This window comes from Tetrao urogallus, assembly GCF_951394365.1.
Source record: "Tetrao urogallus genome assembly, chromosome: 1".
In the NCBI taxonomy this organism is placed as follows: domain Eukaryota; kingdom Metazoa; phylum Chordata; class Aves; order Galliformes; family Phasianidae; genus Tetrao; species Tetrao urogallus.
Genome location: NC_136813.1, coordinates 42,830,485 through 42,902,573, shown reverse-complemented (window position 1 = coordinate 42,902,573; position 72,089 = coordinate 42,830,485).

The following is a 72,089-nucleotide window of genomic DNA, read 5'->3' as shown; positions in this document are numbered from 1 at the left end:
AACAATGGTTTAGAAAGAGTAATTTTTCCTGGGAGTTTTCAGAAAGTTCAATATGGCAGGTCTAATCCTGTTTAATGTGAATTACACATGCAACCACTGGCATACCCAATGCATTTTAAATAGAAACGGTGCATCACTTGAAATATGAAGTCCATTGTATCTTTGCAGTTTGTCACATATAATCACTTATATAAGTTAAACATTTGATTTTAATGGAGGTGTGGTCATCTCCCAGCCCCTCCTTTGGAATACTGGCTTTGTAAATGTTTTTTAACCAGAAAAACTTAATGTACTGAATTGAATTTTGCAGGTTTATAAATTACTTTTTAATGATTTGGGATCCCAGTGAATTTATCTGCTGTGTGCAGAATGCACATTTGTTTGTAATCTAGAATCATATTTTACACGTTTGAAAAGTGCATAGCAAATAATTTTAATTAGTTTTAAAGAACAAGTTGATGTTACATATTGCGCTTGTTGCCTTAGAAGATTGTGTTCGTTTTTATGATGCAGATATTCATGCACTTTTTCCTTAATAAGGTAAAAGTTGTAGAAAACATGCATCTGAGATTTTGTAATTAAGTACTCAATTTGAACACACAAATGCCAGAAGTAATGATTCTTGGAATTTTATCATTTGTAGTAATCTTTTCATAGTAAAAAAAGGCAAGTAATACAGTGACCAAACAAAATTAGAACCACAAATCAGACAAGTCATTTATTTGTATATATATATATATATAACAATCTATCCCTACTTATTTCAATTTCTTCATTTTTCCTTTGCTTTGTTTTTAAAATGTGTTCATACTCCCTTATTACTCTTTTTGTTAACCCAGAAACACAGCCTTTGAATCTAAACAATTTTTCAATTCCTTTTGCTTCTTGCCTCCTTACTTCTTGTCAGACTGTGTGAGATTTTGTTACCAATTCAAACCAACTTCTTTACTGTATTTTGCAATTAAACTGCAAGCTTCTCAGAAAAATGCATCAGTAACTATGTAACTATGAAGCCCTACCTATTGGAGTCATATGAGAAAACAAACAAAGGGTAAAAATTAGGATGGAAAAATAAACTGCTTTTAATTTCTAGAAACATGGAATAAATGACTTATTCATTGTTGCTTTGGTTTTGTGAGCTTTACAACACTTTACCATGGCCTAAGGGCAAACAAAACAAGTTGGCTGATTCCTTCCCATCTCTGAGCCAGAACAATGAATACTGTTTATGATTTCTAGGAACAGAGTTAAAATACACGAGTGTCTGAATGTGTCCAGTGTTATCACAAACATAGTTTGAAAAAACCAAATTGCTTTCACAGGATATATGAAAACAATCATCTTAGGTTATTATCTCTTACTATCTCTTCCCTGGAACATTTAAATGACGTTGGTAATCACTAAAATACTGATCTGGAATTTGGAGCACAGTGATATTCTGGACACATACTCATAAGGGTAATTGTACCGCTATGTAAGCCCAGTGTACACAATTATTTGGAAGCCAGGTATAGCTGTAAGATTCAAGACCGTCTGAAAGATACAGTTCTAGCTTAAATGGAGATCAAGCAGCATTCAAGTTTCCAGCCACACAGGATCAGCAGGTTGAAGTGAAGTCTTAGAAGCACAGTTCTGTAAAATGTACAAAATAGAGAAAACCTAATCTCCATAAATTTCTATACAGAGAATATAAGGTCATACTCTAACATGCCAGGATTACTTACAGAAGTATTACAACATCAGACCTACTTCAGTTAAGCGTGAAATCACAGAATATCCTGAGTTGGAAGGAACCCACAAGGATCACTGTGTCGAAAAGCCTAGGTGGGCACTGCATAGTGTGAGAATCCTTCTTTGTTTTTTTTTTTTTTTTTGGCTCAAAGCTTGCTTCCTGAGGTATTTTGTTGAGGAGGCAAGTGATGGGTGTTGTGTGGCAATCAACATCGCTGTGTGGACAATTTTACATCTTTGGAGCTGCTTGCCTTCAGAAGATAGTGCTCAGGACTGTTTACTGGCAGAAGATCTAGCCTGTGACCAAATAACTCCTGTTTGCTATGGAAGGCTGGGGGATGATACCATTGTATGCTGCGAAGGCAAGATACAAGTTGGTGCCTCCCTGCTTCCTCTTATCTGCTGGTAAGGCCAGAAAGATAAGAACAAAGGAGTTTCCTGCTGAGGCCCCAGAGCCAGAAGCTGCCACTCAAAGGAGAGCTGACTCAACCACTTTTGGATTTGAGCTGTCACTGCAAAGACAACTGACTCAACCACTTTGAAACCATTGAAAAGGGGCCATCATCTCCATGGTCATTGTTGTCATCAATAGAACAACAATGCCCGACGACCCACCGCTACTGAAGATCAAAGACTGAACAACGAACCACGCTGGATCCATGGTGGTGACTATGTCCCTCTTTCTGCCTATAAAGACTCCTTGCTTCTTCTTTTCTATCTTTTCTATCGCCCTCCTTCCCTTCCCCCATTACCCTAATTCATAATAGTGTCCGTCCTCCCCTTCCGCATTTCCCTGATTAAGATTTGGAATAAACTGATCGGACCAACATTTGAACCGTTGCTTCTTAATCTCATGCTGGGTATATAGATAATAAAAGAACCTCCTCTCCCTCCTATAAATTGGAGCGAGACATTTATTTAATGGCGTAGTCGGCAGGATACCCTCTGTGAGAGTGCTGTCTTCCACATATAGTTTGAAAATTTTTTTTCTGTGTGCACCTCCTGGAGTTGCAAGGAGCGATAGTTTTGAAAATTTAGACGTGAGTCCTTCTCCAGGAAGACCGCTCCATATTCTGAAACTTTACCTTTTATGTGTGTACCTCTCGGGGACGTATTTTGAATACTTGCATTTTGTTTAATGCGTGTGTGCCTCCTCGGGAAGACTTCTCTGATTATTTGGTAACTGAAGTGCGAAACTTGAACCTTTTGTGTGTGTGTGTGTGTGTCTGCATGCACGCACCTCTTGGGGAAGTGAGGAAGTGATATTTTGTTACTTGAACGTGTGTGCCTCTACAAGAAATTTTATTTACTCTATTGAAACCTAGAAAGTGTTACTTTAGCTTCACATTTTTTGTGCTCCCCCAAAGAAAGGGAGGAACGATTGGAGCATTTGCATTTGTTTAGGTGTGGTGTATCTCCCTGGGAGGAGCGGTGAGGAGTAACTGAGCTTTTGAATACGTGTACCTCCTCCTCCCTTAGTATAGATCTTTCATTGTATTAAGAAATGAGTAATAGTATTGCCAGTATGAAAAGTGAAAATGTGTTATTTGACCTTTTAGAAAAGCATGGTGCTCGTCCCTCTTTATCAGGGGTGGACTGGGCATGCCAAAATTGGCATAATTTGCAGAGTGTTTCGGACCGCATTAGTATCTTACAGAATGAGGCTCGTACACGAGCTGGAAAAGGAAAGTCGTTTATTTGTGCTGTACTCGGGGCTGCTTTAAAAGCTGCTGTGGATTTCCGAAATGAAAAGCATTCAGCAGAACTCCAAACCATAGAAGCACTACAGGAATCGGTTAGAGCTACACAAGAATTGGTAAAAACTCTGCAGAATCAAATAGTTAATCTTGAGGAACAATTAGAAAGAGAGAAACGTAATTCGGCTTTGTTGCAAATGGCTTTTAAGGAACTGCTAACGTGTAAGCATGCCAGCCACACCGTCACCCATAGTTTGCCTCGAGAAAAAACTTTTCCTCAGGTGGAACTACCAGGAATGAAGGAAAGGCTAGATAAATTAGAAACTCTAATAGCCCCATTGCGTCCTTTGATAAAAACTGAATACACATTCGATAACAGTGAGGATCTAGATCCTCAAATGAATGTTAAAGAAATTCCCTTCTCAGCCACTGAACTAGCAAAATTGAAAAAGGATTTTAGCCACTCTCCAAAGGAATCAGAGACAGAATATATATGGAGGGTGAGTCTCACTGGTGGCGACCAGATTCGGTTAACAGAAAAGGAAGCAGAAGGTTATTGGGGACCAGGAGTATTTTTAACTACTGGCAACAGTCTTGCTCCCTGGTCCTTAACACAAAGGGCTGCCTATTGGGCAGGTGGTCTCAACCCTTTAGAAAGGGGAGACCCTCTTGCCATTACTGGAACAACTGATCAGTTAGTAGAGAGTGTTCAAAAGGCTGCTTGTCTCCAAATGATGTATGATAGAAAGCTGCAGCCACACCATGAATCACCTATGATGATGCCTGTTGATCCTGAGAGAATGACTGCTTTAATTAGGGGGCTTCCAGAGTCGTTGAAACCTATAGGTATTCAACTGCAAGGAAAAATAGAGGCTATGTCTCAGGGAGAGAGAGAGCGAGACACATAGCCATGTTAAGTTACTTAATGATGTGTATAGGCAAGGGTTTTGAGAAAAAAAAAAAGGTTTTGAGAAAAGATAACATGGCAGATATGTTACCATGTTACTGGATACCAGCTAACTTCACTCAAAGCCACAAATCTCATAAAACAAAACACAGTTTGTCCAGGTAGGGTTTGAACAGGCTGGTATGTCTTTGTTTTACTGTATATTTTATCTCAGACAAATGTTTGGATGTGAGCTGAAATAAAAATGCTAGAGCTGATTTATGTATGGCTTTTATATGCATTATTCTATTTTAACGATCTTGTATTTGCAAGAAACAGAAAAATCAGTTGCAACTTGTGTGCAATCATTTGTTCACATTAATCCTCTTCCCACCATTTCATTGAGAGATTCAAAGTTACTAAACCAGGATCAATTGATAGAAGAAAAATCTTACATTTACATCAGAAAACATTTCTGCACATCATTTATTACACTGAAAAGACAAGCTTTACCATTTCATAAGGGCAATATGTAACCAGATTAAATGCTTAAATTGTGTTACATTTTTTTTTTGTATTATTCAGGTGTATAAAATTAATGTGAAACTAGATCCTCTTGAGACTCTTGCAAGAATCATTTCTAAGTATTCCTGCTGAAATCAATCTAAAAATATTTACCACTGTGTAAGTCATGTAATAGGAGCATGTATCTTAGTTAGATCTTGCCAATATTAAAGAGATTTACAAAAATAGAGCCTATTTGGTGTAGTGCATTCCTTCTACACATTGGAAGTGTTATTAATGGATTAGCAGATCAGAAATTTAATCTGTACAGTAACTAAAAAAGATAGTTTATCACAAAGTTCTGTGATTGCAGCTGGATTTCTCTGGTTACATTAAAAAGTTAGGATGTGCATGCACTTCTGTGTGTATTTATATTTATATGTATATAAATATATTTAAAAACTAAAACTAAAGTGCTTCCTTGCCCTTAAAAAAGCTCTCTTTTTAGATTTTTCAGAAATTGTATCTTTAACACATTTCCAATGCATTTTCATTAATAATTTATTTCACCATCTTACGAATCCACTTCAAGTCACAAACAATAACAAGCACAGTTAGACTGCCTACAAATGTAGCCTCTTTTCAGTGACTTCCAAATACATGGGGATTTAGTTCAATAAGACAGTGCACCTGAAAGACAAAAGAACTCAAGTGAACCAAACTGAAAATCACAACAGATGTAGACTTCTGAGCAGACAAAGTGCCTATGCATACCAGTGTTGGGCTGTACTCAAACAAGACCAGCAGCAGCACTTTGCATTCAACTTTTATTTTTGCAAAAGTAGGACGCTGTACTTTTCTTGATTGCATGTTTTATTTGAGATTTAAGAATTAGTTCTAAATGGCCTGACCATCTCTCTGTCTCATTTTCTACTCCTTACTATTTTATGGTGTATGTATCTTTCCATCTCTTACATCTTTTTCTATTCACAGAACTACTCCCCAGCTAATTTATGTGCCACATATGAAGTCAGATCCAGTTCTTATTCAGGAATGTCTAGTAACCTTGGCTTCTAACAGAATACCCAATCATTTTTCAGAAAGATAATTTGTACTGCTACATACGTAGTACGTTTGGCCCATGAACTGTAATTGGTGAAATGGGCATAGCGTATCTTGATTTGCAGTGGAATAAAATCTGGTGGTTGGGGTTGTTTTTTTTTGTTTGTTTGTTTGTTTGTTTTTTAGTCTACAGCTTTTGTGGAAGTTACAGGTTGTTATAAGGTCTAAGTCACAAAATAGTGATAACATCACAAAAGAATATCTGCTGACTTCATCATTCTCGCCATTTGTTGTGGTTTTTAATATCACAGGTAAATAACAATGTAAGCACCATGTACACAATTTGAAAGGCAAAGTATATATAAAAATGTGTATAAATATACATGTATGTGTATAAATATATATCTATAAAGCATATATCAAAGCACAGCTGAAAGTAGATGCATACCTAGAGCAGCAAGACTTTATTTTCTTTCTTTCTTAGTGTTAAAATGTAAGTTTACAAAGATACTCATAAATACTACGTGCATCAGCATGTCTCTAGGCTCACTGCCTAGAATGGGGATCATTCTCACTAGCATGCCAAGAGCAGGCAATTGGAAACACCAAGGGAAAAGAGTGTACTTCAAAGTCTGGATATACGAAACCTATGTTACTTTTTCAGCTAGCACTGTTTGGCTGTGAAACTCGGCTCTGGCCCCTGAAATCACCTTCTCTTTGTCAGCCAGACAGTCCTTTCTTGTAACAGCCCAAACATTAAAAGCCACTTAGAATCAGATGACAAAAGTCCTGGATTCCTTTTTGTTTCTTTAGAATCATAAGTAGCCTCAATTTCCAGATATATGCCTGTTCAGAAAACTAAAGGTGAGGAGGAGAAGGTGTAAAGCTGACTTGCTGTTCAGAATTGTAATATTCATGACCTAAAATGAAATGGATCATTGAGGTCCAATGCAACATTTTTTGTCTAAACCATCAACTATTAGGAGAGCTAAATTAAAAGAGAATGAACATTATTTTATTTATACAGAATAGGGAAATGCCAATGTCTTTTTTTTCTGTAATACACCAGAAAAGCTTGAAATGCAGGCACCAATAAAAATAAAAGACCACTTATAAGGTATTCTGCTTGAATTGTTTCAGCTTGCATGGTATTCTCCTGACACTGGATACCAACAATAGTTAACTTCCTTGCCATCTAGAAATACAACTTTCACTACTGCAGTAGAAGATAAGCAGTATGAGCAGTAATGAGTATCTTTAGATTTATCCCTAAACTGAAAAGCACATTAAACAGGATATCTGCTAATTTCTATGAGACTCGCCCTACTTCCCTCTAATCAAAGGCGTAGAGAACGCAGTCCAAATTTACGAGGGAAGTATGTGAAAGGTAGGTATAAGGTATACTAGTTTATGATCAGAATAATTAATTTTTTTATTTCCACATCCTGGCAGATCAATTTGGAAGAATCTGGAGTCAGAAGTCAACAGTTTTCAATACAGGTTGAAGTTACATTCAATCTATAGCCCAGAACAAGTTAAAAGGAAACACCACCAGCGTGTTTCTGCCTTTCAAAGTTAGGACGCATACAATTCTTGATTTATGTGAGATGAGACAAGACACTTTGGGAGAGTAGCTAACCAGAAATATTTTTGCAGACTGTAGGGCTTAATAACAACTAGCAACTTTATGAATTGAAAATATTTTTGAAGGTAGGAGGGATTTGCATTCATGCTGACAGCTTCTGTATCAAGTTTAGCCCAGTGGGAATTGAAACCGCTGAGATATTAAACCTTGAAAAGAGGGATTTATAATGGAAAGGCTGACAGAACTTTAATTATAGCCAGTAGCAGTTTAAGCATACTTAAATGTACTGTGTTTTTGTAAGGACATTATAAAAACTAAAGGGATAGAGGTCACACATTAGATTGTGCTGGAGTAACCACTGGAACATCTAAGCCTTTAGGCCACTTCTTGGCTACTGAAAGATAAAAAGTTGAGTACCTGAGATTCTAGGTTATATTAGACAACAAGATCTCATGTTTTTAAAAATTATTTCACTAAAAATATCCACATATGTGTATTTTCTCAGGAATGTATAATTGTAGTCTTATAGCCTTATACAAATACACAAAAATATCAGAATAATGATAAAAAAAATCTTTTCTTTATCCAGCCAATTTTATGCTCAAGCTGAATAGTGCATTATCATAGTAGCAAGAATATCCCATGCTACAGAAAATCTGCTATCCTGTACTTTTGTGGTAACTTCATAAGTTGTGCATTTTAAGGCTCTCAGTTTATAATATTGTTAGGTACTATATATTCATAATTACATATATCTTGCTTATAAGCTAGATTTAGATTTAAACTATTTATAAAACAGGAATTTAATACTATAGAATGTAGTCATATTGGCATCTCTAGTAATTAATTGGTCTATAAGTATACAGACCAGATATGTCTCGATCATGGCATTGAGTTTAGGACATGAGACCTAGAATCAATAGACAGCAAATTTATCTCCTGAAGGGGTTATAGTGATTGAAGAGGTCTCAGTAGAAAGAATTAATTACAAAACTCAGGTGGACTGAACCTACTTCTGATTCTGAAGGAATTCTTGAAGGGCTATTAAAATTAGTTTGGATGAAACAGCACGTCTAAATAATCCAAGTTACCCAAATAGGCATCAACAAGGAGTCATACAAATTTTTTAAGTTACTTACTTATATTTTTTAGTACATTGCTTAATTTAATGCAATTAATGACTTGTCAATATGTCTGGCTCTTCCACTTCAACCGAGAATGCTAGACCACTGACTTTTCTGCTAATGTTGTTTCTAAGAGGTTAGTTTATGGGAAGCTATTTTGAGATGGAAGAAGAACACATTCCAACTTTACTCTGTGCCCTCAGCAGTCCAGAGTTTATGAAGATTTAGCTTGCCCAGCTTAACACAACACTACTACACATGGCACACATGTCAGCTCTTTCACAGACTTATCTTCGATAGGCAGGACCAAGTCAAGAATGAATGACTTCCTAGTGTGAAGAGCAGAAGACAGATTTTCTTTGCTTTGAACTGCAGTAACATTTCCAGTACTATTATGTTTCATGATTCAGCATGACTCATCATGAGTCAGGCTGATTTACACTTCAGCTGTCTCTAGGCCATGCCATGAAAATTCATGGATATGTTTGCTGTATTTTGGCAAAAGGAGTGAGCTGAAAGTGTAGGACCTTGTGCAGGGCTATGCTGCAATGCTGGAGGTAATGCCACAGTGTCAGTAATTTGTAAAAGAATACCAAGAGGAAAGAAGACAGTCATCAGGTATTGCAGATTGAGAGGAACCATATCCTATACATACCCCATATTTCATACCCCATACTGAAAACTTCCAAGGAAAATGTAGGTATGCCATTCTATTGACATTCTTCAACACTTGCTGAATGTTTATGGAGACAAAACAGTAGGTGTGAGCACTCACAGGTGGCGGGTGGTGCTTTTCAGCAGAGGTGGGTCACCTCTGCTGGACCAGATTTTTCACAAGCGTGACATGCAGGCTCTTGTTCAATGATGGCAAAAATACACAGCTAATGGTAGTGACTAAGTTGAAAAACTCCTTTGTAGCTGAGAATTTGCTCTATCAAACAGTGTTATTGCGCTCTATGTATCTGCCGCAGTTTCCATGAAAATAAACAGGAGGCATTACTTTTGGAGTAACCTACATATATGCAGCTCAGGACAATTCCTCTTCAGTCAGCATGGCTCAGGCAAGTCAAAAGGTTGGACACTCATACACTAGACATATGTATTTCATTGCCCTTGTCAAACTGAATAACCAGCCAAAGATTCAGGACCTTTCAATTTGCTCTTGTAATGAGGTGATTACTCTCGGAGTCATGTTTTTCTTTAGTGTGATTTTGTTTTCCTACATATATCGAAAGATATACCACATCTCGTAACACCATTTTTATTTTGGTCAACAACCTTCAAAGATCTTCTTGTACAAGATTTTTCTCCTAGAATTTTCCCACATAGGTCTCTTTGGAATCATGCTCCCCCCTGTTTCTCCCAGGCAATCAAACTCCACAAGTCTGTTTCCGCATGTGAATCCCAACACCATTTTACACACAAAGAGGTCACAGAATCAGAATGGCCAGGGTTGGAAGAGACCTCAAGGATCATGAAGCTCCAACCCCCCTGCCACATGCAGGGCCAACAACCCCCACATTTAATACTAGACCAGGCTGCCCGGGGCCCCATCCAATCTGGCCTTGAACACCTCCAGGGATGGGGCATCCACAACCTCTCTGGGCAGCCTGTTCCAGCACCTCACCACTCTCACAGTAAAGAAATTCTCCCTGACATCCAACCTAAATCTTCCCTCCATCAACTTAAAACCATTCCCCTTGTCCTGCAGTTATCTACTCTTTCAAATGGTTGATTCCCCTCTTGTTTGTAGGCTCCCTTTAGGTTCTGAAAGGCTGCAGTGAGGTCACTCCGCAGCCTTCTTTTCTCCAGGCTGAACAAGCCCAGCTCCCTCAGCCTGTCCTTGTAGGGGCGGTGCTCCAGTCCCCTCATCATCTTCGTGGCTCTCCTCTGGACCCTCTCCAACAGCTCCCTGTCTTTTTTGTACTGGGGGCTCCCGACCTGGACTCAGTACTCCAGATGGGGCCTCACAAGAGCAGAGTAGAGGGGGACAATCACTTCCCCATCCCTGCTGGCCACGCCTCTTCTGATGGAGCCCAGGATACCATTTGCTTTCTGAGCTGCTAGGGCACACTGCTGGCTCATGTTCAGCTTTTCATCCATCAGGACCCCCAGGTCCTTTTCTTCAGAGCTGCTCTCAAGGACCGCTCCTTCCAGTCTGAATGGATGCCTGGCATTCCTCCAGCCCAAGTGCAAAACCTCGCACTTTGCTGTGTTGAACCTCATTAGGTTCAGCCAGGCCCACCTTTCAAGCCTGTTGAGGTCCCTCTGAACGGCATCCCTTCTTTCCACCATGTCAACTGCACCACTCAGCTTGGTGTCATCAGCAAACTTGCTGAGGGTGCCCTCGAGTCCGTCATCGATGTCAAAGAGCACCGGTCTCAAGACAAGACCCCTGGGGGACACCGCACGTCACCGGCTTCCATCTGGACATGGAACCGGTGATGACCACCCTCTGTCTGCGGCCTTTCAACCAATTTCTTATCCATTGAGTGATCCACACATCAAATCCACATGCCTCCAATTTGGAAATAAGGATGTGGAGGGGGACCATGTCAAAGGCCTTGCTCAAGTCCAGGTAAATGACATTGGTTGCCTTGCCCTTGTCCAGCAATGCCATCACTCCATCACAGAAGGCCATCAGATTGGTTAAGTATGACCTTCCCCTGGTGAAGCCATGCTGGCTGTCTCAGATCACATGTTCATTCCTCTTGTGATCAAGCATGTCATCCAGGAGGATCTGTTCCATTATCTTTCCAGGCACAGAGGTGAGACTCACTGGCCTGCAGTTCCCTGGGTCCTCCTAGCTTCCTTTCTTGTAAATGGGAGTGACGTGACTCTTCCTCCAGTCATCCAGGACCTTATCTGACACCCACCACTTCTCAAATATGATGGAGAGCAGCTCGGCAACCACTTCAGCCAGCTCTTTCAGAACCCTGGGATGCACACCATCTGGATCCATAGACTTGTACACATTCAGTCTCATGAGGCAGTCTCGGACCTACTCTGCCCTTACAGTGAGGGGGGGATTTACCACCCTGGTCTCCACCTAGAGGTTTAGGGATGCAGGGCTCAGGGTCATGACAAATGCTAGAATCCTGGCCGCCAGTGAAGACTGAGGCAAAGAACTCATTCAGTACCTAAGCCTTCTCCTTATCCGTTGAACCCAATTCTCCTTTTACATTTACCAAAGGAGGTACACTTGCTTTGGCCTGTCTCTTCTGGCCAGTGTAGCTGTAGAATTGTTTTTCACATCCCTCACCAAGTTCAGTTCCGCCTGCACCTTGGCTTTCCTGTTCCCACGTTAGCAAGTCCGGACGGCATCCCTGTATTCTTCCCAGATATACCCAGGAGATCCCAGAGATCAAATTCTTGAGGAGGCTGTATGAAGTGGAATGGAGGCAGATGATAGAAAGAGATGGAAGAAAGCAGTGATGTGAATCTGTCTTTCAGAGCTATTTCAAATTAACTCTTCATGAGTCCAAAATGCCAAAGCGAGAGCGGGTAAATGGAGAGGTAGCCAGAGCCTTTAGACACAGTGCTTGAGTAAAATGCTATGCAAATGATTTTCTGACCTAGGGTTGGGATATCCACTTTCATGGGGACTGCAGCAGTGCAGAGTGTTGGCAATGGATTTGCCAGGCATCTCTGCAGCAACATCAGATTCCAGATATACAGATTTGTGGACTTAGAGAATTTTCTTTGCTTCCTAGTGGTTTGAAAATCCACTATGGAGGCCTTAGGAGAACATGGTTTTGCATTTAAAAAAAACATGGAAAGAATTTCATGAGTTTTAGCATACTTTTGACCATTTCATTCAAAATCAGTTAATTAAACTCCAGAGATGAGGAAGACATATTGAAACATTAGGAACATTGACCTTTTCCCTTGATTGTCACCTTATTTAAATACTTCCAGGTTTAATTAACTGACTTGGAATGAATTGATATAGGGTTACTGTCACTTATAATTTTTCCTCTTTGAAATGCACCTGTTCCATGCATTTGGTGTAGCCTCCTAATTATTAAAATGAACAGTTTTAAAAGCTGGATTTTCATTTCTAAGTGTCTAACAACTGGCATATTTTTACAATCGGAAACATTTAGTAGGAAAAATGGTATATAGTGTACACATAAATACATGTATTCATGCAAAAGTATAACAAATACACTTATCCAGATCTGCCATTGATGAAAAGCTAGCTTTCAGGAAGGCAGGGGACAAACTGTGATCAACTAGAGCAAGGTGCTCCTGGCCCTCTATTCCTGAGCCCTCTTTTACGTAATGTTATTCATGAGGCTTATTAGCATAGTAGGCAAGGTTTCCAGAACCATTTAAACAATCCTGCTCAATTTCTTCTACACTCTTGCACTCTTTGAACATGTGTGTACATATATAACAGTGTTCTTAGTAATACCATGTATGTGCGTACTATTATGTAGGCATGCGTTGATGTATATGAATGTATATAATTTGCTAGATTACTTTGAACTGTCAAATAAAGGTACTTGTATTTATTATGTATGACTCACAAAGGCAAAGAAATAGCCCAAGGAAGAGCAAGAAGGAATGCAGAGCTTTCAGAAAACATATCTCAATTTTATAGATGAGGATCTCAAAACATACTGCTTGCTTTATAGTCTATTCACATCATGAACCATTAATTACAATAGTCAGGAAAGTGATACCACAGCTTAATGATATAGCACATTATTGTTTGACCTAAAAAACTGTGAGACATAACCTCCATCAAACCAGCTCTTATTATCACTTTGTTCCTCCTGATCATGTGGAATGGATTCTCTATCTCCTTGTAAAACTTGAGGGGACTGTTTTGTAATTTGCTGATGTCATTTGCTGTACGTCATCATTTACCTGATGAAAGAAAACAGAAAGCCAGCTTCAATAAGCAGTAAATAAAACTCAAAATGAAGACAGAATATCTAGCATGAGTGTTGGTACTTAGTTTCTTATTACAAATGTATGACTTAATGTTTGCTTTTCTTTTTTTTCCTCCCTCCTGTTCTTTCTTTCTTTTCCTTATTTCTTTTTCTCTCTCTAAAACTTTTTCTTCCTTCCTTCCTTCCTTCCTTCCTTCCTTCCTTCCTTCCTTCCTTCCTTCCTTCCTTCCTTCCTTCCTTCCTTCCTTCCTTCCTTCCTTCCTTCCTTCCTTCCTTCCTTCCTTCCTTCCTTCCTTCCTTCCTTCCTTCCTTCCTTCCTTCCTTCCTTCCTTCCTTCCTTCCTTCCTTCCTTCCTTCCTTCCTTCCTTCCTTCCTTCCTTCCTTCCTTCCTTCCTTCCTTCCTTCCTTCCTTCCTTCCTTCCTTCCTTCCTTTTTTCCCTCCGTCCCTTTCTTTCTCTCTTGTCTTTCATCCTCTCTAAGAACTTTCATTCTGCATCTTTGGGCAGGGTAGTAAATAAATATTGATTTATTCTTTGCCGCAGTTCTTAGCACCTTTGATTGTGATTTATTCACAGGGTATGTTAACAGAATCATAGAATGGTTGAGGTTGGAAGGGAACTCTTAATATTATCTGGTCTAGCTAGCCTGCTCAAGCAAGGCCAGATAGACTAGCTTGTCCAGGACCATGTCAAGGTGGCTTTTGAAGATCTCCAAGAAGGGAGACTCCACACCCTCTCTGGACAACATGTTGTATTTTAATTTTTAATTTATTTGCGTACAATATTTATTTTTATACAATACAGATCATGTAAAATATATTTTAACCATGACAGGAATTTATTACTCTTGGAATAGAATTCATTTGCCTAAATCAGTGGCATACTATGTGTACAAGGTATTTTTCTTGACCTTCACATACTGTTTTTTTGCTCATATATCAGAGAGACTGCCTTAACAATTTGAAGACTGCTATTTTTAAGCCCCTGAATCACTCCTCCTAGCTATCTTATACATCCTTAAAAAAACAAAATTAAACATTCATTCCTCATGCAATGTTATATAGAAATCAACTTGGGTTAAAAGGAGTTATTTCCATTTCTGGACTGTGACATTCAAAAATCTGAATTCAGAGAGAAGAACTCCTGACTGCAGCTGCCATACAAATTCCATGAAGTTGGCCAGAATTGTGGAAGAGCAGCTGCAGTGTTAACTGTCTGCACAGAGCAGTTGTAGAATAAGGACCAGAGAAAGGTATTTCTGGAGTTAATTCAGCTGTGAAGATATACTAACAACTAGCCTGTGTTGCCCTCCTTTTCTCGCAGACCCACAATGTATGTTTAGTAAGATGGGAACTACTCATTCCTAAAGAAACCCCTTCATTCCAAGATGCTTCTGGGATAAAGAAACACTGTCAGTGGGAGATGAGATGACATTCCCAATGGATTCCTTGTGACCTGGAGTCATTAACAACACTGTAAAATACTATAATGGAGGGTATCAGACCATCTCTTGCAGAGGCAGTTCTGTTCTGATGGCAAATTAGTAATTTACCAGGGAGGAGTTGAGGCATCCAAGCTTTTGGGAAAGTATCCCAAGAATTAGGCTAGCAGGTTCACCCTTCTTCTTTTGGATCCCTTGATCAAACTGTTGGAAAATAGAATTACATCCTTACCCTTTTTCTGCAAAATTTTTCATTCTGGGTTTTGAATAATATAGTTTTAAAGTATGTGAATGATATTTATATATTCCTGTAGTGATACAGAGATAACAGGTTCCTTAGGTTACAAAAATAAGTGACTGTAGGTTCCATTGCACAGCATTCATGTATTATTACTATTATTACTATTGCTTTTATTACTGTTACTGCTGTTATTACTGTTATTTATATTTATATTCTTATATCAAGAATAAGCATCTGAAGAGTAATAAGTTTAATTGGCCAGTAGGCTTTCAGTGAATCTTAATTCTACTTTTTTGCCTATTTTGTGACCATCTTGTTTTAATACTTTCTGTGAGAACAACTGTCTCTACTTGCTTGCTCCTCTTGGCAGCCAGCTTAAATAAGTCATAACTTCTATAAGATTATCCCCTCAGTAGCCTGACATAGTTTTCAAATGACTGATCTTCCACAGAAAAATACTTTTTTTTTTTTCTTTTTAAATGTGATCTCTAGTCCTCACCAAATGGGCTACCCATACTCTTCTTTAGCAGGAACTTGTGTGATCTTTTTGGATTCTTCAGGATCCCAGCAGGGGATCTTTTTGGACCCCAGCACAAATTGGAATTCTTCCAGTTACTTGGTGCTGGTGTGCACTGAGTCACTTGGCACTGTCTGCATGTGTGCACTAGGCGGTACACATAAGTAATTAAACTGGATGACTCCGTGGGGTTTAGTAGATCAATTGCCATTCTCATTTGGGACAGCAGTTGAAATCCTAATGAGAATAGTAACACTTGTAATTAGAAGTCTACAAAATCTTCTAAAATAATCACTTAAATTTAAAATGTAAATGTGGCTGTAATTAATTAGTCTATTTACAATAAAGCTTTCTAATTAACAAATGTAAATTGAGAATTTTCTGTAGATTTCATAAGGACAAAAGTCTCTCTCATGGGAGCTGAAAGGAGACACATTTCCTTTTGAATGTGTGTTAAGCCCTGCCAGCTCACACCTTGGTACAAGCCTCCATTGGTAAGATGAACTCTTATTCAGGGTCATACTAATACTACTCATACACGTTTTCTTAACATCTGTAATACAAAATCCCGTTTTTGAAGTAAGAATATTTTAAGCCAAGTGTAATGCTTTTCAAAGGTGAAAAAACATCAGCCCTCAAACTAAAGTTCCCAATGAAGATTCAACAAAGGTCCTGGAGCAGTGCTGTGTTAAAGACTGATCAGGAAAGATGACTGACCATCGCATACCTACAGAAATCAGTGACTGTTTATGGAAGTCATAAAACAAAGAAACAAAACAAAACCTCAAAAAATTTAAACTTATGAAGTCTAAGTTATATTCAGATCAGGCTTACACAGAGAACAAATCCTACACAAACTCATTGGTACTTAAACATGCAAGAACCATGTCTACTTGGACTTGAAGAGAATTACATTTTTCTTTTTTCTTTATTTTATTATATCATCCATTCTGGCATCCAGCATGCCAGAAGTACTCAGCCAGCCTGTAACCTATTTCATTCCAATACAGATACAAGAATTGAATCTGCAGACTGTCAAGGCATGCACTGCATTGCTGAGCAATAGGGTAAATTGTTCTATGCAGAGCTTCATGCTGCCAAGGCATTAGATATTTTCAGAACATAAGCCTACCACAAGGTTCTGGCATATGGACAGTGGACTAGTTCGTTGTCAGTGCTCAACATCTTCTGCATATTGTTGACTGAATGGCTTTCCACATCCCTCTGTCTGTGACTTGATCTCAGCTGACCATAGCAAGAGCTTAGATAACTGTCATCTCATGGATACCTAAAAATGTCTAGATGTAGATATCATCAAAATCTGCACTTTAGTACAGCTGAAAACATTTTTCTCCTGCCATTTTTAGCATTGCTATGAATGCTTTGTTCCTGCAGCTGTTCATGTTGAAACAACTTAGGAAGAAAGAGGAAAAGTAGGGAGAGACAAGGAAAGAAAGAGAGAAGGAAAGAGAGAAAGCAATAGGAAGGGAAAAAGGCAACAAAAAATTGACTAATACTATGATTACATGCTTTTTTTAAATGCTAATACTATTTTGGCTGAGTTGCCATGTATCTATGAATAATAAATAAATTTACTTTTATTTGAGGTAGGCGGCCAACTACCTTCCAAAAGGCAATTAGCCCCATTTGTTACTGTCTGGGAGCAAAGTAATACAGATATAATATACAGATGATGCTCCGCCTTCCATTAACATTTCCTTTAGTTATGGCATGCTAACTCATTCATTAATTCACATCCTTCCAAGTTTTAACATTCTGGTGATTTCAATATGGTATAATAAACATACACATATAGGTAGAGATTTCTAGAGAAGTAAGTGAGAGCATCTTTCACTGAACAAAAATGTTGGCTATGGGCCTTGTTTTAGCTCTCTGAAGCAAAGTGTCTTTCTTTATTTTTCTTGTGCAATGGCAGCATACCATATTTTCTGATGTCATGATGTCCAACAGTACAGATTTTTCTCTAATGATTGAGTGATATTGCAGATGTCTTAATGTTAATTCATTAAAAGTCATGAAACAGAAAATATTACTTATGTTTTTAATATTGCTTAATTGTGATTTCAGCAGTATAAGAAATGTAGGAGCTGGAACATATTATTTCTGTATGTCTGCAAGCCTCAAAAATTCCCATGTGAAAAGCAAAGATTAATTGTACAGTATTTACACCTTTTCATTGATAACTACACCATAAAACTGTACAAATTGCAATTGGTTTCTTTTTCCCAGAATCCCTTTGGATTTTTAAGGGATGTTCCTCAATTAGTTGAACTGTGTTTCCTCTTGCTTACTAAGCACTTTTGGTCAAACAAGGAATGGCAGAGGTCCACAATTAGATCAAAAGATCAATCCTAATGTACCATTTTCTCCTCACCCTCCTGCTTTAATAAAGTGGCTGCAGTTCTCCAGGGGACAACTCAAAATCCAAGTACTGATATTTCTAAATTAGCTGACTCTGTGACCTTGCTAGTAATTGCGTTAGTTTATCAATGTTCAACACAATTTATTACTCTCCAATATGTACCAAAGCGTTTATCTCTCAACACTAACCATATTAAAAATCTAAACTATCTGTTGAGAAACAAAGGACTATTCAATAAGGAAAATGCATAATACAATGGACAACATTGCACTCATGGGTAATAGCATTAATCTAATAACAACTCATAAGTGAGGTAAGGAAGAATGTTTATTTGGTATTTTATCTAACATACTTTTTAAATAAAACTTTTATTTTTCCTTCTTTCATTTCTTTTTTCTTTTTTCCTTTTAAAACCAGGAATGAGCTACAGCTTTTATATATCACTGAACATATTACCCAGACTCCAATGAGAAAAATGAGGACTGATAAAACCTTATCTAAGCATTTAAAAGTCATTTGGAGACATTGATCAAAACTCACTCTGAAATTAAACATATTAAATTTAGATGGAGGAAAAAAGGCATTAAGTTGATGGAACCCAATTTTTGTATGAAGCAAACAAATGGAATCATTTCACCAACCTTCTCATCTTGATCGCATTGCTATGCATTATTTAGAATACGCACTTGATTTGGGCAGTTAATAAGCTATCTGTAAATTCTGAGTACATTTGGTCGTGGGCAGTGCTTTTCTAGTTCATCATCAGGATTATTGACATGTTTTTATTTCTGTGAGATGTGAGTTCGTGGCATAGGGCCACCAAACATGAATCAACGTAACTACCCCTGCTCATAGTGAGAAAAGAATGATAAAAAGTGCACAGAATGTGTGTGATCTTTTAAATGATCCTGTTTACTTGGAGCTATCAGCAGCTCAGCAACTCTCTTTGCCAGCAGCACACGATTTTGCTGTTCTGTACACTCAATCTCCTCAAGTGCTTCAAATGGGTCCCAGATCAAATTGAAGAAAACAGTTAAAATATGTCCTTATCCACAGTCAAAACAGTGGACACAGCCAATATACACTCAGTGTTCTAATTCCTGCTGTAAAGGAACACTGATTTCAGTCTTCTGAAAACTTGCAAACTTCTGCATTCCTCTTTAAAACAACCGTTCTCATTTACTTTGACAAGACTATTACTTTGCCTTTTTAGAAAAAGGTTCATACAGTAGGAACAGATCTACAGGGAAAAGCTGCTGCATTTTAGGGTGGAGGATGTCTTTAGATAGCTCTAATCACATCCTGCAGGCTGCCCATCACAGCTGTCAAAGAGCATTAGGTGGTTCCTGAAGAACAGATAGGAGCTAAGTGTTCATTACCACCTGGAAGTGTTCTGTTCTTCAGGGCCTGCACTGCAATGCAAACTACAGCACAGCAAGAGGGGGTGACCATGGAGCTGACTTCAACATACATTCCTGAGCTGACCTAAAAATCAAACATAGTCAAAGAAGCCTCATGCTTCGATGAGTTTTGCTAAATATTACCATTATATCCTTCAAATCTACATCAAATGAAAATATAGCTAAGTATGTCAAGTAATCTTTCTCAAGAAGAAGGGGTTTTTACAATATTCTTAGCATTGTTGACCCCATGTCTGAAAAACGTTTAGTCATTTATTTACTATCAGGCCCATTCTCAAAATAGGAATAATATTCGTATTCACTTCATATTCTCCATATACACTTGATTGTGCATTTCCCTTATTTGCAGGAAATCTCAAGGAGAAAAGTGTTACAAGGAACACTGGTGATCATATACCCCAATTCTGAGCTTCAATGTCAATTCATATAGATTTGAATCAACTTCTCAAACAGTTAGAAAATAATATTTTCTAACTTGCTCGCTTCCCTTCACTGAGTGTATCAGAACTGTATCTGTTCCAGTGTCTTAAACATCAATGAATAGATCTAAAATAGTGAGGTGAACATAATACAACAGAAAAGTGTAAGAATCTTCACCACAAGTATATTCCTGCCCTGCTCTGTTGCCTCAGAGACATTTCTGAACAACAATTAAAAATTCTTTTTGCTTCATTCGGTTTCAAAATGGAATTCATTATGTAGTGATATTTTTTTAAAAAAAGTATCTTCATTTACACAAATACAGTTTGCACAACATTGAATTTCAAGATGCTTCAATACTTTGGTTTTTTTGGTTTTTTTTTCACGCTAGTGAAAATCCTTATTTTTTTTCTCAGAATAACCTTATGTACATTTTTCTTCTGCACTTGAAAATGCTGTCTTAGTCTAGAAATTCAGCTGTTCACCTTTTGGCATACGGCTTTTTTTCATGGATGGTCTTTTCCTGCTGCATTGCATTATTCTGGCTTAAGATCAAATGTTTCTTCCATTCTGTGTGGAGTCTGTTGGTCACATTAGCTTACTGTGATGGAATATAATCGGACATGACACATCTGAGATACAAGACACATTTGAGAAACATACCAAATGCAGGAATAAGACTCCCTATGAATATTTCTTGCCTACATAATTGAATTCACTGAGTTTTGGTCTTGTTTGTTTTTCTTTTTCCTTTTTCCTTTTCCCTTTTTTTTTTTTTTTTTTTTTTTTTTGCGTGTGTCTATTTATTATTTACTTGCTTTGCCTTACTAATATAGAACCAGGACTCCAATATGCTAACTCCTGCATGAACACAATGAAAGTGTATATCATGCTTCTTACAGCTATAGCCAAAAGTGATACACAAGATTTACTACACCAGATTTGAGGCAACCATATGAAGTGCCTGAGTTTCTAAACAATTCCTATCAAGGAGAAATTAATCATCACTTCTGGACAACAACTATGATGTGGTGTATCTTTTCCTATTAATAACAGAAACAAGTGTACAAATGCTATAAAACACTTCTGATTTAAGCTTGAGAAAGCAGATTCCTTTAATCCTAAAGCAGAGAAGATGTCAGCTGAGATGGCTTTTGGAAATAGATGTGTGACAATGTAACCTCCTTCAGTCTGGCTGTGACTTCCTTGGAGAAGTCAGGGTATCTGGGGAGTTTCACAGTGTTTATGGCCTGCTACGTCCTGTCACAGCTGTAATGTTTCACTACCTTCAAGATCACATAATCTCTTCATGCATCTAGTTTGTTTTGAAGATAAGAAAATAACTAGAATGTATAGAAGGATCAGAATAGTTGTTGGCTGACACAGACTGTTCAGGGAGGCTGTGAAGTCTTCATCACTAGGATTTTTAAGACCTTGGTTAACAGTTCATTCACCCATTCTCATCTTCAGTAATGGCTATGAATCTATAAACATGTTGGCTCACCATGTTAAAATTCATTCTTTTTTTTTTTCTTTTTTTTTTTTTTAAGAAATTGGGAAAAAAGTAAAGCTATGTGCATGCATGAAAGTAATTTTATTATTCTGGGGAAAAAAGAAAAACTTATGGGAATGTATAAACACAATTCTTCTCCTTTGCTTACATAGAAAGTGAAGTAAGCAATGTTGGTAGATTTATGTTGCTATACTCTTCCCCAAAGATCAGATAAGGCAGAATTTTGTGTTAAACTGATGAGAGATAATAGCTGCCGGAGCTGAGCTGAATACTCACACAACACAGTATTTTCCCCTGAATCTTTTTCTTTGAACTTGTGTTGTGTCCATGGGGTCTTCACTTCAATTATCTTCTTTTAGCATTTTCATTATTTTATTTTTTATTTTATTTTATTTTGCAATTAAAAATTTCAAAAGGAGTGTAGAACTGCATATCCTGGGACTGTGGTAAGGTGTGAGACCACAGAGGATGGAAAATTTATTGGAGTGATGCTGGAGGACTGTGTAGGGAGACAAAAGACAAGCCTGCTACGTATTGATTCCTGGGAGCTGTTAGTGGGGTCACCTACCCACCAGACTCTACAGACTTTTTCTTGGAAGAGAGCTAGTTGAGAAGTTCGTAGCAGTCATGTAAAGTTAATCATTAACAAGTGTGACTAGAGACCCTGACTTTCCTGGGTCACTTCACAGTCCTCTGTTACTTGGGAGCAGATGCATATGGAAGGAGTATTTTGAGGCTCCACAAAATAGTGCCAGCTTCCGATATTTCACGCTTGTGTTCCCCCATACTGTTGTTGGCAGTTCATTGGTCAGCAAAAGAATGAATTTCCATATCCCTCAAACATAAAAGCAAAGCTAAGCCCCACAAAGCTTTCAGAAAAGAGTACCCTGTGCTGATTTGATAATTATAAATGTTACTTCATCTCAAAGCTGAAACTCTGGAGGAAGACTTTAGAGTTATTCCTAAAGGCCTCTGGCTACCTGCTCTTTTAGTCCTCTGATCTGCAATAGATGTCTCACAATGTGAGAATTGAGATAGTCTTGTCTCCCTCTACCACCTTGCCCCCTCCACTGCGCATGACTGGAAAAGGTCCAGTTACCCCTAGCAGACTGTGGAGAAGACTGATTATGTGCACTGTGTCCCCACTACGCATGTCAATCACAGTATATAGGTTTTGGGTTATTATCAGATATATTTCTGTGTTCCCTTTGGTTCTTGTTTGCAAGGACTGCAAAGAGATTCTCATCATCTTCCACTCATGTCAGACCCACTGGATGCAGCTCACTGAGCCCTGAATGCATTTCAGATTTCACAGATGGAGTTGCTGCAAGCATGTAGAGGGGGCTCCCGTGGAAATCAATAACAGTTTTACAGTTGACTTCACTTGAAAGAGAACTCAAGTCAAAGCGCAGTGCTTTTGAAAATTATACCGTACATATTTAAATGCCTCCACTCTTACTTCATGAGCTTGAGTTTCATAACAGTTTTCCTTCTTCCTCTGGGAAGACATTATCTGCTACCTTCATGAAGCATTATAACAAAACAATTTAAAAAATAATGATGCTTGTGTTTTTTTATCACCACTTCTACTATTTCTTGAAGCTTGCGTTTTCTCATAATTTTATGTCTTGCCATGGCTTTATTCCTTTACTCCCAAGTGTATAAAATTTTATATTAATATTATGAAGTTCATACTGTTGAGTGTTATTACTGAGCTATATGAAAATCAACCAAATATTCACTCATAATGAATCAAATATTTAAGAAAACTTCTTAATATACTAAAACAGTAGTGTTGCAGAATCCATTTACATGTCGCATAGCATCACACTAAAAGCAAGAAGTCATTTTCTTTTGATGTAAATAAAAGCACCGTAAACCCATGTTAGCGGTATTAATACTGGCTGAAAGCAATGTTATTTTTTGCATTAATTGATAAATAGCCAAACACATTTCAGGAACATTAACATTTCTCCAACCCCAGAAAATTTTTATGTCACAGCCGGAACATTCATCTTACAGTTCTCCTCACAGTCAATAAACACAGTCCAAGCCAAACAGCATAGGAAGTTATACAGGTAGGTGTTCTGTGCTTCTATCTGTTTGGAGGAATCATAAAAAGGCTGAAAGAACTGTGCCTGTCATGCTCATGGGCAGTTCACAAACCTCTCTCTCTCCCCACTTCACCCTTCTGCCAGCTCATGCTCTATGGTTTTTAAATTTCAAATAAGGTTTTTTTGACATAAGATTACATTTGCTCCTATTTAACTGAAAGAACACTGGGACTAGTTACTTAATATGGTATTAAGTACATACTTGGTACTGATTATACTGTGAGTGAGTAGTTCATAGCAGCTGAATCCACTTGCCTGAGTGGCAAAACTAAGGCAGGAGAAAGACCAGCTCTTTGGTGAGGTGGGAAGGTGACAATCTCACTTTCAGGCTATTGTGCCTGAAGCAGTCAGCCTGCACTGAGCCGGCATCTGGCATCTGGCACCCCAGTGGCAAAATATGTAAATTTTTCAGTGAAACTGAAGAACCGAGCTGGAAGAGCCAAAGCCAAAACTCTCTTTTATTCCATTCAAAGTCACTGTGACAGATGGAAGGGTTCAGCTTGAATGACAGCAGAGAAATAGAATTGCCCTGTCCCAGATGTAAAAAGAGACTTGGACCTAATGCAAGGAAATCACTTTCTTTGGGCAGATCCAGAATAAGAAGGCAGAATTTATCTTAAAAAGGAATAGGCAGCCCCCTTCCCTGAAATTGAGATGAACTCATCTGTGGGCTTCTCTGAGTCCCAAAAGCAAGCCTTGAGTTACACACATCTGAAAGTAAAAGGAAGATGAAAAAGTCTGACATGCCAGAGATGGTGGTTGAAGATCTATTCAGTCCCATCTTCATTTTCAGTCACCCCATTATTTTCTAGATTCGGCTTTTAAATGTTGCCTGTGAATATGAGTGATTCACATTTTATAAACATAAATTCCATTGTTAATGCAACCAGTCATCTGCAGGATCTACCTCCTACTGCTGAGTCCAGTGAATGTATACATGTATATTAAAGGTGAGGTATGAAATGTGAATTAGGTGAAAATATCTGAAAATACGCCATACTGATGCATAGGGTACTCCATTAGAGAGAGGGAAATTGGAATTAAAATTAATTCTTCAAATCAGAGAAAGAAGATAGATGGACTTGACTCTCCATGAACTGGATAGTCCCCCTTCACATTGTTTTTCTTTAAAGAAAAAAAAATCGATTTGGTTCCTCAGCCATGTTGAGAACTCAGGATTGTAAATAAGGAAAAGAAATAGATCTTTCTCCTCACTTTAGATTTATGAAATTTTCAGGACTGATGCATCCTTCTCTTCATTATTTCTTTGTTACTTTAGACCTCTCCCTTCTTCATGTACTTGTTCTTTATATTTCCTTTTAAATCTCTGTATTTGGAGCAGAGTGGTTCAAATCAGTAGCATAAATAACAGATGTTTCAGCATATGTATTTGTAGCTATCTTCCAACAATATTAAGTAAAAATATCTTCAGACAGATAATGGGACTCAAGAAAGTGTTTATCAACTCAAGTGCCATGTAGGTAAAATAGTGGGATTTTCAGTTCAGAAGAACAAATCTTTTCCCAACAATGTGATGCTCAAACTTTTCATAAGTGGTCAGTAAACAAAAGATTTCAAATGGAGTAACTTTTTTGGTTTTTTCCTATGGTAGTCCAGTGTGAGTCACTATGCAACAGGTTGCAAAAAGTCTGAAAACTCCAGGTTACTGCTATGCCAACAGGATTTGTGCTTTACTCCTTTCCAGTATTAATACGCCAAGCCCACTGAAAAGAAGTCTAATAATTTTTTACATCTTCAATTGACTCTTTGAAATCAGGAGAAATTTGGACCAACGTTTTTTGATTCATCTGTTTTCTAGCTCTGAAATGAGAGCATGACTGTGGCTGCTTTCTGATCAGGACGCTGTGAGATGACATTCATTAACATTGGATTGTTACAGTGACGTTAAAGCTGATGGCAATGACAGTTCTGTCATTAGAAAAGCGGTTGTAATAACAAGCTTTTAAGCTCAGTTTCACCTTGTTACTATTTTCAGCAAAGTTCAGTATCCTTAACATGCATCCATTTACTACAAAGTGCTGTTGCAGAGTGTTATAAGGCTGCAATTTGGCAGTGTAGCTACCTCAGAGAAGGGTTGCAGCTTGTAATTACTTTATGTTTGCTTTTGTTTTTGGACATCACCAGGTGAGAGGTGCTGTTGGTGCACACAGCATAGCTGTCATTACATATAGCCAAGCTGAATGTTTGATGAAGTGCAGGAAGGTCGCTGAAGGAAAGATAAAGCAAGCAAAGCATGCAGGCAGACCTTTAGACTCAGCCATGATGCAAATGAGGAAAGGCTTTGTTAGTAGATCAGCAGATTGTAGAATTGTTCAATCCCCAAACAGTTTGCAATGAAAGCGTTTCATGCTATGCTACTGTAGCAGGATAATTTTCATCCTATGGTTTTATTGCTAAAGCTGTGATATTATGTGTGTATGTGTGTTCCCACACAGGCAAACCTCATATAATGAGATTAATGGAAACAACGATAAATATGTTTTCAACAGTGTGCAGCTGGCAAAAATTAGGATTGTATCTAGAAATGGATTAAGTCTACAAAAATACATTATTTTTTGAGCATTTATTGCTATTATTATTATTATTTCTAACGCTTACTAGACTTCATTCTTTCAGATAAAAACATGCATATCAGCATTGCAGTTTGATTGCCTTATGGGCATAAAGCTTTGCATATTTACTGCCCATGAATCATACAAGTATGTGAAATCCAGTGAAGATTCAATTTTTCCTGCTAGATGCACCTCTAGCCGTTTAATTAAAATATGTATTATTAATAAAACTAGATTTAAGTCATATTTTTTACAGATATAACTGAAACATTAAGGGCAAATTGTTTCATACTTTCAAAGTAATTTGCTTTTAACGTTTTGTGCCTTAATCAAGGTAATCCTAAAATAAGGTTTGTGGTGCTTATGACTTCATGGCATTTAAGTTACTGAAAACAGATTTAAGTATGTTCCAAGTCAAGGTCACCTTCACTTACTAAATGAACTCTGAATTTTTGCTTCAGATGAAAACCTGCAGAAAAGTAAAAAGCAATAAAATGTATGTGTTTGGTGCACTGATTTCAGTCTGTGATATTCATCTTCTCTAAATAAATGCCATCTTTTTTAATTCCAGATACTGGGAAGCCTTTAGCTGTTATAGTTGTCCTGTTTGCCTAACTCATTTTATGAATTTCCCTGGCTCTCCTGTAAATTATGGTAAGTAGTAATACCTGTAGCTGTAGTGTAGCTTCTTTACACATACCTGGTGGTATAAGATCAATAATACTCTTTGCATCATCTTATCATGGCTGTTGCTTAATTCTGTGTACATGCTGCTATTTGTGTCTAACTGAGCAGCAAGCTTATCAATTACATCCAAACCAGGTTTTCAATTTTACTTGAAACACCTGAGCTACAATTATAAGCATAATGGATGTGCTAACAGTGGGAATCTGATATCTTCCTTCAGAAGGCTGTGAAATGTCATTAAAGCACATCACCCAATTGTGACAAAAAGTTTCACCTACGAAAGTTTTAATGTACATTTGCTAATCAGAAAGGAGAAGCAATGACTAAGTGAACAAAAGAATTTGTGTATTTACCAACCAGATAATTCTTATTTTTTAGCTTATGAAGGATGACTATTTCTGTGCACAAGTCTGTCGAAATCCATGGGTTATGTCTCATTTCACAGTGGAGAACATAGCACAAATCACTGTTTCCTTTATATTACAGGTGTGCATAAAATTTTGACTCTCAGTGAAAGCCATGGGGAAATCCATGAGAGGTTTTCGGAAAGCAAACTACAGCTCTGTCATGAGATCATGTCAGAGAATTCATGAAAAATACAGGAGACTAACTTACAGTTTGATCTCCTTTTAGCATCGGCTTTTAGTATGATCTGGGAAAAAAAAATAAACTTTTGCAATATGAACATACTCGATTTTTATAAGAAAATAATTTTCATTCTAAAACACATTTTTGCCAATTTAATGTTTACATATTGTAGTTAACTGAATACTTAAAAAGGGGCTGTGGTGGTCACCAGACGGTAATAGGACCCGCAGGGGCCCTTGACTCATGGGAAACCATGGTAACACGTTCCTTGAAGATAAGAGAGGAGAGCAAGCAAGACCAAATATGGAGAAGACAAGACATCCCACATGTCTATTGGGCAGAGACAACCGTAGCAAAGGTGATTGGTAGCACTGTGATATAGGGAAAGCTATAAGAAGAGTGTGTTTACAATAAAAGCCATTTTGCCGCTCATCATGTTGGTGTACTGAATAGCGAGCGAATGGACCAGGTGGAGCGCAGGACCGACTCGGTCGGGTGCTGGGCCTGAGGGCTGTCAGGCCACTGCAGGCCAGGTGGACCATAACCTAAGTCGCTGTGAGAATGGCAACAACATATAGAAAGCCTACCTTATGTTTTTCAAACAATAATTTGTTACTGATTTTCATATTATTTTATCTTTTCTCTGATCACTTAAAAGATATTTTGACAATGTTGGATAAACAAATCAAATACAAAAAATATTTACTAATACAAACCATAAAAATTCATAAGAAACTCAAATCACTTCTTTTTATCAAAAGCATGAAATACCCACATAGTACAAACTGCACAAAAAAAAAAAATTTCTCCTTGTTTGCTACTTGGTTTTTAAATCTTCATGGTTCTGATATTCAAACTTTTCTATGTAAACGTTGTATCTAGGAGAACACTTATGTTGGAAAAGGAAAATCAGAATTCCTATCTAATAACTTCTGGAGCTGGCACTCTAAGGGAAAAAAAAAAAAATTTCATGAGAACACAAAAGCACAAGAATGTCAGTGCTGGCAATACTGTAAGATCTTCAGTTGAATAGTCATTCCCTTAAACAGAAAGGAAGTATTAATTCTCTAAATTTCTAAAATATTATCAAATTACAAACAGTACAAAAGCAAAATGTATTCAGGATTACTAACTTGAAATATTGTTCTGCTTACTGTTCTCTGCTGTGGGGAGACACATAATAAAAAGCAAGAAGTCTTGGAAACTTTTAACTCCAGTGCAAATTAATTGGAATCATAAGTTGTATTGTAATGATACGGATATACAACTGTTGTAACTGAGCAACTGTTATCCTAACATTAACAAAATAAATTTAATATATTTTGTCAAAAACATACTGACATGTTCCATCAACTTAATTGCTTATACAGGCATATAGAACAGATGTTACATTGGCAATACCTCAGTACTGCATAAATACAATTTAAAAATCTAAAATATATTCTAAAATATATATTCTACTTTCAGAAGACTTCTACATGATCATATTTGTACCTGTGCTTTGTGTCTTTGAATGATGAAGATGATTCCTAAAGGACACTAAAAGTAAATATTGAAAAACAATACTGAACACGTCTAAATTCTTTGGGGAAATTTAAAAATGAATCTTTCATAAATTTTCATTTCAGAAATTTATTTTCTCAGTATTACAAAACAAAACTAATGCTTCATTTTGCATCTATCACAGAAGAAGAAGGATCTTTGAAATGTACTTATTTGTTTAAATAAACTATGTGTTCTGAAAACCTCTGAAAATCTGCATTACTCTTTAAATAGTAATCCATAAATTCAGAATTGGATTATCAACTATTGTTGCATAACAAGCATACTCATGAATATTTCTGATATGTTTGATGCCATTAGTTAAACAACAGAAAAAAAATAGATTTTAAATTCATGACGTACATTGTTTTGTAATGAATTATTCACCCAAGCCTACTTTGTACCTTATTTATCACTGTTTGAATTAATACAAGAACTTCAGGTCTTTAGTGCAAAGCAATAAAAAAAAAGAATGCTATTTTCCTGCTCAGTGCAGCCCTGAGAATGAAAAAGAGAGAAATCAGTGTCATCAGAAAGCAATGATGCCACTGCAATCACTTCTGCTGACAATTATTTCTCTTTCGTATTTGTTTCCGTAATAGAAGAAAACATGTCATACTTCAGGTGCCCGTACAGTTCACATTTTCAAATGTACCTACGAGTTTTACCTCTTGTATCAAGATTTGTCCTTGACATTAGAATAAAACAGAAATATTAGGTTCTAACTATTGTCATTGATAACTTCATGCACTGTCTTTGCCTACCAGATTAGTTCCAGATTTTGGAAATTCTTACATCTCAACAGTGCTATTTTACAACAGATCTTGTTGCTATGGTCCTGTTGTCAAACACAACTGTAATCTGTGAACGATTAGATCCTATCTAAAATGATCTGTTTCAACTTTCTGATATCTGGAACTTAAGGCAGAATGAATAAATTATTAAATGCCCAGTATTCTGATTAAAGTTGTGACACAACATATTTTGCATTTAATACGACTGTCAGATTAGAAAGCCATTTTCCCCGTTAATGTTAGCACATTACTATTTTAAAGAAAAATCAGATATTTCTACTTTGTTTTCAACCTAACTACATGGAAAAGAAACAGTAAGTGCTACTAAAAAAAAAAACAACAAACAAAAACCCAATAAAACCTAAAAATAGTAAAAAGAAAGGAACTTTTATGTATATGTATATGAATGATGACCAGTTCTTCTCCAAATGCTGTTTATTTTTCAACATATGTTAATAACTGGGTCTGGAGCACAAATCTTATGAGGAACTGACCATTGTTCAGTATGGAGAAGGGAGAGCTCATGGGAGACCTCATTGCTCTCTACAGCTACCTGAATGAAACTGTGAGTTGGGGGTCAGCTTCTTCTCCCAGGTAATAGTGATAGGATGAGAGACAGTGGCTTTAAGGGGAGGTTCAAGTTGGATATGAGGAAAAATTTATTCTCAGAAAGAGTGGTAATGCATTGGAACAGGTTGCCCAAGGAGATAGTAAAGTTACTGTCCCTGGAAGTTTTCAAGGAAAGAATAGATGTCACACTGAGTGACACGACCTAGAGCAGTCACAGGCGTGGTTTAATGGACTAGATGACATTAATGGTCTTTCCAATCTTAATGATTCTGTGATCCTATGATTCAACCTGAAATAGAAGGTGAAGATCAGTTGGACAGGAAGGCAGACTATTTGTCAAAAGAACTTGGATGGAAATCATCTAACCAACCACAGATGTGTATATTTGAACTACTTTCTAAAAAGTAGTAACTCAAGATTAATTTCATCTTAAGAAAGGTATCCAGCTTAGGTCAAAGAATTCAGACACTTCTTTGTAGACAACTACACAGCAGATATCCAAAGCTAGATGGAAATGATGGAAATTGTGGAAATGACCCTGCACACAGCAGGGGGGTTGAAACTAGATGATCATTGTGGTCCTATTCAACCCAGGTCATTCTATGATTCTATGATTCTATGATTCTGTGATTCTGTGATTCTATAGTTCTATGGTTCTATGATTCTATGATATCCTCCTTCCTACTTTTATGGGACCATAAAATCTTTGTGTTTTACACAATATCTTTTACTCTAGAAAGCAACAACAAAAAAAAGATGATCACTTTCTTTGACCACAGTCATTCTTCTCTGGAAAAGAAGAAAGAGCAGTTGCAAAGAAAATCATTGCTGGACACTGAGCAGTACTTCCTGTTTTTTGAAGAAGGAATGGTTATCTTCTGTGTTTTCTTTTTGCTGCAATAGTCCCTGTAGAAGTAGCCCTCTTTAAACTGTTCAATAGTCACAGAGAAGGCTGTACCTTGATGTTCCACTACTAATTCAGTTGGCCAAGAATTTTATATTGTAGGTCACAGGAGTAAAGTAGTATCTTTATTTATGTTGATTAGGTAGAAGGCATTTATCTGCTGCTACAGGTGTCTGCTGTTTTACAGATCACACCATGCTACTGGCAATGAGTGCACAAATCAATACACACACTAATCCTCCTTGTACAACAATTTTATTGCATTGCTGGTATTTCTGAGCTCTGGGAGTGCACTCAATGCTTTTGGTGCCCCAAAACAATGGGATATGTGTGTTTATAAAGTGCTGATCTAGTTTGTTATAGGAACAACTTTCTTCTCTAACTGAATATATTTTTGGTAAAATCAAAGAGTTTCTACTCCAAACACTCAAACACAAAAGAAAACCATGTGTTTCTTCAATAGTGGAACTAATTAGATTGTTTTCCTTTAGATTGTTTTCTGTATGCTTCATATCTTTTTTCTACAATATTCTTCTATTTAGATAGAACTCTCACCATAATACCTTATCTGTTCCTCATTTCCTGACAGCTTTAGAGTACTCTCACTTCTTCTCTTTGCTTGACGCCTTCTCTATAGTACCCTATGAATTATCTAATAAGCTCTGTAGCAGAGCATAAGGTAGTATCCCTCAGCTGTTTGTCTGGAGCAATATCCACTGTTATTTACTGACCAAAACATAAATTATGCACAGTTTTACCCGTACCCTTGTGGGGAAAAAACAGGATCTCTTCATTATTTCCACTTCTTCTTTTATCTACTTTACTTGAAATTGTCCAGAGGACTCAATGAATGTCAGTGGAAAAGGGCACATGGGCAGAGGATGCAGCCACATACACCTCAGCTCTAACAACAGCGTCAGTGGTGAAAAGATACAATTAAGACTATTTCTTCTTGCTAACAGGGTTGAAGAATTAGAGCCCCTAAAAGTATATTTCTTCTTATTTTATTTTGAAAATCCTGGGCCTTCGTACCCGCAGCAGAATACCTGAATAATGGACAAATGTGATGTGGCTGAAGAAGAGGAATCTAATCAGAAGTCAAAGAAGGAAGAGAATGCTGAAGAGAGTACAGCCGATGAGAACTTCATAAAAGAGAATGAATCAGGCCTTAGCTGATTTAACAGTAAGCTGGTTTAACAATAAAGATCAGCATTTTAGTTTGAGTACAAATACATTAGTTTAGCAAAAGGAATCAGTGAGTGCTAGTTCTAACATTTTCCAGTTTAGCTTTGCTTGATGTGTAAACAGCCTTGTTTTTCTCAATGATTCTGATTCACAGAAGCACTGGAGTCATAAGAGGCTACTTTTATCTTTGCATGCACCAGGTGCAAGGACTTTTTCTTGAGTTTCACATAAATTGTTTTGAGTTATAGTGCACCATGATAGAAAGTTGCTCATTGTAGCATAACAAGCAACAGAAATTTGCCAAATTGAGAAAAAACAGCTAAATGTCATCCAAAAGTCATCACGATAAAGCTGAAGGAGAGATAAAGGGGAGGAAGAAAGTGGCTGTTCTACCACTTTAGATGCAGCTGTGCATTCCCAGAGGGATATTAGCATATATTAATGAGTTCTTGGACATAACAAATATGTATGCCGATGTATTGCATATGTATGCCTTAACTGTTTAAATGTAGAACCTGAACTCTAAGAGTGGGTGCTTGATTTATCAAGTTGCCCAGTACATATCAAAAGGAGTAAAGAAATGTCAACATTCTAACACCACATTGAAATTAGAGTTTTGTCCCCCAGTTTTGGATGACAGAATCACAAGTAGTTGGAGATCTTCTAGTAGAGTGCCATAGGACAAACAGAAAACAGGCAAAAGTAGAGTTAGACTTATTAATGTGAAACTCCAGACTTTTGGAGAGGCACTGTCATCTAGCAAGGAGTGCATGTTTCCTCTGTGTGAAAAACAACATATTCTTAGCATACCTTTACATATGACTTCAATCCAAATGTTGGTGGCCAATTGAAGGATTAATTTTAAGGGAAAGTGTAGCATAGAGTCCTCCATTTACCAATTCTGGAAAAATGGAATTGGGACAGAGCTCTGGAATATCTGCTCACCATCTTCTCATACTATTTTCTTCTGCAAAGTGTATCAGGTATCACTCCCCAGTCACTGACTGAGGAGGAACAGCTTTCCATGGACTGACAAACCATACAAGATTTTAGTCTTAAGACAACAAGTAAAGTGATTTCAGTGACTAGTTGCCTGGGCTATACTTGTTTTAAGGTAATGGAAGTGCCATGAATCCAAGTATACTCACCAATGGGATTCATTTTACCAGATGTAGATAACTACTACAAAGTCATATTTGACTGACTGTAGACTTCCACATATAGAAATCAACATAAATCATTTTATTCTAGTGCCTGTATTAAAACCTGATGGTTAATAGCCATGATGTGCCTTTTTTTTAATACTACTATCTCTGAAGGGTCACAAAGAGTCGCTTATAGATGAAGTTGTCTTAAATGCTTCCAGTTTCTGGACAAGCAGCCTAAACTGAGCCTGAGCTCAGGTCACATACAACTCTCCCTTATCTTCGTAGTAGTTGACACTGGCAAACTTTTAGGAAGACTCTCCAGAGAATTCTCTAACTGGTGTTGGTCAGGTACCACCACTGACCTTAAAATCACTCTTGAGAGGAACTCACATAATCACAAGATAATTTAGGTTGGAAGAGACTTCTGGACTTCATCTGGTCCAACCCAGCCAACTCAAGCTGGACTACCTAGAGTGAGCTGCCAGCATCATGTGCAGTCATGTTATAACATCTCCACTGAGGTAGACTCCACAACAACTCAGGGTAAACTGTTCCTGTGCTGGACAGTCATCACTGAAAAAAGTCTTTTCTTGTGTTCAAAAGCAGTAGTGCTACAGTGTTGTTTGACAAATGAAATAATACCAGTTCTACTTCATAGGCATTAAAGACTTAACGAGTGGATAATCGTAATATATATATATACATTAAAACATTACATTAAAACATACTGCATATCTGAAATATATACCAATAAACACATACATTGTATCTTCCTTTTAAAAATATTTTTGTTTTCATATCAAATCTTAGGAAGTTACATCCTACTTTAAATTTCAAAGACAAATATCTTAGTTTGTCAAACTCTGTCCTGTCAGCATTTCTGTGAATGCATTTAAAATCAATTTAGAATATTTCCAGTTGATGAACTGTATCTAGTATGACTAGATATTTAGGACAACCATAGAAAATGAGTATTTGATAACTGAGCTGCCACTGTGTCCAGAGTAAGTATGATACTGAATGAAAGTCACGAGAAGCTCTGTTTCAAATGTATGCAAAACATCAGGTATTGTTATGAACCGCTCAGCTGGAAGTGGTTCTTGGTCTATGTCATCTGTCTTGGTCCTGACTTTCTTTTTCTTTTTTTTTTTTTTTTTTTTTTTTGACTCCTTTCTTCCAGGTTTGTGAGTCTATGTTCAGAACACAGATCTAGTTTGGGCTTTTCATCCAATAGGGATGTACTGAAGAGGACACATGGTAAGAGCACAAAAGAATCTTAAAGAGCTGGGCTTGTTTGCTTTTATTTTTGTTTTTCAGAAGGGCAAATATAAGCAAGCAGAAGACACCAGTTTATAATCAGTTTGGTTTTTCAGAACTTGCACCTGTTGAGAATGAGAAGGCATTTCTGGAATTCTGTGAAGATTACATTGTTACTCAATCCATATGTTGTTGAAGACATATGGATGTTCAATCATCTAAGTGTGAGACAAATTGTTCTATTACACCAAAAAGAAGCCAAAACAGTAGTTGGAAGATATTAGTTTTCCATTCAGTGACTGGTCACATGTGATTGATCAGCCTTTGCTTTTAGTAGAGTGCTTGTATAGTATAACCAACCAGGTACACTTTCTTCCTGAAAATTTCACAATTTTATATGGGTCATGAACATCCTTTGGCCGTAGTTTCTAGGCTGCCTATTATTCACATGGCAATAATTTACAGTATTTCCAGGAGTAAATTGTTCCAAGGATGTATCCAGCTCACTTCCATATGTCACTAATTGCCATAAGATGGCAGGTTTAAGCCTATTACTCACTGTAAACTTTGCAGTAGCCATGCATTAGTGATAGTATAGTATCTATGAACCATGATGTGTAACTAAAAAAACTTCACTTTTCTCTGCTGTTTGGTCATACCTAACATTCATCTTTTTTTGTTTCATAGCTAAATAATACAAAATTAAATCCACTGTGTACTTTATTTTTCAGAATATCCATATGAAAAATTCCTGTCTTGTTAAAAGTATTAATACACAGAATTGACAACTGTAATGTCATCTAGTCTTCTGATGTCCCCCTAAGTCAAGTGTGTGGAGTTCAATTCAGCAAAATCTTGGAACTGATTCATTCTCATTTCTATCTATTGCAGAAATAGATAGTTCACTCCAAAAGCAATGCCTCCTACTTATTTCTAAGGACACCACAACAGATATACAAAGAGTAAAATAACACTATTTGAAAGATCAAATTCTCAGCTACAAAACACTATTTTCCAACACAGTCACCAGCATTAGCTGTGCATTTTTGCCAGAGATGAGCAAGAGCCTGCATGCTACGCTCATCAAACTCTGCATGGATGACCAGAATGAGGCTTGTCCTTCACATCACTGTCACCACTGCTGAAGTGCAGCACCAGTCACCTGTGGGTGTTCACATCCACTGTTTGGTCTCCACAAACATTCAGCAACCAGCAATGCATATCTGTGTGCGCCATTTTTTCCACATGGAAGAACTCAGTGGCACAGCATTGCTACATACACACTTCTATGTGGTGGGAAGGTTCAGCCTCTACTGTCATACCACCAACATCTGTCTTTGATGTCGTGCGTCATAAAATCACAACATCATAAAACAGGAGACATTATTTTCAGAGTGACTCTCGTATTTAGAGTATTCCTGGCTGAATGAGCCCTTATATACAATTCTGCCACTGCTGTGCAATCTAGACCCGGATTCACACTTTAAAGATTAAATTGAACTTCTTAACAAGAGCTCATGGACACTTGCATTTTGAAATATGAATATTCTGACACTCTGCTCTTCCTTTGTTTCCCTCATTAGAAGGCAGTAAGCACATATATGAAGCTTTTTTTTTTTTAAAGTGCTTTTCTAAGATAAGTGATGAAAACTGAAAAAATATACTCATATGTCGTAATATATTGGAGTAATGTTTTTTTAGGTACCTCCCAGCAACAACTAAGCAGCTTTTATAAAAAATAATTAGAAAGTTGTTTTATAAAGAAGATCTTACCTATAAAATAATAACTTTGTTGTCAGGGAATAGTAAATCCCGCAAGCAAATGTTCAGCTTTATATTTCTTTAATAGCTGGAAGTCCTGAAAAAGCTGAATTGGGTCAAATTGCTTTTAACCTGGATGAAAAATCCAAGGATAGAATTGTTCAATTCTATCAGTTCTTCATTTCTTATTACCAGAAATTCTATTTGGAGGTTTCAACATACGAAAGGTAAAAAGATCACGAGGCAACACAGAAGCAGGTAAATATTGACAGATCCAATGCACATACCAATGTCCTGAAACTGAGAGTTTCAGCAACTGCCTGTGCTGCTCAGGGACTGACTCAATCCTATGGATAGGAGCCATCAGGGTAAAACTTACACTTTTTTTCTCATTTTTGCTGTATAAATGTGTTTCTTCTATTAGATTTCTTTATCCCTTTTAGCCTTTCTAAATGACAATTAAGTCTGCCTACCCTATCAATAGCAGGTAATTTATTTGTTTCTACAGCTGAGCCTGACCTTCATTGATTTTATTGGAGTAATTTGCTGGAAATGATTTTTTAATGTTAGATTTATTACAGAGGCACTTCATTGTCCGATAAATGAAGTAAATTGTATTTTAAAACTAGCAAAATGAAAGAACCACTGAAATTTGAATGAGTTTTTTACAGGCATATTAGCTCAAAATGTCCCTTATGCCTCTCTTGTATGGACCCTTAGTTTGCAAAGAAATATTATTCTTTGCTAACTTCCCAAATGCATGATTCTGACCAACAGGAGCAGTGGTGCTGTAGGGTCTCTGGCTGTCCATGGTGATGGACCATGAGTTCTCTGTTCATCCTGGTTTGTACTGCGTGCAGTCTCATTTCATTCAGTGAGGCTGATACTCAATATGAAGAACAATGTTGAAATCGAGCCCTTTAATTTATTGGCATATTTCTTCTTTTATTGCTTGTCTTCCTCAATTTTCAAGCCTCTTGCTTCCTATGTTCTAACTGTACTGGGAGTAGGATTTGTGACTTGTTTGACTTTTTAGATCTGCTTCCTGTGGGAGCTTTGCCACTCAGCTGGCAGGCACAGCAAACTGCCTTGGAGAAGAGCAAGCTACAAATAATAATCTCTACCTGGCAGTGCAGTTAAAAGTCAGATTCTTAGCTGAACATGACAGAGACATGAGGTTCTATTGTATTTAAATTAAAACAACAATATTTGCTATGTTGCATGCATTTCATCTTTCAGATGGTTTTTTGCACACAAGATGTCGCCACGCCAAGCTTTATCAAGGAAAAAGAGTATTTCTGGAGCATCCCTAGAGATAAGCATTAGGGAAGAGTCCACAAAAGTTGCACAGAGCTGGTCCTTGCTCCAATTTCTTCACCCATATCCATGACTGATGAAACTTCCCTTCCAACCTGTGTTTAGAGGCAGGAAACCTGTTGAAAACACTCTTTTGATTTCAGGAGCTTCCTCTGAGATACAGTATCTTTGTGTGAGCTCAATGTAGAGCTCTGCCTCCAAGACGTGATTACAGCCCTGCAAGACAGACAATGATGCTGAGCAGTATCGACATATCCCTCAGCCCTGAATAACACCACCCTCCCTCTGCCATCATTACATTGCGGAACTAACATGACATTTGCTGCCATCATGTTGTTCCTGCCACTTGAGTAAAGTGGCTGCACGCACAGCCTTGATCTGTCTTGTCTGTTTAAATTACAAGCTCTTCAGTATGCTGTATCTGTGTAGTGCTCAGGACAAGAACATCTTTCACTGTTTTTCTACTGTGCTTTACTGCAGTATAGAATGAATAATGGTAGCAATAGTAAGAATAACTGCATTTACAATGGCTTGTATGAACAGGGTAGGTGACCCTTTGCTAAATTTACCAATTTTTGCCTATTTCTTTACAAGGTTTTAGTTAAATCTATTATTTTCAGGGCAGCAATAAAAGTTTAGTCAAAGAAGGTGGAAGGATGGGACAATTGGACTGATGCTAGTTTTCTTTTCAAGAAACTATCACATATGATAAACACTACTTTCTTGGGAGTGGGTGAACATCTGCCTGCCAATGGGAAGTAGTGAATAAATTCCTTGTTTTGCTTTGCTTGTGCATGCAGTTTTTGTTTTATCTACTAAGCTGTCTTTATCTCAACCTACAAGTTCTCTCATTCATTTTTTCAGTTCTCTCCCCCATCCCACCTGGGAAGAGTGTGCAAGCAGCTGCATTGTACCCAGCTGCCTGCCAGGGTTAAACCACAACAGCTGTTGTCTCTGAGATTCCTGTGTGGCTCTGCACAAACCCTGCTACATCTTCTTCATCACCCACCTCCCAAACCAGTATGATTTCCCTCAAACACAAAACTGAAGCAGAAAGAATCTGAATCTGAATGATTTGCATCTGAGGGAAACGCAAGAGTTACCAGGTGCTGGTGTGTCTGTGCTTTTTCTAAGGGTTTTATGAAAAATTAAGATTTTGTTTGAGAATAAGAGATTCAAATCTCTACTCTCCTCTATTTGAACAGGGACTGTGAAAGAGAATCCCAGTACAGTGCTTTAACCATTGGAATCACAAATCTCCCTGTATTTTAGAAAAGGAAAGCCAATTCCTTTCTTGGAGCGTCTTTGAGTGTCTTGATGCTCTGGACTTGCACGCTTCTGATCTGTCAGTTTAAGTGACTGATACTTATGTGCTCCTTTGCGTCTCTCCCATCTTTCTGCTGATTCTGTTTCTGAAGATCCTTGACGTGAGTACCTGACTGCTCATGTGTGTGCTACCTGATCCGTAAAACTTATTTCCAACAACCTAGTCCTGCCTCAGTATTTTTAAAAATAAGTGTGCTCCATATTTTTTAAAATAAGATGACTATAATGTTTCTGACCATAATCTGTCTGACTTTAGCCTAACCTGGAATATAGATAGAAACATTTTCAGGTTTTGTGTGCATTCATAGGCAATTCATACCTATATACGTATACATATGCATGGGGAGTAGTGGAATAGACAGTCTCTTTTACTGTATAAACACCATTTAGAGCAACTCGCACAAAACATGTCAGTGTCTCAGTTTAATTTCATGCTGTGCATTTCTTGAAGATCACACCATCATCTAAAGCTAAACTCTAAAATCTAAAACCGCTAAGAGATTTGAACACAAAACTTAGAGTGCCTGCCTTTTAAATTTCCCAGCTCGTTTCCTGTCTCTGTTTCTGCCACCATTATTGATATAAGGAATCCATCAACATATTTTCATGGATGATAAAGAAAGGCTGACCTTTCCTTTGCAGGTACAAATAGGTAGTTCTTCAGAGGCTGTAAATGAATGACAAGATAATTCTATCCATTTAATATTGAAGTGATGTTGATAGCATCATTCTTCTCATGTTTGAAACAGCAAAGTATAGAGACCTTTCTCCCTCACTCTGTTCTGCTTTATGTGATGGATTTTCTCTCTGACTAATCGCTGTCACATTAACCTGCACTATTTCATCCTTCAGAGCTGTCAAGATAATGACGATAATCGAAGTGGCTCATTGTAGGTAAAGGAAATTATATGAGCAAAGTAATATCATAAAACAGTGTTTAAATATTTTAATTTCATTTGTCAGGGCTGCCCCAACACTTCATTACACATATAACCATCTCTCATCAGTGGAATTAGTGCATTATTCATTACTGTTAATTATTTTCACATAATGGCTGCCCTGATATATTTAACCTCCACATTATATCTCAGATAATGGGCCTGTAAAATTGAATTGTGTGAAGAGCATAGTTCTAAAGCTCATTTGCAGAACATCAAAGAACAAAGAAGAGGAAAAGAATTCTAAATGGGACTTTTTGCCCAGCTGGGGCCAAACATTTGTTTCTGTCTGATTTACATACAGAAAATAGGTGGTTCAGAAGTGATTTAATATTGTACATGCTGTCTCCTCCTATTACACAGCCAATTAGAATTTGCTAATGTCCTGAGTGTTTTAGATAACTTACCAGCCAATCTATTGTCTGAATGGCAGTGAGCTGGAAAGTTAACAAAAGAAAAAAGTAGACTTTTCTGAAGGATAGTCTATAAAATCGTAACATATTAAGGTGCCACCCATTGTTAATACTTCTTCTGAAAAACTTTGCATTGTACGAGCAAATTAACAAAAACTGCTGCTCCGAACTAAGCAGGTCCAAGACTTTGACATTCCAATAGTTCTCTGCTAATTACTTATTGTTCCTTGGGTCAAATTTGCTGGTGCTTTTTCTCACGTAGGATGTGAACATTTGTGAGGGGGAGAACATAGCATCCTAGGCCATCTAAGCACTGAGAGGAACAAGTTATGTCAACAGATCTGATTGACTCAGTCCTTCACAGCAAATAAGCAACTCCTGGTATCACACGACCACCTTCAGTGGTGCTCTGGAATTGGTGTGTCTGCAGCGTTGCTTGAAGAATGGGGAATGTGAAACTTTTCTCTGCTTTGCCAAGTGTTTTGAATACACATTCCAGTGCAACAAAGCCAGTACAGGCATGGGACTTAGACATAATTTAGCTTTTGAGAAACCAGCTGAATCAATAGAAATCATTTCAGATCTAAGTAGCAATTTGAAGTCCACTGTATGTCCATTCTAACAGCACAGATTTAACTGAATAGCCATATTTTTTCCCATTTAGAGTCTCAGTCATTATGCACAGATTTCAGTGGACCAGAAAAGACATTGAATTCAAACACTAAGGAAAAAGCATTTATCAAAACTACGTGTTAAGAGGACTAAAACCACTTCAGAAAAAGAAAGAAAAAAAACCCACACCAAAACAATAGACCATTTGAACAGATGGTGGGGATTTTGAAACTTCAGTCTCAGAGTGTTTGTAAAGTTCAGTCTCAGTGGATTTTGCCTACATTAAGAATTTCAAAGGAATATCCTGTCTGAAATGGGCATGTAGGATATGCATTTTTTTTGTTTTATGCCTATAATTAATTTTATAATTATTTTTAAAAATACTTTAGACCTGTTTCTTGGCTGTTACGGAATAGCTTATGGCTGATGATAGAGCGATGATTTCAGAGGGTCTTAGCCAATCAGAAGTCAGAAAGTGTTTAATGGCTAACAATACAATTCACTTGAGGTCGTTAGCATACTTTAGTCCTATTGTCTAAAAAGTCATATTTCATAGGAATGATAAATGTCTTTTTGCTAAGTGGCAGTAGGTTTTTGGTCATATCATTAAATATTTATACAACCTATACATAAATCTTCTTCCACTTGGCATCATCTGGGATTCATTTGGAAGAGGCCCATTTATTTCATTATGTAATGTTTTAAGTTTGTTGCAGGCTTCAGGTTCAGCCTCCAAACTCTAGCCATGGAGTAGATAGATAGAAAGGAAAGGACAACCACATTTGCACGGACCTGGCTCAAATAATTCTTCTTTCCTTAATCTTAATCTTTGGCATATTATTTAAGGATTTGCATGTGGCCTTTTTACCCTCTAAACAGTACTCTTTTCTTTTTTCTTTTCTTTTCTTTTCTTTTCTTTTCTTTTCTTTTCTTTTCTTTTCTTTTCTTTTCTTTTCTTTTCTTTTCTTTTCTTTTCTTTTCTTTTCTTTTCTTTTCTTTTCTTTTCTTTTCTTTTCTTTTCTTTTCTTTTCTTTTCTTTTTTCTTTTTTTCTTTTCTTTTCTTTTCTTTTCTTTTCTTTTCTTTTCTTTTCTTTTCTTTTCTTTTCTTTTCTTTTCTTTTCTTTTCTTTTCTTTTCTTTTCTTTTCTTTTCTTTTCTTTTCTTTTCTTTTCTTTTCCTTTTCTTTTTTAATGAAAGCTATGGCAAAAAAAACCTGCCACTGTTCTTTGTCCTAAGCAATTTTTATTTCATAAGATATTTTCAGGTAACCATGAAATATGGGTGGAAAGACTAGAAAACCCATGAAATAAGTCAAGCAATCCCTCCACATCTGAATACACGATACGGAATTTTGTCCAAGTTGTGTGAAATATTTAGTCTTCTCACAGCCATTTGAGTACTCGCAAACAAAAACCAACATGGGAAAGTAAGGCAATTCAAGGAACAATTTTAAAAGAAGATTCCTCAAGAAATGCTTATCAGCAGAATTAGAATAACCTGTGAGTTTATTGTAGATAACTATCCGTGTTTCTCACCAAGTAAAAAAATCACTTAATTCTCAATGGTAAAAAACAATGTGAAGTGATGGATGAGAAGTGATGGCATCAAAGAATTTGTTTTTATATCTACTGATATGGTGTGAAAGACCAGTCTCAAGAAGGGCGAGAACTGCTCATTGCTGTGATGCATTGCATAAAGTCCAGTGGTCTCGTCTTTTCAGAAGTTATATACTCTTTTCCTAGAGACTGAAATACCAGAAAATTTTGCACTGATGAAAGCAGAACACAAGCGGGAAACATCACACTTACTGGCAAAAGTTCATATACTGTTATTCTTCCTGTAATAACTATGGCTGCATACACACACAGACATGAAAACTAGCATTAATGGTTTCATTGTCTTTGTTAAATTATGTTAAAATTTAGGTAATAATTAAGGAGAAAGATGTGTGAATGGGATGTAAAGAATACAAGACTTCTATTACTGCCTAAAAAATAATTCCTTTCAGTAAATGCTACAGAGAGAAGACATTTGAAGTTTGTGCATCCAGACTGAAGCATTACAAGCTCATGTCTGAAATTATAGAAGTCCTAACTCTTATTCTGTCTTCCATAATTATTATGGTTTTGCTCTGTTCACAGTCTCAGGTACATTTCCTGCAGTAACTTGAATTAACATTATTTCTGACCTACTTTTCATTTAAAACACATTGCTTGTAGAAAAGATCCAGTTTTACAATAGCATTTCATTTTGAATTTAGTTAATCATGCTTAATATTCTGAAAGTATGAATCATACTTTCAAAATATTTATGAGTAATAAAAGCTGATTCATACTTTCAGAATATTAAGGGTTATATCACAGAACCATAGAATAACAGAATGATTATGATTGGAAACTACTTCAGGTGGTCATTCAGTCCAACGCCCCTACTCAAGCATGGAGACCTACAGCAGATTGACCATGATTATGTCCAGATGATTTTTGAAGTTCTTCACAGATGGAAATCCCATAGTCTCTCAGAGAAAACTGTGCCAACGCTTGGTCACCTGCACAACACAGGAGTGTTTCCTGGTGTTCAAAAGGAACAACCTCTGTTCCACTTTGTGTCCGTTCTCTTCTTTTCCTGGCTCTGAGCTCCACCAAAGAGAGCCTGACTTCATCTCCTTTGCATCCTCCCTTCTGGTATTTATATACATGTATCAGATACCCTGAGACTCCTCCATGTTGAACTATCTCAGCTCTCTCAGCCTTACTTCATAGGAGAGGTACTCCAGTCCCTTCATCGTCGTGGTTCCCCTCCACTGGATTCTTTCTAGTATGTCCAGGTCTCTCTTGTAATGTGTTGCCCAGAAATGTACAAAGGACACCAGGTGTGGCCTCACAACTACTGAGTAAAGAGGAAGGATCACCTCTCTTGAACTGCTAGTGATAATTTGCCTAATGCAGCCAACACCATTAGCCTTCTTAATGGCAAAAGCACACTGCTGACTTATGTTCATCTTAGTGACTACCAGGGCTCCTAGGCCTTTTTCTGCAGAGATGCTTTACAGTTGGGTGGTTCCCAGTCTGTACTAGTGGCTGGAGTTTTTCCTACCCAGATGCAGGACTCTGTACTTCTCTTTGCTGAATTTCAGATACTGTCTCCAGCCCTTCAAGGCCCCTCAAGATGATTGCACAGCTCTCTGGTGCATCAGCCACTCTCTTCAGTTCTGAGTCATCTGTGAATTGACTAAGAATACACTCTACTCCATTATACAGATCATTAATAAAGATGCTAAACAGGACTGGATCCAATATTGACCCCTGAGATTCTCCACTCATTACTGGATGTTTTGCACAAGAAGATAGAACTATAGTACAAAATTTTATCACTACTTACATAAAATTGTAGTGGATACAGTAGGTCCTTTGAAAATTTATGGAATACTGTAATTTTTCAAAAAATGTTTCTGGGAAGCACATGTCAGAGTAAAAGCAAGGACCAGAACTGCATTTGAGAAGTCACATGCTATTTCATGTAGTGGAGAATTTTTTTAATTAATTTTGAGTAAAGCACAATTTTTTCATGAAATGGAGAGTGCACAAAATGAAATCCTAGATCCTCCTTCTAGATTCTCTCTGTACATACATTTGTCCAATCTTTTTCTCACATGTTGTAACATATTTTGGAAAATGCCCCATTTTCTGTGATGATTTAGTCAGTTATGAAAATAGAAGTATAGAATAGTTGGATGCATAGATTTTGTCATTTGCTTCATGTCTGTCAAACAATGTGGATAATATTCAGAAGAGTATACATCATAGTATTCTGATACATCAGAAACAGCAAATCAGAAACAGAAACTTTGTGGGAAGACAAAGTCACTTCCTCCTGCACAATTTAGTAACAGGAAAAGATGAGTGTTTACAGAGAACTTAAGCTGAGATACTCTTGCGATACAAGATGGCATGATAAATGAGAATGATAGTGGAAAGTAGGAAATTGTAAGACTAAAAATGAAATATTAATCTGTCTCCTGTATTCTAGTTAAGAGATGTTTATTTAGAACAGCTTCAAGGAACAATGAACATGAAATTCAACTTCTGTACAAAGGAAAAAAAGAACCTTACAATTTATTTTATCATCTTTTTATATATGCAGACTGGAAAATAGTCATGACAAGAAAAATATCCACTAAAACAGTGTCAAAGAAACATTGAAGTTCTGCTCCCATGTGTGCTGGTTTTATGAAAATCTTACAAAATTTTCCCACTTGGTTATCCAAGTATTAAGGCATATTTGCAGAACCATGATATATGTACTTTGTAAGGGCAGGAAATAGGTTCTATGAAATTACAAGACTGTCAGTCTGACCTCAGTTCCAGGGAAGGTTATGGAGAAGATCATCTCGAGCGCTACTGCATGACATGCATAGGACAATCAAGTGAGCAGAAGCAGCCAGGATGGATTTCTGAAGTGCTGGTCCTAACACTCAAGTCCAATCTCCTTCTATAACAAGATGACACGATTAGCAGACGACGGAAAGGCTGTGGATGTTGTTTATCTGGATTTTAATAAAGTCTTTGATATTATTTCCCACTGTATTTGCCTGGAGAAACTGGCTACTCGTGGCTTGGAAAGGTATACAGTTCACTAGGTGAAGAAGAACTGACTAGATAACCAGGCCTAATCTTGGGGCCAATTTTATTTAGTGTTTTTATCAGTTGTCTAGATGAAGGGCTTGAATGTACTCTCAGGAAGTCTGCAAAGTAGATGGGAGTATTGATTTGCTTGAGGATAGGAAGGCTCCACAGAAGGATTTGAACAAACTGAACTCATGCCAATCACATGACATTCAACAAGGGTAAGTGCCAGGTCCTGCACTTGTGCCATAGCAACTCCATGCAGAGGTATAAGATTGAGGTAGAATGTCTGCAAAATTGCCCAGCAGAAAAGGACCTAGAGGTGCTGGTCAATAGCAGGCAGAACATGAGTGAGTGCTGTGGCCAGGTGATCAAGAACTACAGCTGCATCCTGACCTGCATCAGAAATAGTGTGGCCAGATTGACCAGGGAAGTGGCTGTCCCTCTGTATTCAGCACAGGTGAAGCCATGCCTCAAATGCTGTTTTGAGTCCACCGTTACAAGAAAGGTATTGAGTTGCTTGAGTGTATGCAGAGACAAGCATCTTGAACCTCTTGCTGGGTGACTGCACCAATCATCCAAAACAAGGGCAGCAGTATTTCCTCCAGAATTTTAAAAACAGTGATTATGGTTCAGTTTGCTGAATACTGTGAGAGAAATAGGCACAGAAATGAATTAATCAGTCTACCTCCAGAGTGGGTTGGGAGTTTGGATACAATCCAAACTGGATCCAGAATTCAAAATTTTATTCCTATGTCAGAAGGCAAAAAGCAAGAGTCTTTCTTACACACTTTCTACAAACATTTCTCCCAGTCTTATCAGTGAAAGAGATGGGAGCCACACTGTTAGGCACTCTGAATTCCCAGGCTGTGTGTGATCTACATTACATTTTTCAGTACACAGTGTGCATCCTGTCAACAAACCAAGATTTGTCAAATTGTTACAGATTCATATCTGTTAATTGATAATCGTGACGACAGTTATCATCAGTAGATTTCACAGAGTCACACAGAATCACAGAATGGCCAGGGTTGGAAGGGACCTCAAGGATCATGAAGCTCCAACCCCCCTGCCACATTCAGGGCCAACAGCGCCCACATTTAATACTAGACCAGGCTGCGCAGGGCCCCATCCAATCTGGCCTTGAACACCTCCAGGGATGGGGCATCCACAACCTCTCTGGGCAGCCTGTTCCAGTACCTCACCACTCTTTCTGTAAAGAACTTCCTCCTAGCATCCAACCTTAATCTTCGCTCCCTCAACTTAAAATCATTTCCCCATGTCCTGCAGTTATCAATCTTTTCAAAGAGTTGATTCCCCTCCTGTTTGTAGGCTCCCTTTAGGTTCTGAAAGGCTGCAATGAGGTCACCCCGCAGCCTTCTTCTCTCCAGGCTGAACAAGCCCAGCTCCTCAGCCTGTCCTTGTAGGGGAGGTGCTCCAGTCCCCTGATCATCTTTGTGGCCCTCTTCTGGACCCTCTCCAACAGCTCCCTGTCTTTCTTGTACTGGGGGCTCCAGACCTGGACACAGTATTCCAGATGGGGCCTCGCAAGAGCAGAGTAGAGGGGGACAATCACCTCCCTGTCCCTGCTGGCCACCCCTCTTCTGATGGAGCCCAGGATACCACTTGCCTTCTGAGCCACAAGGGCACACTGCTGGCTCATGTTAAGTTTTTCATCTATCAAGACCCCCAGGTGACTCTCCACAGTGCTGCTCTCAATGACCGCTCCTTCCAGTCTGTTCCATATTTATTCATTTGGTGGAAGGAGCAAATTTCAAATATATCAGAGAAGTGACATGGTTCCTCAAACTTCAAGTCAATGAAGAGCATTCTTATCACAGATCTTTCCAGAATGAGTTGAAAGATATCTTTCACTCCCATGTCTTCTAAACAATGTTACTTAGACTTCAAAAAACAAAAATTGTAAAGAAGTTTGTAACAAATGTCTTGAAAACCATCCAGGAAATAAACAATCATTAGAGGATTGCTCTGCTTTCCCATCTGAAAACCCATGAGGGATTCAGAGCCTGAAGTGGGCTTGCAACCTTTAAATGTTACTACCATATTTTAACCAATATTCAATGGGCCTAGTAAGAAGAATTTTTAAATGACAATTTTTGTTCTGTGTTTACCCAAATAAATCTTAACACCTCTAATATCTTTCCATCTCAAATTTAGGTAAGGAATGGATTGCCCAACTAAGGAATGCTGATTTACATTGCATATAGTTCTTAGATCTTCTTGAGGAACAGTATCTGTATAACCCAAGATAAAAACTGAACTGTGAAGTCTGTAGCTATATATAAATTCTTCCTGTTACACACACATCCTACTAACTGCCCAGACAAAAGATGTCCTAAGGCTACCTCTTCAGACAGTGAGGAACTTGCTGACAGCTCTGGGCTTTAAGACAAATTAAAGTAAGCCAATTTTTCAGTCTGCAAGTCTAATAAAGCTTCTGGCTTTCCGTTCTGTCAATGACCATGAATAAAATTGGCTGACAAGAAAGAAGGTGGGATGTTTAGTTTTCTGATGAGAGATTTTAAGGTAAAGACGAATTCTGCAATTCCTATTCCAGTTCTTATCAGTAAGTATATTCTGTCACTAGAAAAGCAGGGATAAATACTTTTCAGGCCTTCATTTTCTGTTCTAACAGCCTAACTCACTTTGCAGTACAGTTCTGTGGACTAAGTGGTATTGGAGTGTGTGATGAGTGCCCAAACATATACAGGAGGGTGCTTCTTTCTCTGTTAAACTAGATGATGTCACTATATAGTTGCCCTGACCATGTACAATTTTCATACATACTCTTTCAAAAGGACTGTGCCTGTTTTCTGCAGAACATTAAAATGTCATCAAGTTCTCCTACTGACATGTGCTCTCATGTCCTCATTTTTTCACCCCCTGAAAAGTACATTAGCTACATTTGCTCTTTGCAGTCTTCCAAAATGAAGAATAAAATTTACAATGAATTTTGTTAGTGAAATACACAATAAAACAGAGCAAAGGTAAAATATTAATTTAGAAATGTAAGTTGGTGAATACCTTGTTATCATCACAGAATTATAGAATGGTTGAAGTTAAAAGGGACTACTGAAGATCATTTAATCCAACCTTCATGCTCAAACAGGGTCCCCTGTTTGAGCACATTACTCAGAATGTGGGTTTGTGGGAAACAATACAATAGCTAAAAGGTAATTTGAGTAAGTATGCTAATTACAGGGCTGGTCAATGTTCAACTCAACAAAATATAGAAGAATGTCCAACTCATGTCAAATTTAAAAGAAACTAACATCAGTATGTAGATATGACTATGAATCAACCATCACACCCAGTGAAAAACAAGCAGACCAAGAGCCCATTGAGCTCTCTTGCGTGTCAGTTAGCAGGCTACACCAGCTGCAAAGATCCCCTATGCCTTAACATCAGGATATTCCTTGTCACTACAAATCCTTGGCAAGTAATTAGTAGCTTACTAAGCTATGTAAGCTTCACTAAGATAAAATCTTTGACTGGCTGTGCACATACAAACCTCTAGGCATAAACTATTGACCGTGCCTGGGACTAGAAGTGGGTTCAGATGCACCGAGGCTCCATACTTCTTCCATTCAAGGAGTTTAGAAAGCAATAGGGTCCACTCTGAACCTCATGACTCAATGGGATGATCTCTCGGAAAAGTGATTTTAACCCATCTTCTACACAGTAAATAGTAAATTATAACTTGTTATTTCAAATCTTGTTACTGTTTTACTTACAATTATGTTGTCACTACTTTATATAAATAAATGAATTGTTGCTTCTCTATAAAAATGAAGTATATAATTCTATTTGAGACAGTAGCCTTTCATGGGACTCAGTTTGGGAGTTCCATATCTCTCTTACACTGGGGAACCCAGAACTGGACACAGTACTCCAGGTTCAGCCTCACCAGGGCTGATTGGACGGGAGGATTACTTCCATACACCTGCTGGCAGTGCTTTCCCTAATACAACTCAGGATTCCATTTGTCTTCTTGGCCACTAGGGAGAGAAAGAGAGAAAGAAAGAGGGAAAGAAAGAGAGAGAGAAAGAGAAAGAGAGAGAGAGGGAGAAAGAGAGAGAAGGGGAGAGAGGGGGAGAGAAGGGGAGAAAGGGGGAGAAAGGGGGAGAAAGGGGGAGAAAGTGGGAGAAAGGGAGAAAGGGAAAAAGGGAGAAAGGAAGAAAGGAAGAAAGAAATTTTTAGAAAATCATAGAATCATTTAGGTTGGAAAAGACCTTCAAGATCATGACCTCAAACTGTCAATCTGACCTAAAATGTCCTATCAATAAACCATGTCCCTTAGCACCATTTCCATAGGTTTCCTAAATATCTCCAGGAATAATGATTCTACCTCTTCTCTGGGTAGCCCATTCCAAAACTTGCCCACACTTTACATGAAGAAATTATCCTTACTATTTAGTGAAACTTAAGACCTTCATTCTCTTGGATGAAACAAAACAAGTTTTGAAGAAGGGCTGAGGATGTCCCCTGAAACATGTATACTACGGATGTCAAGGTCTTAGCAATGTTTCACTCTGTGAACTTCCTATAGCTCTGGCTAAATAGGAGGAGCAGAAGCTTATCTGTCCTATAAACCTGTACTATGAAAATTTAGGCTTGAATACAGGACAAACTGTAAACTTAATGGAAAAATAAATTAGGTAATTATGTTGGAAATAAAACAGAGATATTTAGGACACAATGTGAAAAACAAGAAATTTGCCTTTCATTTGCAAACAGCTGAAAAAGGGAATGCCTTTATAGTAGCTTTATTCATTGTTTCTTTGCCCTCAATAGCTATGAACTGATATTCTATAAATCTATTTTGATTTCTGCAAACTTTTTGCTCATATCATCTTTTCTGGCTGTTCAAAAGCTTCAGCAGCAAAGGGTTAACAGTTTTACCTTGTGATGACTCATCTGGTAACAAGCTGGAGTCCGCGTCTAGAAATCCAAGAAAGTTTTTTTAAATTATTTCTGTCTTGCTGTGCAGATATTTGTCAGTAGCTTAAAATTTTTCATCATAATACGAACATGCATGCACGCATATGAAAGTTTAAATTGATTTTACAGACAGTATATTGGATAAAAATAATTTGTTTAGAAATTGTTCGGTAAAACCAAATCAGGAGGATTTTTTTTTTTTTAGAATGCTGCTTTTACAAGTTAATTTTCTTCTCAGGTAATCTTTGTATTTTAGTGTTTTGTGCTGTCCCTTGATACAGATTTTTTAACTAGAAGAAAATTTTTCCAATAATTCTGCAACTGAGGGAATCCTTCTTTAAGAAAGTATCCTAATTGAGAAAAACATCATGGCAACTCCATAGCTTTATATGTCTGCAGATTTAAGACTTTATTTATATACTTGATTTTATCATTACTGATCTCATTTAACAGGGTTAGGTCTTCAAGTCAGACAGTCTGTATTACAATATGCTCATAATAACCTCATACATTTATGGAGCTTCATAAATTGTTTTTAAGTAAAGCAGATCTGAATTATTCAAACACTGCCATGAATGCTAGTGTTCGCAAGATTAGTAAAAGCATTACTTATGAACAGATGGTCAGTGGAAACCAAATTTGTTGCAATTTATGTTAATCTAAAAATAGAAGAAGAAAAATGGATTGCATTTCTTTGGCAGTTATGTCTTTAATAAATATAAGGGTCAGTGAAAGTAAATTCATCTTTGAGTATGGCAACAGTCCAGCAATGTTCATTCACTTCAGCCTATAGATCCTTGAGTTCATGTGAAAATCATGCTACTGCACATGATAAGAGTATAATTATTAACTTTAAAGTTTTAAATAAAAATAGTGCTTTAGTTCCAGTTATATAATTACCCTTATTTCATTGTCCCATAAGGCTTACAATAGTGATTTATTTTCATTACACCTTTTTGACCTAGGCATAGCCTCTATCATAAATTATGGCCTGTATGGGTGTACAGAGGCAAAGAAAGCTTTCTGACTTGCCCGAAGTCATACTTCAATGAATGATAAGTAGAAAATTTTGTTTGCCCATCTTGTGATGTAAATAAAACTAAATAATTCTTTTTTTAAAATTTAGAGTTATACAACATGAGGTCAGTACTTTTCCCAAGTATATTATGTGCAGTCAAAGCAAAGTCTAGAAGAAAGATTAAGAGTTAATTTCTGGGTCATCCAGCCTCTGTAGGTGAAATAGCCAATTTATATTATAATATAAGTACCTTATATTATATAAGATGTATATATATATATATAGATATATATATACACTTATATATATATATAAGAGAAAGAGAAGTACATGTTCTTAAAGAGGAGCTTGAATTACCATACAGTCAAAGTAGTACATGCTTTCAAAGCCCTTCAGTGGGAGATCCAGTCTGCCCGTGTTGATTAAATTTGCCAACACTGGCATCACCATCAGTACCACAAGCTGCATAGTAGTAAATCAGCCAAGTTTTTGTAGAACTTTAAAATAAATCTTGGAATAAAAGACTGCAGAGAGCCACCACTCCCTCACATCCCGAACACAATTATAGGTTCGTATTCTCTCTGACAAAAACCCCCTTGTTGCTACTACCCATAGCAATTGAGATTAGAAGTGCCCTACCTAGCATTATGAAGCAATATCTAATGGAATTGCATGCACAAGCATTTATGTTTCTGAACATCTCTTTAGGAATTGACTCCCACTTTTGTGTAAAAAGTTTGCATTTGCTGAATTGTATGGTCTTTAGCTGATGGAGTGCACAGGAAGAAAGCATGACATCTGTAGGGCTTTGACTGTGAGGATATTAAATGTAGGACTTTGTTTCTTTTTCAGAAGGAGACACGCTGATTACTGTATTCTGAATGGTGAAGGAAAATTAGTTTTTTTTCTGGCTTATTTTTGTGTATGTCTCCATAGGCCTTTGTATTTCAGTCTTAGACAAGAACCTCTACTTCACTAGGTAGCAATTATTTGAGTGTTATTAAGTATAAATTATTTACATAGTTAATATGACGTAGAAAGATATATTTAAAAAGAAGCAAACAATACTAAGTAACTCATTTTTTTCTGGAAAATTTGTTACCAAAACTTTAATAAAATGGTACCTTCTAAAAATATCAGCTTATGTTACATGGGACATTTAATAGATAAATTGTTCAAATTTATCCACACATCAACACCGATTTTGGGATTATCACAGGGTTGCCTGTTGCGCTGTCAGAACAGTGAAGATGGAACCCTGCTGAGTACATCCCCCACACCATTAACACGATTTTTCTTTTCCTAGCTGTGTCAGTTACTGATTTCTGTCATGTTTTTGAAGAAAGCTTGCATAGATTTGAGTAATTCAACAGGCAATCTGGGGGAATTTAGTACCTGGGCTAGGAGAGGGCATTTCTTTGTGTGGGTGTCTTCTGAGCAAGAGTTTCTCTTGGCTTTTTCTTCTCTCAGGATATGTATATATATGTATGCATGTATATATACACTTATATACACAAAACAAGTGATGCACTTGATTGCAATTGCTTACCACCTGCCAGCTCATGCTCAGCCAGTCCTCAAGCAGAGGCTGCTCCCCCAGCCAACTCCTCAGTTTCTTTTCAAATGATGTCATATGGTATGGAGCATCCCTTTGGACAGTTTAGATCAGCTGCTCCCTCTCAACTCCTTGTGTCCCCTTCAACCCCCCTCACCAGCGAGACAGTATGAGAAACTGAAATGCCCTTGGCTCTGTACAGCACTGCATAGCAACAACTTGCATTTCACTGTGTTATCAACACTTTTTTTTCTCCTAAAGCCAAAATATAGCATCATACTGGACACTATGATGGAAAAAATTAATTCTGTCCCAGAACAAACTAGAAAACCTACAGAAAGAAGAGATGGGTTTATGTCTGCAATCAGAGTTTTGGAAATAAAATGTGCATTACTGACATGTGCCTTGCCTCAAGATGCTGTGCTGGTACCTGAGGAGTAGGTGTGACTTTGGCATTGGTGGACGAAGGGAAGGCGACCGATGTCATTTTCCTGGACCTGAGCAAGGCCTTTGACATGGTCCCCCACCACATCCTCATCTCCAAATTGGAGGGAAGTGGATTTGATGGGTGGACGACCCGATGGATAAGCAATTGGTTGAAAGGCCGCAGACAGAGGGTGATGGTCAATGGCTCTATGTCCAGGTGGAGGCCGGTAACAAGTGGTGTCCCCCAAGGGTCTGTCTTGGGACCGGTGCTCTTTAACATCTTTATCAATGACATCGATGAGGGAATTGAGTGCACCCTCAGCAAGTTTGCTGACGACACCAAGCTGAGTGGTGCGGTTGATACGGTGGAAGGAAGGGATGCCATTCAGAGGGACCTCGACAGGCTGGAAAGCTGGGCTCGGGTGAACCTAATGAGGTTCAACACGGCAAAGTGCAAGGTTTTGCATTTGGGCCGGAAGAACCCCAGGCACCCGTACAAGCTGGGAGGAGTGGTCCTTGAGAGCAGCTCGGCAGAGAAGGACCTGGGGGTCCTGATGGACGAGAGACTCAACATGAGCCAGCAGTGCGCTCTGGCAGCTCGAAAGGCAAATGGGATCCTGGGCTCCATCAGGAGAGGGGTGGTCAGCAGGGACAGGGAAGTGATTGTCCCTCTCTACTCGGCTCTTGTGAGGCCCCATCTGGAGTACTGTGTCCAGGTGTGGAGCCCTCAGTACAAGAAAGACATGGAGATTTTGGAAAGGGTCCAGAGGAGGGCGACTAAGATGATCAGGGGGCTAGAGCACCTCCCCTATGAGGACAGGCTGAGGGAGTTGGGCTTGTTCAGCCTGGAGAAGAGAAGGCTGCGGGGCGACCTCATTGCAGCCTATCAATACCTGAAGGGAACCTACACCCAGGAGGGGAGTAAACTCTTCATAAGGGCTGACAATAGCAGGACTAGGGGAAATGGATCCAAGTTGAAGGAGGGAAGATTTAGGTTGGATGTTAGGGGGAAGTTCTTTACGAGGAGAGTGGTTAGGCCCTGGAACGGGCTGCCCAGGGAGGTTGTGGATGCCCCGTCCTTGGTCGTGTTCAAGGCCAGGTTGGACGGGGTCCTGGGCAACCTGATCTAAATGTGTATGTTTGGTGGCCCTGCTAGGCAGGGGGGTTGGAACTACATGATCCTTGAGGTCCCTTCCAACCCGGGTGATTCTGTGATTCTGTGATTCTGTGACTTCTCAAAGTCATTCCAAGATGCACACACATAGATTAGAGAGGCACCAAACCCATTTTCCCTGCATGTTCTTTGTTTCAGAGACAGCCCTTGATCAAACAGATCAGTGGAGAGTGGATGGAAGTGGCCCAGGTGACACAGTTATGGAGAGGGACTGTGCGGCTGCACACAGATGTGCAGGCAGTGTGATCCTGAGAGGCAGCTTCTGGCTAGAGGCCAGCGTGCATGGCCTGAGGGAACAGCAGGAAGGGCTGACAATCCAGGTGTTGGCTCCTTACAGCTTCTTCATCTGAGGAGACCATGATGTACCTATATGGGATTGTGAGAAGAGTAGGCATGCACAAGAAGGAGAAAGGGCTTTAGGAAAAAAAATCGAGAAAGTCTTTGCTACAGGCATTTCTTGAGAGTAACTGTCTTCCGTTAAGACTGTCTGGCTAGTCTGGGGGAAAAGTTATCAATTGCTTTTCACATGCCCATGCACTTCTTAAAGCAGCTGGGGAAATGAGAAATCAACAAAGAAGCTTAAAGACCAGTGCATCTGTAGCCCTTCTGCCAGATAGAGAGTTTTATCTGGAAGAAAACATTTAAGATACTGGTGCAAGAAAAGCAGGAAAGATTTTTTATTTTTCAGAAATACACAGAGATATAGACAAATGGTGAAATAAAATAATTCTAAACAGTTCACTGAGTGGAAAGCAGAGAGGGAGAGAGAGAAAAAGAAATGATGTATCTTAGATATGTGCTTGATAATATAGGGAAGTGCTCACACTGGAGTGGTGGGGGCTATGTAAGAAGTGACACTGATGAGTAAATTATGGTTTCACGTAAAATGACGGGAATTTGGAATACATTGTTAAAGTAGTTTAGGAATCACTGAACAATTTCAGTGGTTGCTTTATGTTCAGCTACTCGAGCCATCTGTCAGTTGAATGACAGCTCTTGTGATAAACATAAACTATGCTGTTAGTGCAAAGGTATGTGTTAACACTGACAGTAATTGTCTTTAACAGAAATAAACTGCATTCCTTATCATATCACTCCTGCCCCATTATCAGTTCAGAGTAAAAATAGGTGTTGCATTTTAATACTTACATGGCAGTATTCCTTATTTATGCAATTCCTTGGTGTCACCTGGATCACAATGAACAAAGCAAATGATGTAATGATTAAGATGAGAATATCTTCAAATTGACAACCTCCTGAAACTCCTACTTCTTGCTGAAAAAGCAGATAGAGGTGTTCATCCTGGGGAAAAAAAAAAAAAAAAAAAGGATGGAGAGAATCCATAACTTTAAATATTGCAAATGATATGAAATGTTGTACATTTTGTGGATTTGTTCTATTAATTACACTGTCAGGGTTTTTTAACTCTTCCATTTAGTAGTAAAATCAGTTTGATTAATAGTTTGACTGTTGATTTTCTGTGCAATTGGTTTCAAAAAAATTAGTAATTTATTTTTTCTTGAAAAAACTATAACTTCAGAGTTTCATTAACTATATTCATCTTTGATTTTGTCATTATTTAAACTTCTATGTGATGTGTCACTTTGATTACGCATTGTTTTCTCAGGTGAAAAGCTGATAATAATGGTAATAAACAAAAGCAAAATGTAGTCAGTCTAATTCTAAAGAAAGGGAAGGAATTTGCATCATTGAGGAGGGTCTGTAGCTTACAGATATTTCTGTAATATTTAAAATAGTTGTCTTAATTTGTCAGATCTTTCTTCTCTGCTGGTAAAATAATCCACTGTGACCTGATATCTGATTTTCTCCTTATTATTACTGCCATTTTTTAGGCTTCCATGATTTAATTAATACTCACTGTCAGAAAAACCTTATGTATGAAACCAGATGCCCATCATAATCTTGTACAAGGGCTGCTTATTGAATTTTAGGAAAATGATCAAATAATCCTAAAGTTAAGTATCATGTAATTGGAACTCATGAGAGTGTAAATGTTTCTATGTACCTGTTGTACTCCAGTCCCAATATACATAACATCCAAAGGTGAGCTACTACTTGTCACCTACCTGATGCCAATCCAAACACTTCTCAAACTGTTTCAGAGTTTATAATGCCCACAGTCAGGTTCAAATTCTCAAGGAAACATATTCCTTTTCCAGTGTCTAAATTCATTATGGAAACACGGGCAACAATAACACTCAGACCTAGATCCTAAAAGTGCTGAAAACCCAGAAATGTATGCCGTTGGATGTGTACGTCTGCCTAATATTACTATGATGCATTGACCCCCTTCTCTCATTCTCTTATTTAGGTCCTTCTGGGAGTCATAAAGTGAGAGTCTGCTTGCATAAAGTGCAGAACTGACCAGTTAAGCATTTGCCCTCTCCACACACACAGTGGAGAAAGATTTTTTTTCCTGCTTTTTTTCCCCTGACAGCTTCACTGTTAGAACTGTCTTGTAGAATGCTATCTGTCCTATATCAGAGAGTGTAGTTCTGTCAGGAAGTAGATGAAGATGGATGCATAGCTGAGTGGTTAGGAAACTCAGGTGGAAGGCAGTATTGGTTCCCTCTCTGTATGAAGGAGTGTTTGTTTTACACAAAGTGAAATGGCTTAACAAGAAGACTGAGAGCTTTCAGCCTCAGAATAACTGCTGTTTGCTGATGAGAGCATTCTTCAGCAGGTAGGAAGCCTGGATTAATGTCCCTTAGGCAGATATGGGGGTATCTTAATGCAGTGCTGTTAATGCTCCAATCACTCAGGAGCTGGTCCCAAAGGATACCAAGAAATTCAAGTATCAGAGCCTAAAATATTGCCTATGAGGGAAAAAAAAGACACCACTAAGGACTGAGTCTTTCTTTTCTGATAGATGGAACAGAAATAATTACCTAAAGAGGAAGATTTTGGGTTAGTGCTCATGGGTGGTGGGACACCCCAGTCTCCCTAAGTCCACCATCATTCTAGAATTTAATTATGACTTCCTTTTTCATTTTTTTCCTCTTTTAAAAAGCGTGCTGGATTTTAAGATTTGGCTCAGATCCATTGTGACCTCCAAACTTCAGCATATTGACATTTTTTTAGAGGTCTTGAGTATTCACTCTGAAGAAGAATCTCTCATAGACTATATCCCAATTATTTTTCCAATTCATTCCCCCTTGCTTTATACAGCTATACAGGCTTGTATACTTGTCAGCCTTACCTCATTTTCTCTAGGACCATATTAGTTTACAGCAAGTATACCAAAACTGAAGAAGCTCCAATTTGTTACTTATTTATAAACTTGACATTAAGCATCATTCAAATTTAAAATCTTCAACTTGTTCTTGCCCCAATTATTTAATGAGCAGCCTCTTCAGAGCTTTAACTGACCTTTCATATAGATGGCAGAATGGTGTGAGTTTTTCAGCCACTGAAATATGTTTACTTCTAGTTGTAGCCTTCGTTTTGTTTATCAACTCATTCTGACAGAGAGGAAGTCACTATCTCTGGCAGCAGATATTTCAGTAGAGGCACTGCATGAAATATTGCTTTACTTCTGCAGTGCAGATGTAATAGACAGGGAAAGACCAGATCAGGATGGGGAAGAACTAAAGCTCCTAAGGACAGTCGTGTTTTTGCTGCTCAGTCATTCTCCATTCTGTTGATCACTACGATTAGGTCTACTTCAGCCCTTGGCACACAGGAGTTATCAGATAATGTGCAACACCAGTTTCCTTAAGAGAAAGGGGAAGCAGTCGTCTTTGTCTGCTCACTGTTTGAAGACGTGAGGTTGGTGAGGTGTTTTAGATATTTGGTAACATTAGAGGATTTTAGAAAAAAAAAAGGAGCAGTTCAGACAGTGGAAGATCACGCCTCCAAGAATAAGGCAGGATGGAAGCACAGGAAGAATATTTTACTGGTAGGTTTCCCATTTTAGATTTACAGGTATCAAAAATGCTAACTTAGCAAACTGCCATAAATTTGTTTCTATAAATTGACTTTCCTTTTGGACTTTGCCAGAAGGCAGACTCATTTGAATTGATCGAGTATTTAGAGATATCTGGTTGGAGATTATTATAGGAGTACAAGGTATTCACGGCAGTCTGAGTCATAACATCAAAAATTATTAACTCAGAAGAGATGAAGATGAATCAGATTTCAGACCAATTTTGCTGATCTATAAGCAGAAGAGTATGTACTTAAGAATTCTGTGCTGGAGGGACTAGAAACTACTTGGAAGAATTTTTCCTGTTTAAATCTGAGGATATTTTTCATGCCTAAATTATTTTCTGTTGCTACTTCAAGTTAGTTTTAACTTCAGGATTTACCTTAAACCACACCTTGTACTTTGATCATTAGACTCAAAGATTTGAGTCTTAGGCTCTACAAGAATGATTGTTTTTAAGCTCTAATAAACAATCATTGTAGCATCTCACTTCAAAAATATCTCAGCATTCTGTTATATTACTGCATGTTGCTCGATGCTCTTATTAAATGAAGTGTAACATCTTGTGCTGCTGCCACCTTAGAGACACTGTTCCAGACAGTGCTCTGGAATTGTCAAGGGACATCAGAATGTGTCCATTACATTTTATACAGGATAAATCATGTTAAATGATTAATATTTGTAAATTATTGCATTTAAATTATATGTGCATGAAACAGTCCACTCTTTACAAATATATCTGAGAGTCTCATTTGAAATAAAAAAAAAAAAAAAAAGCAACACATCTGACAACTTCTCTTTATGTGTTGAGGCCTTTTAGGGTTGGTGTAGTGAAAAAGAAATAGTGGCATGTAAGGATTATTATATACTAGATAGTATATTTCTGGGCAATTATATCATGCCTAGAAAGGTGTTGCAAGGCATAAGGCTGAAAGACTTTCCGCACTTGAGAAATGCAATAATTCCCTAGAAATGCACTGCCCGGAGTATATTATTACGGTTATGAAATAGAATTCATGAATAGAAAGAAGGAAATGGTGAGGAGGGGGACAAACCTATCCACGCATGTATCAGTTAGTTTTAAAGTGGCAGCCACTTTAAAACATTTAGTCACAGCCAATCAAAAAGGCTTAGTAATGTCCAAAGTACTAAAGACATTTCATAATTAAGTAGTAAGACATGACAAGGCATGAATTGTGTTGTATTAATTCTCAACGAGTGTGTTGTTGTAAGGCAAGAGGATGAAGGCTGGGTGCCTCCGGTCCAGCCGACTGTGAATTAATCCTTTCCCATTCCCACAGTGGAATCTGTTATTGTGGTTTTATAAAATGTTAATTTTTTAAAATATTTATATTGCTAATTAAGTGCTGAGTTTCTAAGCCATGATGGCAATCAGCACAATTCCTTCAATAATTCTGAGCACTAGATTCTCTGCTCTCTCCTCCCTGCTCAGATGCTCAGCAGCCAGTCAAAACAGCTGTTTCCTATTGTCCGTTTGCTAATGTATTCTAATATTCTGCCTCTTAATGCCTACACTCATATCTGCATTCATTTGCATATAAGAAGCATCTAGTTATGCCAGTAATGGTTAGTGAAGTCCTTTGAGCATATAAAGTGCTATGGAAGTGCTAATATGGCTTTTGTTTACTATTCAAAGAAAACACTAATGTAGTGGGGGGTATTGTGCTTGTCCCTTGTCAGCCAGGACTTTGTTCTGCAGACTGGTTGGGAGCAATGTTTTTTAAAACCAAAAATAAAGCTTTGAGGCTTTGTGCCTTACAAAACTAGGCCATCTTTTTCTTTATTAGCAAGTGACTCCCTGTCAGAACCCACTTAAAATATCAGGTTTTTATACTGTTCTGTACATTACTCCATGGTACTCTATAATTTAGAATAAATCATTTTCTTTGATTCTTGCTCTAAGCCTGGCTCATAGGCCTTGTAACAGTATTTCACACTTCCAGTAAAGGTTTTCAGCTTTGATTTCATCAGGAGCAGATTCAAGGTTAGTAAGCTCATCAAGTCTACATTCTTGAACAAGTTGCAGAAGATTTATCACTGTAGGTATCCTAAAAAGTACAGTTTGGCTATTTGCTATACAGAATGGCAAAGGGAGATGTGTTGGCAAGCTTCTTCATCTCACTGAAGAATTCAGTCCAAGAATGGTCCTAGACACTGTGACATGCAAGAGGTAAGTGGGAAAAGGCTGTAGATTTGTGGATATTTTTGACCTACAGGGGCTGCAATTCAATGTTTTCTGTGATTTTGAATATAGGTTACTCCTATAGATTCATTCTGATTAACTTAGGTCAGCTGACAGCTTACTACTAGGGAAAATGAACCTGAGCATTTGTCTGTGACCTACCCAATGATCCTGCCACTGACTGTCAGGGCCAAAGACTAATGACATTGGAACAACCTGAACTCACTTCAATTCTGCAAACGAATTGCAGAGATGACTGCAAGATATTTATTCTGTAGATCCATATAAAGGCAAAAGTTCCTAGGAAGAGTCACTGGAAAAGGAATGAAAATCCAGTACTGGGAATGACGTGCTTTTCTGACCATAATCTTGATGGCTTAATTTCATAAACAGAAACATGAAAAAGTTTCTTGGATGAATATTAAGCAAATGTATACTATTTCAAAATACTACTAGTCATCACACATATACATGCACTCATTCCCGAATCCTTCATATATTTAACTTGTCTCTGATGGTCAAAAGAGAGTGGTCATTTAATGGAATGCAGAAACCTAAACACATATTTGAAATAAGAAACAACAAAAGGTATTGTTCATACTTGAAACTATGTAAGCCAGTGTAATTACAGATTTAAAAAAATATATAATCACCTGCACCAGAAATGTTATTTATTGTTGACACCATTGCAGGGTTTGAGTCAGGAGGTTTACCAGTGATATTTTGGCAAAAAAGAGAAGAAATAACATCCTAATCATATATTGCAGTCATGCACTTGACATTAGGTGTTTCACGCATTTTATGACTCTGGATTTATTTGTAACTTAAAAAAATGCTGTTCTTTTCACCTAGACACTTTATAGCTTTGTTTAAAAATGAAGAAATGATTCAAATACGAGAAGCATCTCCTTCTGAGTGTTGTCGAGAGATGACCTTAAAGAAGGGAACGCATTTGTCAGTTAGATGCTCAAGGGTACATCCCACCAAAAAATTATAAATCGTGCCATGTGAATGTACATACAAGTCTATATTCATCCCAAAATGGATGTGTGATATTAGAAACATTTTATTACCTTGGAACTTCTTAAGTAAGAAGTAAACAAATAATAAGTAAGTAGGCCAGCACGTTCAGTTATTTTTTTGAGTAGCTCTTCTCATCCTGGCACGTTGCAGGACCTCTCCTCATCCAGTCAGAAGGGCGAAAAAGTGTCACATAAGAGCAGTTCTGCCGGAAAAGAGTCAAAAATCTGAAATTTATTAACAGATAAAATAAAATAGAATTTTAGTGTAATTTTTTAGACATTCGGAGATATTCATAAACCAAAAAGTAGTTACAAAATTGTGCCATGTACAACCTATGTATTCTGTAGTTTTCTCTCTGGGCTTCTCAAGGTAAACATAAGGAGACTAACACTATTGAGATGCCTTAGGGAATCCTGCCTGGCATTGAGCTGCTGTTTTAAGAGGTCTCCGGTCTCTCAGAGATCTTGTGTTATTTTTGCCATCCTCATGGGCATGCTGTGAATAGCCCACAGTGTTCAGATTTGATATGCCTAGGCACCTGTATTTCTCTTCCTTCTATTCCCTGCACCCAGCAAGCATTCCTGGAGCAAGTAGCATCAGTTTATGCTCATGTTTCTGTATTACTGAATGTCCCATGCAGGGGCAATCCACGACTACTCAGGAATACTTGACAGCCCATTATCTTGCTATGAATATTTACATCATTCTACCTATCATACAATAAAGTATGAAGTCTCATATTCTCACTTATTAAACAATCAAAACATACTTGTAGATTAATTTTAATGCACATATTTTTTCCATTTGAATACATCGTGATTAAAAGTTCACGACCTTGATTATATTATGCAATTTGAGAAATCACCAACAATGTCCATGGTGATTAAATATTCCACTTTGTAATTATTTTGTAACTTTTGTTCTGCTCTTTGCTCACTCCAAAAATTATCATAAAATTTTGAAAGATGTCCTCAGTGCAGAATATGTCCATAAAATATTAAATATTCAATTTTCCTCTATCATGGCTTGAAAAATTCATAATTACATGATGATCCACATAATAACTCATTCTGAAAAGTCATATATGGCACTCCCCCTGTGACTGAGTTAATAATTTACTGCTGTGTGGGATTTTCACTCTGCACTGTTAGTCTTGGGAACATTTATTAAGCAAATGTTCATTTGCAAAGATCAGAATGTGAATGAAGAGGGTAAGAATTTAATGAGGAGTGACAGACAGGTGAACTGATTCCATATAGTTCTTTACTACAGGAGAAAGCAGATAGCTTTATCTTTCATAGCCTCGATAGACACATGAAATGAAATATAGAAGACAAGGGGCAAAAGGGAAAAAAAGGTACTTTCCTAGAAGGGCCAATGGAAGGATAAATCAGAGGAACTCATGATGAAGATTTAGACCAGCTGAAATGGTTGTTCATATTCTGTACCTTTCAACTTCTGCAGTAGTGATGTTCAGTCTTTTAGTTTTGAGATCTTTACCCATTCTTTTAATAGAGTACTTTGAGCATTACAGAAAAAAAATCAAGTCTAGAGAGAGAACGTAAGTGTAGTCCTTGAGAAACAAGATAAGAATTTTAATTACTATATTTAAAAAATCATTTTACATGTAAGAAAGAAACACTTGCAAACTATGCAGGAACTTGCATCACAACTGTATCAGGAAATTTTCAGTAAATAATGAAAAAGTTTGCTACACAAAAGCCATGAAACTTCTTTCTATGCTTTTTGGTTGTCTGATCAAACGTAAATTAAATTATGTTTGTGAAAGAAATACAAAAGCAATTTATATTCAGAAAGAAGATTTTGCAATTGATTCAGAGTTCAGTTTTGCAATGTATTCAGCATCTTGCTCCTGATACAACAAAAAGCTGACACACATTCAAAACTTATGAACTAATCTCTCACATAATGCTGGGTACAAACTGAGATGTTTACTGGCTCAAGCATTCTTCATTGAACTTATCATTATTTAAACAAGACCAAGCAATGCTTTCTCAAACAAGTGCCACTGGAATGTGTAAGGATACAGATACAGCTATACTTTCCAGTGATATCTAAATAAAAAATGTCAAATGTTTGGATTTATACCTTAAACATATACCAAAAAAAAAAAAAAAAAAAAAAAAAAAGTTATTTCACATGTCCTAAGTGATAATGAGCAAAGCATGAATTTCTAATTGTTTTATTTTATAAATTTATTTTCATTCCAATATGAATGTTTTTCAGTAAATGTTATTTTCTCCACGAAAATTTATTTTAAAAAATATATACATTTTCTTTTTTGCCTTCAGTGCCCCAAAATATAATTTCTGAAAGCTGCAGCACACAGATGAGAGAGGAATTTTTTTTTATGTGCTACACTTTTTTTTTTCATTTCCTTTAGTCTATGGTTGATAATTATTTAATCAATGAGGCACAGTGGTTTTCTTTTTTGACAAAGGAAATATCACATCAAGAGAGATGTGGAAAGAAAAAAAACTTATGTAAACAATTTTCTGGAGAAAAAGTGTGAAAATATTTTTTGTCAAAAATTTTTGAAAGAACATTTTCAAACAGCTGGCATTTACATAATTTTCCTGGATATGTATGGATATATATTTATTTTCTTAAATTAAAATTGACTACATTTGTTTGTTTTATCACTTGATTTGGTTACAGCTTATCATTTTCAAGGAGTAATCCATGTCTATGATGGAAGTGAGACAAAGGGTTTGGCCTGAGTTTCTAATTGGGACTCCCGGTTTCCATCCTTTAGTAGTGCACAGTTACCCAACAAGCCTAAAAAAGAACTTATAGGAATGTTTTAATTTGGAGTTTCATTCTGCAGTGAATCCCACCTTTGCGGGGTGTAGGCAGTTTAAGGAGAAATTTAAAAATGCCTCTTTCTCTCAACTAGATAGGAAGGAGCTGAAAGATATAGCTCTGGAACAGACAACTACATCATTTGAATCAGAGAATCATAGAATCACCAAGGTTGGTGATTGTCCAACTGATTTGAAATCAGCCAAATGAGACCAGTCTCAATTAACAGAGAATATGAAATAGGAGAGTTTCAATAGCAGCTCAAAGAAAATATTTGTGAAATACCTTCATTTCTCTTCAAAGGTCATGTAATAAGAGAAAGTCATGAAGATAGCAGGGATGGAAGTAAAGAAGGCTGGGAGAAGAAACAGAAATGGATGCCAGATCTGGCAGAAGTAAAAGTAACAACTTCATGTAAATTATTTACATGTGGAGTTTGAAAAAAAAAAAAAAAATCAAGAGAAGATTTCAAAAACAAACCAGTATTTGACATCTGTTACACAAAAGTATATATGGAGGTTGTCACAAAGTTACATCTAAGCATGTGAGCAAAAGGACAAAGTTTAAATTCTCCAACAGAAGTGAAACTGACCTGAAGAATAAGTTTTTTGCAGATCACGTTATGAGTGAGAAAGCAGTTATTGAAAAGGAAGAAGACTGGCTAGATACACAAGACAAAGGAGAAATTGTGAATGTAGCAGGGAAGCAGACATTAACTTAAAAAGAGCTTTATTGAAGAGCTTATGAGAATATATGATGATAATTCTGAGTGAGAAAGAGGTGTGCAGACCTGAAAATTATTTGAAAATTGCAAAAAAAAAGCAGACACGTGGCTGAGAATTCCTCGTTATGAAAGATCAGCATCAGAACACTTTTCAGAAATATCTGTGTCTGTTGTCTTCAGTAACAGAGGATGTATTGTTTTCCAAAATCATATTATCAAAAAGGCTCCTGGTAAGACATATCCACCAGATGGCCTCTGCATTAGAATAATATTATTGTCAGATTCTTCTTGGACTAGACCTCTAATTGACTCAAGATGGTGAAAAAGATTATTTGTGAGATGGAAGGATAGAGGATCTTCACTACTCTTCTTCCTGCCCTACATACAGAGAAGACAGAGAAAGTAAGTTCCTTGGACACTGAAATTAGGCAGAGAGCACTTGGATGCCTTCCAAAATAATTGCCTTGCTTATTTTGCTACTTAGAGGATGCAAGCATATTCCTGAAGATGAAATGCATGTTTAATAAATGAAAGAAAGATACAAGCTAGGCAAACATATTAGGCAGCCCAGACCCTACTCTTTATTTAAAAAGCTGTAGTTCTGAGAAATAAATTAAATAATAAAATAAGAAAGGAGCGCAATAATATGAATAAAATGAACTGCTGGGAAATTCAGAATAATGGAAACATGACAGAATACAGGTAGCTGTCACTGTTCAGAAAATGATGAAAGAGTAGACAAACTTATCCAAACTTGTTTTGAGAGTGTCTGAGGATACTGTGGAGAAAAAGTTTTTTTGGAAAATATACTATGGCGAACAGAGCATGTCTAATATCTCTGGAGTTCAGAAAGCACTTCTTACAATGGAGTCTGCTTTCATGTCAATTAATGTAAGAATATAAAAGTAGATATAGAAATTACTTATTCCATCCTAATATGGAACATTTTGTTCTCAGCAAATTACTCCTAGTATTTTTCAAGGATCAGCTTAGGGGTTCTCACTTAACAACTTCACTTTTGACATAGCTACGAATATAAGAGGCCATGGACAAGAATTTGTTTGTAAAACAAATTTGAGGGATATATTCAAAGAAGATGAACTGGGATACAAAGGGAGAATGAGGTGACATTGAGATGAGAACCAGAGGGGGAAAAAAAAAAATTAAATTTAGTAACATAGATACATAAAGACATTTTTTTTTCCTGGCACTTACTGGTTAACTATGACAAAGATATGAAAGACTGAATCCCTGACTGTAAGAAAAGAAACTCATTTGACCGAAGACAGATGTATGCCATTACAGTCAATTGGGAGAAATAGGAAGCACTTTTATGGCATAGTCCATGTCATCCTGAAATAGATATTTGGCCAGATTAGTGATTCCTTAGTGCCCGTTTCTCTGAATTGACCATAAAGGAACCCTGGGCTGACTACTTAGATATATCTGTGTGAGATGAATTTCATCTGAGGGAGCTACGAGCCTCAAAGGTGAAGTGGCCATGAAAAAGACAAATGCAATCCTTAGGTATGTCTGTTGAGGTATTCCTCAGAAGAGATAAAAGAGAGTGAATGTCTTTGTGAAGGGAGGTAAAAGTTTGTCTGCAATAACCTGAACTGATTTGATTATTCATTTTTCCAGAAAGAGTAAGTTCACACTGGAAGATGTGTAGAAAAATGTTCCTATGCCAAAGGAAAGTGAAGTTTGCTTCATGTTAACTTTAATGTTAAGCATCAGAGGCTAACAAACACTTTCAAAATGAAATCATGGTATTTACCAAAAAGTATCCTTAGCATAATTCCTACCCATAATTCCAAAAAGTATCCTTAGCATAATTCATACCAAAAAGTATCCTTAGCATAATTCCTACCAAGTAGAAGTGGATGACAAGGGACTTACTGAATGTCAGCCTTAGCTAGGGGAGTTCTTCCCCTGTCCCCATAGTTGAGATCTTGGTGGCTAGTGTGAAGCGATGATACCAAGTCCTTCACCTTATTCAGGTCTAGCTCTCATTGTAGTTACTGCATATCATTAAGATATACAAAAATATTTCATTCTTCAAGACCTGTATTACTTTCCAACCAAGGACTCCAGCTGATTATCATAGATTGCATCTTTTGACATAATTGGGATTATTTGCTTTAGATGTATTTTCAGTAGGATTTTATTGAAAGGAGATTGCTCTTCTTGTGCACAAGGCAGGAATAGGAAGGAAAGATGAGTTAAATGCTGGCACTCTGTGAGGTAGGGCAACCTTTCAATATTCCTTCTCCTGTCTTAGGCGTGTGTTCTGAGACCTCATTCCTGCTATGTGAATAATGTTATTCAGACTAGTTAGGCATTCTGTCGCCTGTGTCATAAACATTGTTCCATCCACTTACTGGTGCAATTTAGTCTTTTGCCACAATATTTGAGATTCAGTTTGATTCAGTTGTCCAAACGTAGGTGTTTAAAGACGGGGCAATTATGAAACCAGTTTCTGGCTGGCTTGTAATTTCCTGGAGTAGCATCTGAATGCCATGCCTTGGGACATTTCTGACAGCAAGTTTCTATGTGAGGGCAACAGAACTGAATTCCAAAACAAGACTGTCAGTGGACTCTGAAATACTATTTGACCCACCGTGAAGTAGCTCTGCATACTCTCTCTTCAGAATTCATCAACAGTGACTAGATCTCTATACTTAGCTGATATATGTTCATCCACATCCTAACTCCAACATACAAAGGTCTTAACTACAACCTTATTTATGATTCCTCAGGCCTGATTCAGTTGTGTCAATATACGAGTCTCCATCTTCCACTTGTTAAGATTCAGAATCCCCCTTAAGTTCTGTACCAGGCATGTCAACTACACGGAGGTAACTTTGCATGTCTTGAATAGCCAGAGATCACTATGTTTAGAAAATTAAATCAAGCCCTAAGTGTTATTCCATGGGTATTTCAAAATAATGGGGAAAAAAATACCTTGAAAGAGAGAATAACTTGAATGCCAGATGCAATAAATTCTGAGAATAAAGGTGTGTCAAATTTTTAAACATTTTCAGCATTGATTTCTTTTTCTTTTACTATAATACTATCAAAATGAACAACTGCAAATTTCTGAGAAATATCAATATGGATTTTTTTTTCCTAGATCATGACTTGAATGATACAAAGCGTAAAAAAACAATGTAGGATTTGTGTTTTGGCTGTAAAAAAAGCATTTGTTTTAAACAACCCTAAAATTCTGTTTTCAGAAGGTTGGCTTATTATGCCGTTCATGTATTCATGTAATACAAAAGAACAGCAACTGGGAAGAACAGCAGGAGCAAAACCACTTCAGCTATTTTTATTCCACCTTATAAATGGCCTAGCACAAAGAATTCCTGCCAGAACGTAGTACTCTGAGCTTTCTGCAGCTAGTAGTGGATATCCCCTTGGGCCCAGAGCTCAGAACTGGGCTTTAAATTCCACTGGGGCCAAAACAAAAAGTAAAATGTTACAGTTAGCATTCAACACATTTAATTCTTTGCTAAATGTGAGGAAAATCTGGGAGAAGTAGAAGATAGAGTTGTACATTATTTTGAGATATTTTATCTTTATGCTGTAGTAGTATGACAAGTAGTATTACATTTTAGAGTCCTATTGAAAGTATTGATTACACCTTTTGCAGATATGAGAGTATCTAGAACTTGGACATAAGAATGAAATAAACATATCATAACTCCTTAGAGTTAAAAAGAACAATAAGCTAAGTAGCATATTTGGACTTGAAATTATTATTAACTAGATAGTGAAAACCTTTCAGTATAAACTGTTCTTATATTAACGAATACAAACAGCACTTTGCAAGATATTTGTCAAGTTACTCCTTGACAGTGTTAAGATTCCTATGATGCAATAATGATAACTATCAGATAGGTATATAATGCATATTATGAAATAACTCGTAAGTGCGTTTCGTCTACAAATGCATGTGAAAGTTACATGGCTGAGGAGAAAACAGACAAGATGATTTCTTCATAAACAATCTCCTGATCTGTTTCTATCACATCAGATAAGGAAACTATTGTCAGTATGGACTGTGTCAGATATTTTAAAAGTTTACTTGCTGATTAGTAGTATGTGGTGGTAGAGATGTATCTTTCTTCTTCTTAGATGCAGATGTAGTGTCAGAATATTTTCAAGAAGAACTTAAACAATTATCATGAGGCTATTTAGGGTAAATAACTAAACAAGTATCTAACTGGCTTATCTTTATCACTAGTTTAATCTCAGAAGATACAGGCCATACAATTTAAAATTACAGTCCATTTTCAACCTTGTAACCCATTTTATCTACACAAGGATTGGAGCAAAATCAGTGTAATCCCCAACTTCCTAGCAAAATCTAGATAAAAGAATGAAAGAATGAAGGAACATAAAGGTTATTCTGACCACATAGACATGATTAATGAATAAGCTGCATTCAACTTATTTCAATCACCTAATAAAAATATTCATGACATGATGAAAAACTGTGAGTTCTGAAGTATAGTAAAGAATTTCTTCAAATTAGATTGCACTAAATGACTGTTTTTGACAAAATAAATCTTGTTTTCCTTTGATCTTTTGGTAATGCTAACATACACTTTACAGGAATCTGGCAGGAGACACACAGAGTATCCTCACTTGCTAAAATCAACAACATTCATTTCCATACCTCAGAAGACAGAAGAAATGCTAACTAGTAACCAAAACGTGCTCACTGAAGGCAGGAGGAAATTCGCCCATTTCACTGTACCAGAGTGACTGCTGAAGAATAACTCAGCCAAGTAAAACTGTTATGTTTAGCATTGTCACAGTGAGTTTCTGTATCTGCCAAATCAAGCAAAGGTCGATTATGCAAGTCAGCCTTGCCTGAGGGCTTGTCTATCTTGAACATTCAAATTTCCAGAACAATTCTATTGCTTTTTTCCATGAATCAGTATTTGTACTGTATATTTTTTTCTTCAGTTTTAGTCTTTGCTTCATTCCTCATCTGCCTTTTGGTTTGTAACCTCCCTTTGGTATGTGCTGACCCAAACATATTCTAACACGAGATGCATGAATTAAAACCATGCATTTAATTTAATGAAGGATAAGTTGTATGTTTTCCCTCTTGTATATAGATCTTTTTTTCTGACTTAAGTATGGAATAAGTCAGGGGAGGAGTGGAACACAAGGTCTCTTTTTAAATTTTGTTTACAGTTTGTTCCATCTGGGACAAGAGCCATGGGTGGGGCTCAATATTATCACTGTTAAAAAGTAAAGAATAATTATGCAAGACATCTTCCTTATTATAAATAACACAAAAAAACAGTAATTATCAAAGACCTGAAAAGTCTTGACCTGTCCTATTTCATTTAATTCTTTTGTGCATATTTATTAAGAAGTATGATATAAGGGTATGATCACCTACTACTTTTTCCAAGAAGCCCAGCTTCATTTTGTGCATAGTGCAATACTGCTCAGTTAGTGAAGAGCTCTTTTAGTGTTTTTTTCTTTTGTACTGCTCAGAAGATAGAATTCTGATTTTCCTAGTGGCTTTTCTTATGTTGTTCACTCTTACACTGTGGCATACTTTAGAAATATGTGTTTAATTGTATTTGAAATCATTCTCTGATTGTATGAACATTTTAAAATGAGACATTTGATTAAAGTATCCGATAATGTATTATGCCTAATGCCTGCTGTTCTTCAATGTTTAGTCATTTTGTCTCATTCTATTTTCTAAGCAGAGTGACATTTGACTGAATTTGTGAATGATCAGCTTACTGATTACACTGATTACACCATTCTGACTTCTTTCCTCCTTCTCTTACTCCTTCTACTTCATCTCTTCAGATTGTCAACCTGTTAGTGGTGCCAGGTTCTCTTGTCCCATCTTCATTTTCTCATATCTGTTGTTTTTCCTGTCCAGATTTAGCTCTCCAAGGTGTGCTGGCACCTTCTGAGATGCTCTGCCCCCCCCCCCCAACCCTCCCTTCTACCCCTACTAGTTGCTCTTTCTCCTTGATTTGCCAATCTTTCTTCTGCCTCCAGCTCTTGACCATATTGTTTACCTAACTCCCTTTCTTTCACCCCTATGGTTTCCATTAATTGTCCTAGATGTCTTGCCCAAAAGCAATCTTGGCTTCAACCATCTAGCTCATGAGTCAATTTGCTAATAAATCTTTATAACTCTTGCTTTCTTCCTTTGGTTTAGGTTAGTAGAGTTTGTTGCACTGCTAGGGGGTTCTCAAACAAAATCAAGGAGGTCTAAGCCAGGAATTCATTCTGCAACTTTCCAAGAGTTTATAAAATGCTGAAACAGGAACAAATGTTCGCAGATAACACTGAGGGCTCTTTAACACTGCAGTATATCTTTCCTAGCTTTGATCTTACCAATGAGTAAAACATTCATCTGAAAACAAAACAAAAAATATATTCCTTGTCATTCACTGCTTGTGAATACAGA